The following is a 72,089-nucleotide window of genomic DNA, read 5'->3' on the forward strand; positions in this document are numbered from 1 at the left end:
TTTAAACAGCTCTTAATTTGGTTTTCACTTTCATGACAATTTTGGATAAACTGATTTGACGTCATTTGATTTGGGGTCTTATATCTGTATCAGTGAATAATATTTTTTATGTTCATGTTCTTGTTGTGAATACTTAAAAATTGTAAAAAAAAAAAAAAAAAAAAAAAGAGAGAGAGCGAGAGAAAAAGAACATCAATAACAAACCTGGATAAAAATGATAAAAATGCACTGATGGTCTTGGAGAAAGTAGCATTATAAACGTAGGTATGATGCTAATATAAAAACCCTATGAATAAAATTAAAATTGTATGTCCTTCCATTACAACCTTTGCCAAATTAACTCATGCAGAAAGTTGAACTGTGTTCAATTATTTAAAGGAAAGAGAAATGCAGCAAGTCCTAATCAATCAATCAGCAGTCAACAGAGGATAGGTTTTGTTTTGCCTTTTTTTTAACTTGTTTCTTCCTGGGATTTTTCTTTTCATGACAGGAGGTGCTGCGAGCATACCAGCAGTTGAAAGAGGAGCACACTTCTTCAGCAGAGATTCCTCCATCCCTCCTTTGTTCAGAGTTTGTGTTTATTTGAAGAGTTTCCTCACCTTGAACCCTTCTCATAGAAAGTAGACTAAAACAAGTTCAGCCTGGGCAACGCTCAGCAACTGGCAGTGAATTAGTTCTTGTGGCCCAAAGCCAAATAGATGAGATTTGATTGAAATGATCAGACTCAGTGTTAAGAAGTTGCAGATGAGTGCAGGATTCACTTGATTCAATTCGTTTACGGCATGTGGTCACATTCTGTTGTCTTTATGTCTGTCCAGCATTAGCATGTGGGCTATTTTATTGACTTTTCACAATTGCCCATGTCATGTGGTTTCAGTCAGAGTGAAAGTACAATGAAAACTTTTCATGTTTATAAGAGGAGCAATTCTCAGGAACCTTGATTGAAGTTGTCTTACTTAAAGAGGGAAACCTCCTAGTAAAAAGCCACTAAATCCTCAGTTCTGCTTGACTAACATTCGACCCCCTCAAATGCTTGGAAAGATGGGAGTCAAACATTCCAGGCAGCAAACCCTCCATGGCAATCTTTTTAGAATTAAAACACAAATTTGGCCTGGGATCCTTTCCCTGGGAGTTCAATTTGTCATGTATTAGGGTAAGACAATATCTTGTGTTTTACCTCACTGTGGGTCAGGGTCAGCAGAGGCAGTGGACTGGGGGCTGGGGCAGGTGGTGGCACATTTATCCTCAGGAAAATAATATCCACTGCAAAAAAAAAAAAAAGGCATGAAATACAGTTATAGTCTCATTCCAGATGTTTGTTCAATTGGCCCACAAAGAAAGCTTCAAATGTAACTATGGTTCTATGAATCCTGAATGACCACCAGAAAGTGATGCTGAAAGCACTGAATGTTCCCTTCGCGTATGTGCAGTTTGAGTATGCATGCCAACAATGTCAACTGTGACACCTGGGTGACGCTATAAAGGTAATAAGTTCCAGTGTCACCCAAGCTCCGTTCCCACATAATCTTCTCAAGTGATCACGAGGATTCCGAGTTACAGGGCTCTCTGGTGGTCATCTAAGATTCGTAGAACCATAGTTACATTTGTAGATTTCATTTTATTTCATCCCTACTGACCGAAAGAAGGCGGTGTTGAAAGCACTGCACTGTAAATTCTAACAAGTTAAGTTTACTCAAAAGAATTTAGGAAACCAATTACCTTGGGAAATCTAAGTAAAAGAACTTAGCTGTGTCAAGTAGAGTGAAATTATCATATCTGAGTGAGCTTCTTCTTTTAAACTTGTGAGCACTGAAAGCGTCTCAATAATGTTAACTTCCAACCAAGTTTTTTGAACTAAAATTCCTTGAGTCAAATTAATATATTCCACCAAACAAATTGGCACATGGTGCAGGGATCAAACCCATGACCTTCTGGCTGTAAGGCAAGAGGACTAACTGCTCAGCCACTGTGCCGCTGATGATATGTCACATGGACTTCAAACACCGTGTGAGGAGTACGTAATACTAAATAAAATGCACTTCATGTACCTTAGTTCAGCTTACTTAAAAATAACTCCCAAAAATTGCTTTATGAAAACCATTATTTATTATTATAATTTTTTTTGTGTCCGTATTTGCAAACAGCAACATCAGTCATCAGAGGTCAACTTTGGCTGAAACATTACAGATTAAAGAATGGTGGCTTTACAAGAACCTCCCCAATACCATGTCTCCATTGGGAGTCCGTACTTTCAAATTACAAACAAAAGCCGGAATCAACGCCAGCCTGTCAGGGCTGTCTGCACTGTTTCAACAGCTTGCATGTTCATGCCTCGTTCTTCTTCGTTGGTAAACGCGCGCCAAGTGGAAATGGTCACAAACTGTGCCACACACTCAGAAGAGTCAAGTAAATATCACTGAGTGGAACAAGTAAGCATGGAAAAAGTACAGAAAACTTGGTGAAACAAAGTAACTTAAAAAACTAGCATGAATAAGTTGAATATACTATCTACACTTAAGTCATGTCATTGTTTGCATTTACAGTGTGGATGATGCATCCAAGCTTAGTCACAAGGAATCCTAGACCCACCTCACTGAGGAGCCTCAGCAGAGCTGAGGACCCACCCTCAGTGGATGAGTAGTGGTGACATCCAGCATGTTAAACTTAGAAAAGGTGCCTGTTGGCATCCAGGAGGCAATGGCATATTTGTCCAGGGGGACCCCCTCAGGGAAATCCAAGATGTGGACACCGGCCTGGTCAAGTGGCAGTATACGCCCAGTGGCAAGGGCATCGTCTGATAAGAGCGACGGATGGCACGTACCAACCAGTGGGATAAGCGTTGCTTGGAGACGGAAGAGCACCTGCTTGTGCTCCCATAGCAGACAAAAAGTTGTTCGGAAATACGACTGCTCGTGGTAGCATTTCATAACACCTCAGGGCTCTGAATGGGCACAAGAGCTCCACCCTGTCCTGAGGGACTCTCGATGAAGTGTCATTACTAGTGAGCTTTATAGGATGATTAGACTGTGAACCCAACAGCAACTCCGGGAGAAAAGTGATGTTTGGCCAGAGAGTCGGCCACACATCTGGGCAACACCTCAGGTATGATGGAGCTGATGGACAGAGCATGCAGCTCACCCACGCACTTCACTGAGGTAATTGCCAGTAGAATTACAGTCTTGCATGACACCCACTGAATCTCTGCTGTCACTAAAGGCTTCCCCCTCCCTGGGCCACAGCCAGTTTCACCTGACTGCTCCTGCCCCACACAGACTGTCTCCAGCACCAGCCTCACTCCACCCCCTCCCTCTGGAACCCACCCCAGTCCCTCCCCCTCACTCCCACCTCTCCTTCATGTCAGATCAGGTGAACAGAGAGCTGAGGTGATGAAGCAGAGAAATCTGCAGGACCAGACAGCATCAGTCCCTGGCTGCTGAGAACCTGTGCTGACCAGCTCTGCCAGGTTCTCTGCCAGCTTTTGAACTTGAGCTTCAGCCTGGAGAATGTCCCCGTCTTGTGGAAGACCTCCTGTGTGGTCCTGGTTCTCAAAACAGCACACGCCAATGGAACCGGCCCACTACAGACCTGTCGCCCTGAACCTCCCACCTCATGAAGACCATGGAGAGACTCCCTCTTGGTCCACCTCCGTTCCTGGTGAGCTCCTCACTGGACCCACTGTAGTTTGCCTACAGGCCCAACATTGGGGTGGAAGACACCATCATTGACCTGCTGCAGCGGATGGTCACCCACCTGAAGACCACCGGCAGTGCTGTGAGGGTCAAGTTTTTCGACATGTCTAGCGCCTCGACACCATCAGGCCGGCACTGCTGCGGGAGAAGCTGGAGGACATGGGAGTGGACGGACATCTTGCTGCCTGAACTAGGACATTGCAAGGACATTGAAACAGTGGACAGTTTCAAGTGCCTGGGTATTCACCTCAGCAATAAACTGGACTGGTCCCACTAAACCAACACTCTGTACAAGAAGGGCCAGAGTTGCCTCCACCTTCTGAGGCGACAGGTCTTTCGGTGTGCAGACCTCTGCTCAGGACCTTTTATGACTCTTTGGTAGCCTCTGCTATCCACTGTGCCGCCGTCTGCTGGGCCCCAGGCAGCACAGAGTGGGACAGGAAGAGACCTCAGCAAGCTGGTCAGAAGGGCTAGCTCTCTCCTGGGCTGCCCTCTAGACAGTGTGGAGGATGTGAGTAAGAGGAAGATGTTGGCCCTGGGGGGGGGGGGGGGGGGGGGGGGGGGGGGACTCCTGGCTTGTCCTTATCCGTGGGGGCTCTTGGGTGATGGGGGGTGCCTACTGCCGCTTGCGGTTCAACACAGCTGATTGCAATGAGGCTCATTATCAGGCTTTCTGCTGAACCTGGTGATGGAACCTTCATGAGATTCAGGTGTGTTGAAACAGGGAGACATGGAAAACATGCAGGGCTGCGGCCCTCCAGGATCTGAGTTTAAAACCCCTGCTCTAGGTGGAAGTTAAGCACATAGGGTTTTGCAAGGCATGCTCATCATGTTGGGTGTGGTGGAGGGGGCCATCTAAGTAGCCTCAATCACTGCTTCTTTCGGTGGCTCGCCTGTTTGGTGGTTCGTCTGCACGTAGTCATGTAACATGACCAAATACATACAAAACACACATCTGGGGGACTTGGCACGCCATGTTGGGGGGTGGAGGGTGGGGGGGGGGGAGTGGGGGTGCTCGGGTAGGTGGGACTGCTCGTTTGGCCTCTCTTGCTGCATGGTGTGGTTACTGTCCCTCAATTTTAATTGCAAACAACATATACTTCATCAACACTCATGAGCGGGGAAGGAGAGGGCAATAAGATCTTCCACACCCTCATTTCCAGGTCCCTTCTGATGTGGGGGGATGGGGTGCTGTTGTTTCCCCACAGGCCTGGGGTTTGTCGGCTGTGCGTTGGGGAGCTGCTTGCTTTGAGGGGTGCATATCTGTCTGTAGCGGTGTGGGTTGGGGGTGGGGGCAGCAGTTGTGGGTGGTGGGAGGGCCTGGATGTGGGGTTCAGTGTTCCCTTACCTTCTGGGGGGGTCTCCCACAGGACATGACGGAAGGATGACGTGGGAATGTGAGTGTGTTTGGAATAGTGTTGACTGGCTGTGTGTGTGTGTGTGTGTGTGTGTGTGTGTGTGTGTGTGGTGGGGGGAAGGGGGGTTAGGGAGGTGGGGGGTTGGGCAGGGTGGGCTGGAGGGGAGTGAGGTGAGGGTGGAGGGGGTGGCTGGGGGGACGGGGGGGTTGTTGAGGGATTGTGATGCCCTGGATCTCGGGGCAAGTGGCTGGAGCGCTGGGGGGGCACTGGCCGTGGGCAGCTAGCCACCCATGTGGACGGTTCTCCTGGGTATGGTCATGGCCCTCTGCCTGAGTTGGGTGGGGTTGGCTCTTGGGCTCTGGGGCTCTGGGCTCTCGGTCTGCCCGTCCTGGGCGTCTGTATCCAGGGGGGACCACACTCTCTGGCAGAATAGATCTACCTGACAGGCTCTGTACAACTGCTCAGCAGCGAGGTAAAGCCCCTCAGCAGCCATATGCATAATGGATGCGGTGAGGGTTGGGGTGCCAAACCCAAACTTGTGCTGGGACAACAGATCTCGCCTGTTTGGAAAGCACTGTGGTTCACCATGAGTCTGCTCAGCAGGGTAAACCATGCCCAGGCTGGCCAGCAACAGCATGGGGTCCTCCTGAAAGACCCTCTGGAGTGTTGGCCCAATCAGATGGAGGAGTGGAAAGGCATAGAGAAGACCGCCTGACCAGAGGTGTGTCAGTGCATCCTGGCCCAGAGGGCTGGCAGGGTCCCTCAAAGAGAACTACAGTGTACAGTGCGTTGAGTCCTCTGAGCTGAAGAGATTGACCCCTGCACCCCCGACAGGGGACCCTGAGGGAAAGGGAGCCTACCAGCTGGTTCCAGTCTCCATAGATACACAGCCTGCAGGCTGACCAGATGGGGGGAGGGCCCACCTAAGGAGTCACTGGGAGATCTGCAGCAGCTGGGTAGACCTGGTGTTGCCCCTGATGGTTGATGTGGAAGATGGCCAAGGAATTGTCTGAACATACGAGTACATGCCATCCGCTCAGGTATGGCAGGAAGAGGCTTGAGGGCCAGGTGTGCTGCCTGCAGCTCTTGTGCGCTGTCCTGCACGTGCCACCATACTTGAACCGTCCTGTGCTGCTATACAACACCCCACCGCAAGCACTAATGGGAGTAGGCCAGGTCGATAGAGGCACCTCCAGCTGCAGACATTCTAAGGCTGTGCACATGATAGTCTGTATTGAATCATCTCCCACATCACTCAATGAGCTTTGAGCTACGGCGGGGACCCTGGCCACAACAGCAGGGAGGCCTGGTCACCCTCATCCCCTAGAGAAGGACGAGCTGAATCCACTTTAGAAACCACATCATCAGCAGGGATATACAGTGGCATGGGCTGGGTAGAGGATCTTCTGCCTTCTCCGCAGGAGTGGCGGGCAGTCGTTCTTGCAGGAGCTATCTTAGCCAACTCCCAATGCAAGCACTCAACCTTGGAAACAAGCATCTGAGCTCTTGCCCTTTTCCTGGGGGATCAAACATGGTAGCAGACCTCCCATGACACTTTTAGCATTTCAGATGGAAAGACAGCAGCCGTTTCGTGGAGGAGGGGTGACCCTCTACAACCGCAAACCCCTCCTCCAGCCTTGCAACCCTCAGTGTGTGTGTCATGAAGTAGCAGTTCATTCGAGGGGTGTCCAACAGTCCATCCACAAGGTGATCAGGTCCAAGACATCGTGGGCAGAGGTCATATCCATCACTGGCCTGGAGGAGTTCACCAATGATAATGTGGAGGTGAGAGCCTTCCATAACAACCGATATATGCCGCCCTACGTACAATAAGCTGAGGGAAGGGGTACGTACACCTCCTACAAAGATGCAAACACCACACCAGAAGCTAACTTAGGTTATGTTTGGGAGCGGGCTACACAGCAGTTCCCTCCTCTCCATCAGCCGGCTGTGCTGATAAACTAGGGGAGGGACCCAATGGAGTCCTCACCAGTAATGACCACAGCTAACACCAAAAGTGCACTAAACAGCCGAGAGTTGTATCAGTGAGTTGGTGGGAAGAGCGCCAACATGGTCTTCCCAAACAACAGACAAGTCAGCACTACACCATATCATACCGGGATTGGTATAAATAAGGCAGTGGAAAGAGCACAAACATGGCCTTCCCAAGCAGCAGCCAAGATAGTATGATACCATATCACACCACAACCAGTGTCAATATCCCAGTGGAAAGCCTCCGTGGACCACCAACACCAACCGTGTCGCTAACTGCCACAGTTGGCACAGATAAGTAGGAGGAGGGGAGCAAGCACTGCCCACCCGACACAACAACAAGAAAGTGGAAGACTCAACAACCTTACCATCTGTAAAAGGAGGAATCTCACACCATCAGCAGCACCAACCACCTCAGGGGGAAGATGGATGCCACTGCTGTCCTAGGCTTTGGAAGGTGAAATCTTGCTGCTCAGACCAATACAGTAACAAGGCTATGAGGGACATAATGCTGAAAAGGCTAGTTCCTGTTATTTTCAGCAGTTATGTGAACACCATGCAAGAGGAAAAAAAGGAACTGAGCCTGGGTGACACCAGAACTTATTACGTTTCTAGGGTCACTCAGGGGTCATAGGGGACATTGTTGGGATGCATGCTCCAACTGGGCATGTGCAAAGGGAGCATTCAGTGCTTACAGCACCACCTTATGGCAGTCAGTGGGGACAAAATAGAACCCCTCTTAGTTTTATTTTCACAATGAGATATGTGCAGAGTTCCATTTTGTCTTCAAAGATGTTTGGTGAATGTGGATATTGAAGCTACCTGTTGCATGAAATAGCTCACGCATTATGCATGCTGCTGGGCTGCTGCCCCTGGGGAAGCAGAGTGCAGGCTGCTGACGGGTGAATTGGCTGCGGAGCCTAAAAGCACATCTGGTAGATGTTGTGTAGATTTTGCTTTCTTTTTTTTTTCGTTTGAAAATGCAGATGGTCTGGATTTCTGAAAAAGTCTCCCAGTTTTATTACAATAACACTGAAAAAAAAAATAGAACCTAGGGTAATTTTGACTTTTTGTCTTGGGAATTTGTGTTCCTACTTAGGTCTCTGTACGTTTCTATCATTTAAACCTCAAGGGACAGAGTTTAGATGCAGCTCCTGAAGTCCAACAGTATAATAAAAACTTGCAGAAGTAACAGAATCACTTTGTTCAGTTGTGTTTAAAGAGGTTATGTAACGCGAACCAAACAGGTGATGTATGAGTGGGCAGGACCTGAGAGCTGTGGCCTGGCTTTTGTTGACATTGGCCATGTTCTTGTAGGACCAGTCTGGAACATAGTCGAGTTGAGTTCTTCTCTGTTTTTGCTCTACCTCATAAGCTTCCTACTCACATTGCTAATATGACAGAACTATTCTCCTAATGACACATGACAACCAACAAAAACTCTAAATGTTATATTTGCCCCCCAAAATTACAAGAATCAGACCAGGCAGTCTTTAACAAACAGATTTTCTTAATTCTCCATTAGCTCCACACCACATGGGTCTTTTTCTAGCAGTGGCCAGTGTTTGTTGACTCACTAAAATGCACATTGCCAGCTATTCATACCTTCCTCCCACACTCTTTTTATTTCAATTGCAAATCTGACAGCTGGCCAGCTAAACATGCCATCAGCCTGTAGACTAACCATATGAGAAACTGAAGATTAAAACACCACTCCATACATCCCTTTTGCTTTAAGGACACCTCAAACATCTGAACAGTGGTTTCATCTTATAAAACAAGAGAAACAATAGTCAGAATGGGACTTTGACAGCAAAATATTCTTTTCTTTACATACTTACAAAGTGCGCTGCTCACTACATGAAAATCAACCCCTTAGGCCAGGTGGTGAGAATTGCATCATGTTCCACAAAGCCGAGCGCAGTCCTCACAATACAGCACAGGGGCTGTGGGGTCATCAATCAATCAAGCTTGTGCTTTTAATAATAAAAAAAAACAACAACACAAAGTGAATAACAGTGTTAAAAACAAATATATACATACAGTACATATATATGTATATATATATATATATATATATATATATAGTGTGTGTGTGTGTGTGTGTGTGTGTGTGTGTATACACACACACACACACACACACACACCCATATATATATATATATATATATATATATATATTTATATACATATATGTATCTTTGCCTACAAATCCTTTACAACTGGTTTTATACTGTTTGAAGATTATGTTTCCTTTCAGTGTATGGATTTTGGGTTTTGCTGATGTTTTCTGTTTGACTTCTAGTTATAATGTTTAATGAAGGGATAGTGGCGATATAACATACCTATGATTTTTGAGCTTTATTGCAAATAGAATTCCAATGAGATGAGCCCCAACCAAACAACTGAAATAAAGTGTAAAACATTAGGACAGCAACATCATTTTTAAAAATATTGAATGTGCTTTGAATGCTGTGACGCAACCTTACTTCAAATATAACTTACCTTGCAGAAGGACATCTTTCTTTGTGTCAGGAGGACTGAGTGAGGTCAATATTTCTGAGGTTCTCCACTTCAGTAAACAGGATTATAGTCAGCCAGCAAGAGACTGCTCCTCTTTGAAGAACATTGTCTATTGTTAATGTTTGTAGTTACCTCAATAAAAAGGTCATAAATAGAAAGAGGCTCTGTAGATCTCTATCTCTTCATACTTCTAAAACAATGGGCAATGGGCCAAACCGTAAATAGGACTGCAACAGTATTACAAGCTTACGTGTTACCCTCAAAAGTATTTAAGACGACAGTAGCATGTGATTCATGATGACATGATTACAACACTGGCAAAGGATGTAAAAGCAACTTCAAAATGCTATGGTGAGAGAAGATGTTGGAACTTCACATGCTAACTGGAGACACACTTTGGACAGAAGAGCTCAAAGTGTTAAAGGCCCTCTTTATGAGTAATTTCCTGTTTTGTATGGATCTGCAGATCCTTCATGGTTATGCCCACAATGCGTTGAAAAATTGGTTTTTGTAGTCTCTTCTTCTCCCAGGTTTGACTGGAGATTCTGAACTATTTTTCACCGTGATGAAGTGTTTATGCTTTATTGGATATTGATTTGCTGTGGCATCAGCTGCATCCCTACAATCCATTGTAACTGTCTTTTAATTGCATTCACAATATTGTAGTAACTTTACATACTATCAATTTGAAGTACATCTCTTTGATGTATCAAGACACAAGAACTTTTGGAAAACTTGTTGACCTAATTTTATATGAAGTAATATTTATGCAATCTGATATCATAATAATTCCCACAAGATGATTAAGTGAGAACTACGGGAGGTTGAAAACTAAATCAAGGTTACTCTGCAAATCAGTAGTGAAAGGCAGAATAATAATTTATCCTTTATGCACAACACAAGCTGAGATAATACATTTGAAAAATGGTGGTCTATGGGCTACAGGCAGCTTGCTTACCCATTTGAGCGGCCCCAGGGCTTTTTTTGAGGGTCAATGAACGATGAATGATTCAGAGGTCAATTAATTATGTTTCAGTTTGATACTGGGGTGTTGTGGTTTGCACACTTGCATCACTGCAGAAAGCACATCAGTGTTATCTGCCTGTCAACAATCAGTTGGAATCAGGACCATGAGAACCCAGATTGGTTTAAAGCTGTACTGGAGACGGAAGAATTCTTTCTTTCAAAAACTATTCTCTAATATATGATTCATTTTTATATTGAAAATGCTGCATGAAACTAATTTCAAAACTTCTTGTTAGTTCTGATGGAATGAGTTAACATAGTTCCAACATATTGTGTTGTGAGTCACAATTTGGCCCTCTGATAAGAAAAAATGTGTTGCCTTGGCCATGAAGATGAAAGTCAACCAGATACAGAACAGCATGAAACCCTGTCAGATCCAATATGTGAGGACTTTACCTGACCATCAATCCATCCATCCATACATTTTTTTACCGCTTTTCTGGGACTGGGTCTCGGGGGCAGCAGTCTAAACAGGGATGCCCAGACTTCCCTATCCCCAGACACTTCCTCCAGCTCTTCTGGGAGGATCCAAAGGCGTTCCCAGGCCAGCCGAGAGACATAGTTTTTCCAGCATGTCTTGGGTCTTCCCGGAGCCTCTTCCCAGTGGGACATGACTGGAACACCTACCCGGGGAGGCTTCCAGGAGGCATCCTTAACAGATGTCCAAGCCACCTCATCTGGCTCCTCTCGATGTGGAGGAGTAGCTACTCCGAGCTCCTCCCTTGTAACTGAGCTCCTCACCCTATCTCTAAGGGAGCACCCAGCCACCCTACGAAGGAGGCTCATTTCAGCTGCTTGTATCTGGGATCTTGTCCTTTTTGTTATGACCCAAAGCTCATGACCATAGGTGAGGGTGGGGGCGTAGATGGATTACAGTCAGGTCGGCACCAATCCAAGTCGGCCCTGCCCATTTCGGCACCGCCCCTGGGATACAGTCAAGTCGGCACCTAGTGAAGTCGTCATCTAGCCAAGTCGGCTCGCGGGGTGGGGGGCGCTCAAGTGGCCGAGTTGGTTGGTGCTGACTTGACTGTAAGCTGCTTACCAACTCGGCCAAAAGCCTTTTTTTTTTTTTTAATCACGATGCCGGCTGTGGCATGACGATTTGCAGTTTTTTTCGTGCGCCGCTTGTCCTCACATAGCGGGCAGGGGACTGGAGGACAAACTGTGTGATTATGGTGACCAACAGGTTAGAGGTGAATAATGTACCTGGAGCTTCATGTTTGACGTTCTGTTTGAACCGAGTAGCTTAGCTGCGAGCGCGCAGCGCGAGCGGCTGTCATGCTGATCATGTGACCAGGTGGCGTTCCAAACCAGTCGCCTGCATTATAATTTTATTGTAATGTTCTCCATCCATGAAGTTTGGTCAGCCAGTACAATTAGTTTATTTTTACTCAATCAGTGGAAACCAAGGAAGACTGAAGCTGCATGATCTGGTCACATGACCAGACAGCCACTTGCACCTGGAGAGGGCAGAACACCTTCTTCCAGTTGAGGACCATGGCCTCAGATTTAGAGGTGCTGATCCTCATCCCCATCGTTTCACACTCGGCTGCAAACCGCTTCAGTGTATGCTGTGGGTCTGGGTTCGATGAAGCCAAAAGGACAACGTTATCTGCAAAGAGCAAAGATGAAATCGTGTAGCTACCAAACCTGACCCCATCTGGCCCTTGGCTGTGCTTAGGAATTCTGTCCATAAAAATAATGAACAGAACCGGTGGCAAAGGGCAGCCCTGCCGGAGTCCAACATGCACCATGAACAGGTCCGACTTACTGCCAGCAATGTGGACCAAGCTCCTGCTTCGGTTATACAGAGACTGGACGGCCCTTAACAAGGATCCCCAGACCCTGTACTCCCAAGCACCCTCCACAACATACCACAAGAGACGTGGGCGAATGCCTTCTCCAAATCCACAGATGAGAGAGAGGTCAGATGACACAACAACAAAGTCGATCACCAACCTAGGGTGTCCTGGTGCCAAGTGCACTTATGGACACCCCTATGCATGAGCATGGTGTTCGTTATGGACAAGCTGTGCTCGCACAGAAGCCCAATAACAGAACACTCAGGTTCAGATCAGAGAGGCCATGTGACCCAATCAACCCCCTCTTATTGTCGCTGCCCACGTGAGCGTTGAAGTCCCCCAGTAAAACAATGGAGTGGCCAGTTGAAGCACTGTCCCGCACCTCTCCCAGGGACTCCAAGAAGGCCGATACTCTGCACTGCTGTTAAGACCAGCAAGCGAAAACAACAGTGAGGCACCTATCCCCACCTGAAGGCGCAGGGACGGCCTCTTATTCACAGGGATGAACTCACACACATGGCAGCTGAGCTGTATGGCTATAAGCAAAACCCACACCAGCCCGCCGCTCCACCATGGGCAATGGCAGAGAAGTGGTGAGTTCAGCCCTTCTCGAGAGGTTGTATTCCAGAGCCAGCCTATGTGTGGAGTGAGCCCAACTAATCTAGCTGGCACCTCGCAACCTCCCTCACAAGCTCAGGCTCTTTCCCCCCCAATGTAACATTCCATGTTTCTGACCATCCACAGTAAAATCATCATCTTTTCTGCACCATTGCATCTATTCATTCCACTTCCAACAGGAGATTGTGTGATGACAATTGATTCAGCACAAGTTTTTATGCCATTTGCCTTTGCTGGAACAGCCTGAGCTGCTAAAGGTTAAGCAATGTGGCCTATTGTGGTGACCTGTTGGTGGGTGGGATGTGAAAATCAAAAAAGTGCAGTGACAAGCTGACTTTATTAACTTAAGGCCACCCTGCTTCTTATCAAATTCCATCTGGTGGTGCATTGGTTAGCGCATAACCTTAAAAATTGGGGACTTGAGTCTGATACGTGTGAAAGCCAGACAGGTTGAAGTCAAAGTGACTGATTTATTTGATGACCTCTTGAAAAGCATACTAAATTAAAACCTTCTTATTTGTCTTCTTAATAAAATGTAGAATTTGAAACTTCTAGTGGCTCCAGCTCCAACTTCTAATCTTAGTAAAAAGACTTAGAGTTTGGCCAAACATGACCCACTGAACAAACTATTAAGGTTTGCCCTGGTGGCCCAGTGGGAAAGGTCATGATGAAGATGATGATAATGATAGTCGCAGACGGGAGGATTGTAAATTCATTCCCTTGGAGAACCACTGAAGAGCAAAGATGGGCTCTCCCTTGCCGCTTTGGGCCCAGACTGAAGGCCCTGTCTGGAATGCAATCTGCCTGCCATCTGCAGGCCGCCATGCTCTGGTTGATATTCAACAAAACACCTGTCAAAAGTCCATGTCTCATCTCACACAGCTTGAAATTGGCAAAAGGCTCAACTTCTTCCTTGCACCAAAAAGAGGGGAAGAGGGGCAAATATGGGTTTTTATTCCAACCATCTGTGACAAGTTAATATAGATTTTTATGAAGGGCTCAAAGGACCATTCTACTTTCCACTGAATGTCAAAGACTAATAAGCCATTCAAGGGCGTTGCATTCAGGGAGGTGTTTGCCCAATAAATTATTTCAATTTCAATTTGTTTTTTTCTCCTCAACATCAGCTTGCACTGTGATTGAACTGTGGGTGTGCAGTTATAGTGTAATGATGCCGGAACTTTGTCAGATGTTCTCAGATGGTGAAACTGCCTTGTGGAAAATCTATCCATGTCTCCCTTTTCCTCCTCCTACTCCCCACTGTTTTCCACATCACTCCTCTTTCCCTCTCTGGTTCTCCCTCCTCATATTGAGATGAAGGGTCTGCTGTGGATGAGGTACTGCTTGGCAGCGATCCAGGCCACACATCTGCCTGCTGCTGTTCCTCTTTTTTTTTTTTCCCTCCCACAGCCCCCAACAGTATTGGTTCAGTTGTCAGCCCATTTCAGGGTGTCTCAAGGTCTGCAGATGTGCTTCTCAAGCAGCATGATGGACTCTTGCAGAGATCTCTAGTGTGAGTGACTAATGGCGCGGAGACATCTCTGAAGGCATTGAAGAATGGATTTATCCAGTGTCGTTTATCACACTGCCTGTCAGTGCCAATATAAATCTGATGGAAAGCACACATTCACCTTTGAGTGGAATCGACTCAGCTACTCTACAAAAGCTGGCAGGTGAATTCATGCTGATTCACAAGATAAAGTATGTACACACAACAATCAAAGAGAAAGATTGCCATTTGTTTTTGTTTTTTATATTGGAACCTTGTGGGAACAGCAAACTGATGTTGGTTCCTAATGAAGTTTTGAGAAAAAGTTCAAAAAAGGAAAATTTACGATGAGTAAAGAGACGGTGTATTTTGGGACATCAGCATCAACAAATACAGGACTAGTTTTAAGGACACCTGGTTTTCTCATGTCAGTGTCGTGGTCTGTGTAGACAATCTGTGGAGGCTGTATAGCTCCATTAGGTTTTGTTGCACCTGGCCTCAGTGTGGTTGGAAATCACCACTGAGATAACCACAGTTCAGTTACTGGCACTGTTTAGATTGTCACAGAAATAATGTGAAGCCACATCAACTGTTATTTAGCCACAGAGTAATAAAAAAATGAAGAGCATTTACCTGTGTGCTTTTGCTGTTCTATCAGAAAACTGAAAAACTGTGACCACTGCATGGCCTTCACTCTCACAGCAGAGCACTAGAATCAAGGTTGATGTATACATGAATCTTCAATTGGAAATGCACGACGAGAATATTTTTCTTTATGTTGTTGAAGTATTAATATAATGCTGACTAATCTCCCCCCCCCCCCCAAAAAAAAAACAAAACAAAAAAAACACTGACATAGAAGAAGCACAGCGGAGTTTATTTTTTTGGCACAACATACCTAGTGCTAAGTTTGAAAAAGATGTTTTAACTGGTTAGAGTGAGAGAGACAGTCAGAGGGGGGAGAGGAGGTAAAGAGGAACAAGGAACTGACAATTAGGGACAACTAATCACCAAGTGTGTAGCCAAGCGCATCCCCCCACGCTGGTGCCAGCGCTTGCACTGTGCTTGAACCTGTGCTGAATGCCAACGGCAGATAATTATAAACCCGCAGGGCAGGCCTCCTCTGTGCAGAGGGAGGAATGGAGCCTCAGCCAAGCCTGAACTCCTGACCTTCTTCACACACAAGCGTCTGTTGTGGGCTTCGGGAGGTGCAAGATGGGTCACAGCAAGCCGTGAGGCAACTGGAGAGAATAGATAAGAGAGGGAGGCAGAGAGGTGGATGAGGGCTAGGGGGGAGTGAGTGAGGGACACAGAGCAGGGTAGTAAGGTGGGGGATGGAGCGATTTGAGGTACTCAGTGGAGGGTCACTTTTTGTTGGCATTCTTTAGAGAGAGCCTTTGGCCAATCACAGAGGAGAAGAAGCCACTTGACAAATCAGAGTGAAACCCACAGTAAGAAAAATCCCTTTTGTTAGCCTTGTTTGGCTATCTTCTCCCTCTTTATCAGCTTTCATTAGGTGGGGAAATGTAGTCTATTCATCTCATTTGTATACAAAGAAAAGCCTTTGTTTGAGCTGGATCACAAATAAATGCTTTACTAACTTATTACTGCATTGTGCCACGTATCACTAGTTAATTATTGAAATCAGTGTGCCTTACTATATTTAAACTCCCAAGATAATATATGTTAAATGAAAATATAATATATTGAGCTTCGATATACTGAATGGCACTTTGAATATATCGAATGAAACATGTTGTGTCAATAAGTGGATGCTGCTGCACAGGATTGATTTTGTATATTGTATATTGCCCGCATTGTAGGCCACCTTTTAACTCACCTCAGTAAGTGTGGGTTCAACTCCATACAGTGACCCCCCCAAGAAATGCACAAGATGTCAGCAAACATGACGTATGAGTACAAACTTCACAATGGCTAACATAACTGAGAAATTATCATTATTATTCCAATTAGTTTTTATTACAGTACAACAACAAAGGTTTGCTCAGTAACAGCTTGTTAAGCAGCAGTTCTCAAACTGGGGTCCTCGGACCCCCAGGAGTCCACAAGCCATACCTTGGGGGTCTATGAAAAAAATTCTATAAATTAATATAATCATGCTGTATCAGTAAAAAAAAAAAAAAAAAGTGCAGATCTACATATGGGTAGCAATGCACAATAAAACAAACAAATTCCTCTCCCTTAGCTTAGCTATCGACGGACCAACAAAACCCCAACAGGATTGGTACTATCACCTAAATCTGTGATGCATTACTCAATCCTGCACAGCTCCTGCTGCTGCTTAGTGTTCAAGCTAGTGACAGAAACACTCTTGAACATTGTTCACAAGAATTTGCTGATACTGACTGGAATCCATGCGACCTTCAAGTTTAACATCTGAAACTTCACTGTGTCTGCTATATGATGTACAGTATTTAAGTGAAATTACTGATCTGAACAACCAATGATTTATTAAGGAAAATCTTGAAAATGATCCTGGGTGCCCAAACTTTTTCGTACCACTGTAAATAAGGCCTCTTCAGCAAGTGGTGCTAAGTCTAAACCAGCAAAACTGAGAACACACCTGCTTGCATTGACAGGCTCATAACTATTTCATAGGCAGGCTTTTGGACTATGGAAAGAAGCCGGAGTGCCCAGAGCACATCTCACTTTTGCATAGCAAGGCCTGGCCTGGGCTTGAACCTACACACTTTTTTTCACCATTAAACCACTGTTTAGCAGTATACCTTACTTACATACCCTGAGAATGTCTGGATAAAATAAGACCCCAAAACACTTCTTAAAACTAAAGAATAAACATTTAAAGAATACAAATTATGTCCCATATAGATTTTCTTGTGGGTAGCAAGTCAAACAGTCTGCTGACCACCTTGGCTCATCTGGCCTCCTGCTCTCATCATGAAGATCTCTCTCGCTTTGCACTTTGCCAATTCCCATGATTGAATGTAATTGGGACCAGATACCCCCTCCACCTCCACCTCCCTCCACCCACCCAGCCCCACTCTCTCTCTCTCCACAGTGGTCTTTGATCACTTCTGACCTGGCTCCAGCTCAACTCTGACACACTGGCAACCATTTCTTGTGGTTTGTGATTGCTCACAGACAGACAGTGAGACATATATGTATCGATGCGCGAGCTTCAAAATCTGTCTTGCTGCAGTTTATATAGCAGCTTCATTTTCTGGGGTTTTTGAAGTTTGAGCCATCAGCTAACTTTGCAACAACACATACAAAACAGGACTGTGAGTTACCGTAATTATGTGCGTTTGATACACATGCGTTTGTGAATTTTGTGAGAGAATGACAGAACAAGATGTGCGCAAAGATTCCCAAATTTGATTCAGGAGATTTGTAAATCCTGTGCAAATTACTGTTGGCTCTTTCTTTTCTCCATGCTGTATTCCTCTTTGAAACTTGTCTTCTGAGGCAATCACTCCCAGATGGGGAATATTAGATGTAATCACTTCCATTTGCTGGTTCTTTTACTCTCACTGCGAGGTGACACGCTGTCTCCCTCTGACATCTCCTCACAATGACAATTACTGAGCACTCATCAATCACTTTCGGCAAAGAACTTCGACACCCAAAATCTGGGAAAAATCATTCATTTGATAACCTGGAGAAATCACTCCTTCATCCAAATGATGGCTCGTGGGCCCATGACTGTGTGCAAGTGGTCCTATCAGTGTTGCTCTGTGCAGCATTTCAAAACTGCCAAGTGCACTCAATAAATTCCCTAAGCCTTTTTCTCATAGTAAGGAGCATACACATACTGCAAAAAAAGGTTCCTTTTGATCTTCTGCTTGATACAAATACGGTGTCAAGGGTATTGGCTCAGCTTTAAAGATAGCCATGTGCCTCACAGCTATCCTGTTGCCGAGAAGCTGTCTTTCACTCGAACATAGGAAAAGATGAAAACCACAGATGAAGGAGAGTGACTTGTGATGTTGGGATGTCTACCTCTTTACCTGAAAACTTTAAAAGTCTTTTTCCTTCTGTCCCCCTATTTGTAAAATCCAATACACTATCCTGATTTCTAATTTGTTTCTATTAATCTACCATCTCTTCAGTCGCTCATGCCAAACTGGCAGCTTCTCTCACTTCCCATCTACCCTCGCCTCTTACCATCTCCCTCATCCTCTCTCTATCCCTCACTCTGTGTGACAGACAATAAAGCAAGCTTTCCATGGCTGACTGCAATTCACCTACCTCTGCACCATCCCAAACCACAGACAGTGAGGCTGAGTTTAACCGCGGGGATCCAATGTGGCTCACAACAGTTGGGTGTCCTTTTGGATTTGGGTCCCGCAGGACTTCTTGAGAGGTCTGAACTGGTTTGCTCAGTTCCGATGGGAATCGCGCAGCTTTTATACATCCATACAACTCTGTCATGGCTAGCAGAAGGAAATTTGTCTGCGTTTAGGAAGAAGATAGCAAGTGAATATGGAGGGGAAGAATGTTCAGATGAAGAAGTTCCGCTTCATTCAGGAATAGCTCTCACATGTATCTGTTTCTGTATCAAGACCGACACATCCATCTATTTTCAGGCAACTGTTCCTTTCTGGTTTCTCACGACCCTTGTTTGACACGGCCACATCACTGACCTTTACTTGTGCCATTTGGCAAGCAAAAATTATAGCTCATGTGAATCAGATGTTACATGGAAAAGGCTGAGTGCTTCTTTGTTGCCTTGCAGCTCAGCCAGAGGAGGTGCACCTGTTCGAAATAAATCTTCAGATAAAAATGATATACTGCAGCTTGATCATAAGTCTAGAAATCGGGAAATCTGATTCCTTGCACATGCATACTGTATTTTCACTCCCACATGAATTCTTTGTCTATCGCCTGAAGTTATAAGTTCCTGTTTGCACTGTTCTTATCTCAAGTAAATCCTAGAATTCTGGATTCAAAGCAGTGGCTGGAGTCACATGTTTCTCCAGCTGCCTTCATCCCGAGGCTGCAAAGCATTTTGACCTCTGGGTCGGAGGGTTGAGGTGGAGGCCCAGCGAAGCCCTCAGTGGTGGAACCATGGACCGTGTCAGGTCATGTCAGTTTTCTGCTCAGCTCCCCTTACTTGAATGTAAATAAAGCCAGTCTGGCTTGGTTCCACATCAGCAGTACCACTCACCCTTTTTTGTCTGGAATAACAGACAGTATTGTAACAGGAAGGTCTTTGATATTAACTTTCTGTTCGTTTTCAAAAAAGGGCAAACGATGTTGATACTATAATAGTACTTTTGAAAGAGAAATACATTTACCCTAAATGGCTTTATATAATCTTACTTTTGAGATATATGATAACTTTCTTTTAGAGAGAATCAGGCGAGCAGTTTGATACCACTCTCATGTGTAAAATTAGGTCTTGTTTGGCTTAGCAAAATGACTTCTAAGCTCATTGAGAATGCCTGTCAGTGCCTTGAAGCTTGATAACAAACAAAAGATATGCCTCCAATGTTTGTTTAAGCTTAGCTAATGGCCTTGTAGATTAGCATTACACTTTTCATCCCATTTACAATTAGACAGTAATCTAGAAACACATGATAATGTTAAACTGTCCATTAAAATGTACACAATGCATTTGTTTTGTTCCATGTTACAACTGGACGAAAGCCCATGAGGCCTGTTTTTTTTTTTTTAACCAAAGCAGAATCCAATTCAAGCTTTGTTCTTTCTTAAGAATAAATCATTTCGAGTGGGGACCTCATCCCAAAGTAAAGAAAGAGGAGCGTATAGACTTAGTCCCAGGAGGTCATAAATTGTGAGTCAGGCCCAGTTTAGGCAGGGAATTGAGTGCAAGCAGAAGCTCCTTAAAGAGTCTAGTGGTCTCTGTTTCTCCCAGAGTTTAACCCTCTCACCTCTCCACGCTGGCCGCTCCTTTATTCAGTAGGCTGATTTATTGGAGTTCACAAGGGAGAAAAACAAGCACAGCACAGCCATCAGCCTTGCCTGTGATAAATGACCCACACTACTATCTTCATCTCAAGTGGAACCTTAGTGGGTGATAAAGAGAGGTATTGTGTTGAAACTGGTATCAACTCTTGCATTGAGAAACTGTATTTTTCTTTCTTCCTATTTTACTTTTTATTTTCTGCAATGTGTCCATGACACAGCAGGACAGCAAACCAAAGTCAAAGGGAGACCTCATTATAAGCATACTATTTTTCTATGAACATCTATGAATGATAATTTTATGATTATGCTACTGAAAAAAAGGCATGATACAAAAATTTCAGTGTAACTCTTTTCATGACTGATTCATAACTTGTCCCATGGCCTCCTCTCTCAGCAGTGTGCCCCATACTCCTGGTCCTGCCTTGGCTGTCCCAATGCAACACAGCCCCTCTTCTCCCCAAAAATTAAATTCTTTGGAAAGTCATTTTATATCATCCTTTGACTGTGCATTGAACTGTAAAACCACCCCATTGGAAACAAAATAAAAGGATACGAGAGGGAGAGAAGGGGGGATGGGGCAAGAAGGAGAATTATAATTCTTTGCAGGCCTTTGGTATTACCCAAACACCAGAGCTGTCAGCAGTTCAGAGAGGGAGGTGCGAGGGCAAACATTCAGTGTTAATTGGCACTTTGTAAGCTCTGAGCCTTCCTTTTGTGAGGGAAGTGGAAAAGAGAGTGAGTGAGCAAGGGGGGAGGAGGCTCTGTGTGGGGGGAGTGGTCGCAGAGGGTGGTGAGAGAGAGAGAGAAGAGAGAGAGAGGAGAGAGAGAGAGAGAGAGAGAGAGAGAGAGAGAGAGAGAGAGAGCACTATTGTTCTTGTAGGTTTATTGGGCCTTGTTGAGGGTGTTTACGGTTCACTTCTTATCCTTTGTTAATTGGGCATTCTCTCCCCAAATGAAAAAAGAAGAATTCATGTAACCCCCAGCCTGCCACCCATGCTCCCTGAGTCTCTCCCTGACCAGCAGGGAGGGATAAATGACCAGAAAATAACTGAGGGGTTGCCCCACAAATGTCATTACCTTCTTTGTGCACTATGCACAAGACTGACCCTGCCTATCTAAACTAGCTGAAATTAAAACATGCATTCATCCAACTCCACAGTGGTTTATTTAATTCCATGTAGTATTTTTTTTGAGGATTTTGATCATTATTTAGATGGATAGATAGATAGATAGATAGATAGATAGATAGATAGATAGATAGATAGATAGATAGATAGATAGATAGATAGATAGAAAATGGTGATAGGGCAAAAATAGGAGACATTAGGTATCCTCATATTCCAATGTGAGAGGAGAGAGAGAGAGAGAGGAGAGAGAGAGAGAGAGAGAGAGAGACGAGAGAGAAGAGAGAGAGAGAGGGAGAGAGGGAGGGAGAGAGAGAGTCAAGCAGGAGAGATAGGATGGCACCTGACTGAGAGGTTGAGGGACCGAGAAGGGAGGGAGGGTGCAGTTGTTGGCATGAAGCTGGTACCACTCTGCTTCACAGCACCTCTGGCCTTTTTCTGTCCTTCCCTTACTCTCCCACTGACTGGTGTTAAATAATAATGGGCGCAGTACTGAAAGGACACAGGTGTCAACCATTGGTCCTGTTCTGAATGGACCTGGGGAAAGGAGGTCAGGGGTTACAGGGCAACCACAACCACCTCTCCACCCACAGTTTTATTCACACTGATGCTCCCTTTCATAGGTTTTCATCTCACCACCCCCCCCTTCCTCTGTCTCTCTCGCTCACTTCTCTTCTTTTGTTATCATAGCTCAATGTTTTGTGAAAACTTTTGAGAGGTCATGCACAAGCTTGGAATTCAGAAGATTAACATTCTTTTCAAAATTAATCAGCTCAACTCTACTCGCACAGATCAATACAGTTTTCTATTTGGTGAAACTGAAAAACTGACACTTGCATAAAATAACATTGAATATTCATGCTGTTTGTCATTTCACTTGAATCATAGAGAATACTTATTTTATTCAACAAAATTATGTCATATTGCCATTAATGGGAAATGGTAATTTTCTTAACCAATAGGACTGCAGTGACCAGTAGTGTAGATGAAACACTGTGTCCTATTAGTTTGTTTTTTGCCATAATTACCTTGCAGCATACAGTATTCAGCCATTTCACTGTATTAAATTTCCAACTGTGAGGGATTTTGTTTTTTTTATTGCTTGTCCACAGTCTTGATATATTTTTCAAAAGGCTGTGTTTAAACTTTTATAATAGACTGCAGAATCATAGCTTATTTAGCTATTTTATATTTACTTTTATTTACTATATTTATTTTGAACTATTACTCTTGTTCTGCAATTTTATATAAGTTTCATGGAATTATTTGGCTCAAAACCAGACCGGTCTCTGTCGACCAGTAATTAGGTTCTGGCAAGTGGTCTACCAAGTATAACCATGATGCATACTTCTCTTTGGCTTCATGAAAGAGTAGCAGAACCAACAACTGTGGATAAAATGCAACACGTACAAAAGAGAGCGATAAAAAGGCTAATTCTTGCTCTACCTACCCTTGAATAAATAGATCACTAGCGAACTACTGCCCTAGAAATTTTGTTTCACTGCTATATGCCTTTTTGCTTATCCAATATTATATTTGTTTTGATAAATTCATATATTTAACATTTAGTTCTGTTTTTTTTGTGTATTTGTTTACAATTATCATACTGCATTGGCAATAGAATACAATATCCTTGTTTCAAAATGTCAGCAAAACAGCCACCTCATAGTATTACCAAGTGGTTTACACCTTGCCCGATCTAAGCGATCAAGCTGCTCCTGATCGCAATGTTTACAATCTGTTCACTCTTTGTCAAAGACCAGAGGCAGGCTTTGATTAATACCACATATACAGAGAAACCCTGTGAACATCCACAACCATTCTGTGTGTACACCAAGGCCCTCCTTTCTGCCGAGCTCAAGGTAAATGACGGATGAAGTTGAACAGAATTTGCGAACCAGTGTCCTTTGTTGCTCCAAAGAAGCAGGGCCAGAAAGAATCATAAACTGGGACTGGTGGTTGATGGTGGAGGTGCACCAGACTATTTCCATGGATAGGGAGTGTTTATGGTCTGAGACATGATAGTCTGCTACATCAAGCAAACTTTGTGTGCCAATGTAAAACTGAGCGTGTACTATATGCTGTGTGGAAAAAGATTATAGACTTATTTTACATTTCATTGATTTACAACTCTTGCACCCCTGGGGTTTTTTGTTTTATCTGTAGACATAGAGATAAAAATTATATGCTGTATCATGGAAGGAAAAAGTCAATCAAACGTCATTAAAAAAAAATTAGAGAGTAGAAGTCTGATTGGCTAATCAATCTGCCACCTTTCAGCTTTTATATGTAGCTGGTAAAGAGGCCCACCTCAGCTTTGGTCTAGGCTTTGGGCTGTTTGTAATCACAATGAAAATTTGATCTTGATATAGAGTCCAAGCTAATTCCTGAAAAAAAAAAAAAAAAAAAAAAAAAAACCTCCCTGGGGCAGAAGAAATGTTTGGGTTATAGGGGTGCAGCAGCGAATAAGAAAAAAACAAAACAGCTGAAACACATCCTCCTGTGAACCATGATTTTTTTTCACAAAATAATCTGTGTTATTGCATGTGGAGTGTGTGAATGCTTTTCAGCCTGTGAGATCCATACATAGTGAAGATAGAGATGCTAGAGAAGGGTGAGAGGATTTATTACCTAGCATTAGGAGCACTAATCTGTTGCAGGTGTCTCTGGCTGTTCTCCCAGGCCATGCCCACTCTGCTCTCTAGGAGGCCCGACCACTGTGTCAGTATGTGTGACAAAAGAAGAGACAGGCAGAAGGAAAGCTGCAGAAAGATGCTTTTTTTTCCCCTTTTCCATAATATCCACTGTACAATCAAACCATTAGAACAACTTACTCATCACAAATGCCGTAACAACCACAAAATGTATCTTTAGAGCTTCTCATCATCAGTCATATCAACGGCAACCCCACAGAAAAGAGCAGATCTGTGCATAGATCCTCGCCTATATGTGTTACAATTTGCTTCTCAAAATTTCTAATTCCGCTATCATATCTATTGTAGTTTTTATTGATGACAAGGAGAGCTTGCTCACGGCTGCACTGAAAAATGTGTGAACAGTGGGTTGCAGTCACTGGGAGGTGTTACAACAGAGAAAGACCACCAAGATGGATTGGGCCAACAGCTTCACAGGAAGCCTGCAGTGCCTTTGGGGATAATGAACAAGGCTCAAAAGAACCCACTGAGAAAGTCCTGCTCTGTAGGACGTCTGCAGCCTCTCTTGGCCGGCTCTGAGAGACTAAATGATGAAGAGAAGAAAAGAAATTGAGGGAAAACCGGGGGTGGAGAACACAGAAAATGGAAAGAGGTTGCAGAATATTCATATTAATGGAGGTTTAAGAAACTCATGAAAGTTTTAAACATTCTTAAATTCTATTTGCTTTATCCTCAATGAATGCGGGATTCTGTCACATGTACTTTTTTTTTTTTTTTTTTTTCCAGAACAGCACATGATGGGCTTCAGTGATCACTGCAGCCTGGACAGAGTATGGCTCCTTCAGTACTTGGGCACTACTGCCCTCATGTGGGCATTTACGGTTTGAACCCACTGACAAAGAACTTTCACAGAAAGAAGACTTGGTTTTCTATTATGTGTAAAATTCCGACTTCATGGTACTTTTATAGAACTACGAAGAAGAAATGCACATGAGCAATATCACTCAAGAGGGGGCCATTGCATTGAATATAAGCATGGCTGTGATTTGGTCATAGGCACAAGGCTACAGTCCTGCCACAGAGATTCTCAGCCCTGTTTATCATTGAGTGTGATGTTTTTCATATAACACCATTGACACTAATTAAGGTAACATTTGATTCATTTCTTCAGTCATGTGTTTTGTTTATGCCAAAACAAATGTAGATTTTCTCCAGGTACGGTGTTTCCTCCCACAGTCCAAAAACATGCATGTGAGGATAACTGGTGACATTAAATGGCCAAAAAGAGAGGGTGTGTGATTGTCTGTGTTTTTGTCCCACGATGGACTGTTGGCCTGTCCGTATAGTGTCGTGCAACGTGACTCTGCTCAGAATTAAGCAGTATAAAGGATGGATGGACGGATGGAAGAATCTTCGGTCAGAATAGGAAACATGTCTCAGGCCATGGTGTAAAAGGTGTATCACTGTAGGAGGAGGAAATAAACCCAAACATTTCTCAAGAGTAGCTTTTGTGGTGTTGTTGTGTGTGTGTGTGTGTGTGTGTGTGTGTGTGTGTGTGGGGGGGGGGGGGGGGGGGGGGGGAATAAAGTTAATCATGTGGGACTGGAGAAAATCCCAGTTGACACTCTTTTTCACACCTATGGGCAGTATAATGTCAACAGTTAACTGATTTTAGACTGTTGGGGCAAAGTGGAGTATACTCCAGGAAAACCCGCGTACAGGGAGAGCATTGAAACCCTGAGTGGAAACTCATGAAAGAAAGGAAAAAAAAACTTCTAAATTTAAACAAAAAACAGATTCCTACCAAGGCTAAAGAATCTGCTGGCCCACTTAGATTTTTTTTTTCTTATTTTAAACACCATAAGGGAATTTAAGGTAGAATGCACAGTCTCAAATGTGTTGTCTTTCTTGATAAACCACACACGTCATTCATTTTAATCTTATTTGGACTCATTAGTGCAATTGCTCGACCACAACAGTGTCTGTATTCTGCAGACATGAAATAATATTTTTTGAGATATTCTAAGTGAAGCAACTCAAATCATGAGCTTTTCTCTCCTAATATGCACATTATATAACTGTAAATTGATCATTCGGAGATGAGTTGAAATGTTGTGAGTCCTGAAATGTGAATGCTGTACAGAATAACAAGGGCAAAATACTAATCATAGACAAGACCACCAACAGGATAATTATGTTCAATTAGTGTGTACAGTGCATCATTGTGTTTAAATTAGGTATGTAAACTCAGAACATGTAACATTTGAATATTTACCATTTGGCACCTAACAACAGATGACCAATGATGTGTAGAAAAATGTCTCTCATTGATCATAGCTGTAGGAATTTGGATTACATAATTTGTGACGATGGAAACCAATCTTTCGTAAGTGTCACAACATGTGTGAACCAAAGGTGTAGAAAAGCTCCGGTTGTCTCGTAGCTCCTGTCTTGATGATGTTCAGTGCAGCGGTCTAGGCAGGGTAAGCCGGTACATTAGTAACTCCCCTAGAAAAAAAAACAACAACAAAAAAAAAAAAAAAACACAGGTACGTGTCCAAAACCATGAATATCAGAATCATATCAGTTCATTTCTGTACCCTTTTGGCATGTGCTAATATACTAACTTGACTTTTTCCATTGCAGTTTCAGTGTCGATGAGACCCAGCGTGCATATTGAGATGGACACGTTGCTCCTCTTCATAGCCAGCTCATGGTTGAGGGCCCCAAAAAAACCATTCAAGGCAAACTTTGTTGAAGTATAAGGAGCCACAAAAGGACTTGGCATTTTACCTGTGAAGTATAAACATCTGTTTAGTATTTTAGGGATGGGGGCAGTGAAAAGGGTCCCGGTGGACACCTGGACACCCACAGGACTTTTTCTAAAGATAGCAGTCAGTACAAACATAACATGAAACTTCATATCATTCTGATGAACCCTGACTTATTAGCTTGAGACATTATGTTCTTCAGCTGCTGAAGCTGCATATATGCAAACTGTGAGTTTTTATATTCTGTGGAATAGATAATCCAAAACTCCTGGCTCAAAAGCACCAAGAAAATCAGCATGTTTCTTTTTATTTTAAACAAAGTCTATGAGAAATGACTGAGATTTCAGGTAGTCATGCAAAAAAAATGTTTTCTGCAATAAAGGCATTCAACAACCAAGAATGATGTTTTTCACAGGAATTAATCAAATATGATGGAATTTTACCATAAAAGCATTTATCCATTTATTTGTATACTGCTTGCATTAATTATTTAGCCTTCCATAACTTGTGCATAAAAACATGGCAAACCCACCCAAAAGGGATGAAACCACCACCAGTGACCCTTTACTATCCTCAAGAGAAGCCAAAGCCTTCCAAGCCATCTGAACGTAGCTGAAGAAATTTACCTTTAAAAGAGCATACAAACAAATGCAGGGGTCAGGACACTGTGTTCACTTTGTGTGTGGGGTACAGTAATGTTGATAGAGGGCTGATGTTCTAAAGGTTTTAAGTCTCTCCCTGCTCCAGCAAACATGATTGTAATGATGGGCTCCTTATCGGGCTTTCTGAGGTAATAGGTGAGCCACAATCAGTGGATTCAGGTGTTATGAAGCAGATAGACATTATAAAAAACAAAACAAACAAGCAAACAAAAACATGCAGGAGTAGGAATATCCAGAATCAAGGTTTCAAACACCACTGTGATAGACTGTCAAATTACTAGATTACCTTCATCAACCACTTGGTGTGGTCCACGTCTCCTTCCCACATGCTGAAGGGGCTTGGACCAATGTGATTGAGAACCAAATAATCCAATCCTCCAAGCTTCTCCAGAGCAAAGTCTACCACTTTCTCGGGGTCAGACTCACTGGCCATGTCCGCAGCTATATACAGTGCTTTCTGGGCTCCCAACTGCAGGCACTTCTCTGCCACCTTGAAAATAAAAGCAGCATAAATTGATAATTGTCCAAAGCAGCTACAGAAATCGATGCAGAAAACATCTCTGATTTCATAGTGATATATTTTAATCAAAGAAGGGATCTTTCCTATTAATTTGCTATTGCTTTCAGTCTGGCTTGATTTCTATTTAAACACTGTCTAGAACATGATGGATACAAAATTTAAGGACCAAATGACAAGGTGAAAAATGTCTGCATGTTGCACTAATTGTAAAGTCTGTCTGCCTGTATGAGCTTTGACACTCTTTAAAAGCTGTAAATTTCACTGACCTGCTGTAACACTTTCTCCCTTCTTGCTGTGATAACCACCTGGGCTCCAAAGCGGGCATAATGATATGCCATTTGTTCACCAATGCCTGTACTGGCTCCAGTCACCAATACCTTTGCACCTCTCAGTGTCTCTGCAACGAAATCATACCGTTTTAGTGCAAGAACATCAGAGCTAGAAACACCAGACAGTGGAAGATGTATGCATAAATTGTATAACGATTAAAAAAAAAACACCTTGAGTTCAATGTAGCAACATGAAGAGCAGAACCACAGGGAAACATGATTTACTTGTTAAATGGTTTCACACAAACATGCGAAGAACAGATTTTTTTTGTTGAATAATAATTTATCTTTTTTTCCTACTTTCCCCACCATAAACAGATAAGAAGCTGACTGAAATTGCTGAATGAGTTGTTTCAGCTCAAAGGGCGTCGAGACCTTCCACAGCAATGACCAGTTGCTCATAAAAATCAGTGTACAGAAAATATAAGATCTTGAACAGTGGCTGTAGCTTTCTGTGATGTGAAATAATGCTCCACTTATTGAAATCAGTAAATAGGACCTCTCAAACCACATAATTTCATTACTTACAGAAATTTCACCCTTAAAGCATGTCCACACAATAAGCATAAAAGGCGCTTTCACTCTCTGGTTTAACCTCAATCACAAGCGGAAAGCAGATTACTGTTGATTACTCGCATATACCCTCCCAAATTTCTTAAAGGAAAACTTTCATCGTCATCATTATTATACACAGATTTTTTTTTATTCAGTGCAGAGTCAAAACCATGTATTTATGTTATATCATCAGTCTTTTGATGAATTTTCATGGTGTTTCTAAAAATGTGACCCGTGCAGTTTAAGGTTCATATTCTTGATTACACAGCTCATGCTTGCACAGTGAACCATGATGAAATAAGTGGAGTAAAGTTGGAAAATAAGTTGAATTAAATTGCCAGAGTATTTCCAAATGTTCAATTTGTAGCTCAGTGAGACATACTAATATATATTGAAATATGCAAATAAGTAGGTTGAAAAGGTACTAAAAAGAGTGGTTTTGGATACATATGTTCAGTTTCTTTCTAGTGTGTTTAAAGACATGAGAATAGTTAAAATGTTTCAATGTATTTTATTGAATTTTGTGTAAAGGAATGTTATGCCTTTGAGATATTTTTCTGCAGAGATGTGTGAGGTGCTGTGTGCAGGTCCAGGTTGACTAACTGAGGTGTGACTGAAGCTCTGATTGCTGCACAGGAGGGAGAGAGCAAGTTAGAGATGGTCACTGGCTGGACTTATGTTGCACTTTTGAAGATTGAGTAAAGTTTTTTTTTTTTTCCATTTGCACCATACTGAACTGAACATACCTGCAATTAAATACTTCATTTTATGCTATTTAATTCTACCAGCATAGGGTAAAGTGTTGTTTACAAAACTTGTTTGAAGGGGAATATTTTTGTTGTTATATATGCTTTTTGTTTTTATTAAAGTAAGAAATTCATTGTTTACTTTGATACAGTTTCTGTGTTTTGTGGTTTACTATATGCAAAGTGTGCACACCAAGTTTAAAGGTTTGCATACATATAATAGTAACACATAATCATTTCCCTGGACTTTAAGTTTTTTAAACCCAGAACTGATGGCATTTAAAACTTTGACACATTCTAAAATCCTCATAAATTGCGGGCTTATTATCTTCCATATCCTGTAAGGGTCAGTAACTCAGTCTATCTGGTCGAAAAAAACAAGAATATAACAACGACAACAGCAATAAATGAATGAATCAGCTACTATCACTTGCTTGATAAGGTCTGATGCAACGGTCAATATTGAAATAACCCTAGAAGTGAGATTTGCTCCTCATTATCTTGTGCCTTACTGCATTATCTACACTGTCAGTGGAAAAAAAAACTAAAGCTTCTGTACATTTTTTTTTTCATACAATCATTCCAATGCATTCTGTAACAGCTGTAAAAACTCTTCTAGAATTTTTATACACAAACGTTATACGTAAGAGATGCAGACTAAGACATCAAACATGATGAAACATAAAATAACAGATTTCAATAGCACTCAAATCTTCCTTACCTTGTTCAAACCTGGGCCCACTCCATATGAAAGCGAGGACAGCAAAACATATACTCAACAATAAATTTTTGATAAAGCTTTCATTTTGGAAACTTCTTCCCAGTCAAACAGGAGCATACGATTATAGCAAGTGCGCTTTGAAGTTGTGAGGGGAAACAAGTGCCATTTATGCAACGATCTCCTCCCCTTTCTCTTTTCCGTCATGGAGGGGGTGTGTCTCTGATGAAAGATTGACTGCCTCACTGGATCCGCTCTGAAACTAGGTCCCTCAGTGTTTACATAAATCTAATCCAGCCACTTTGAAATACTGCAACTTTTTAAGTATGTACACCTAATCAGATTTTTTTTTTTTTTTTTTGCAAACAACAATAACTGGTCCAACAAGGAACCTTTAGCCTATCAATTATATAATTTTATGTGTTTATTTTATTTTATTTTATTTTATTTTATTTTATTTTATTTTATTTTATTTTATTTTATTGCTGTTGTAGCTGAAAGAGTTCAGAAAAAAAAACAACGAATCTGCGGCTCTGAATCAGCATCACTGCCGACATTCAAAGCGGAAACTTTATTGACAGTCCTTTGGAGCACAGGGTTGTCCTTTAGAGTGGCAACACTGTTTCTCTGCTGCGGAGTGCTTCATCTTTAATAACAACATCACGCAAACCGACGGGGGGAAAGCTGTAGACAATGGCGGCAAAGATATTGCCCGTGGTAAAGTAAGTATATTCTATAAACCTTGCGGTTCTCTGAAGAATGGTCCAGTATGTTTGAAATGCGCCGCTAGCCTGCTAGCTGTCAGTCGACACAGGAGGTTTCTCTCCCACAAAAGACACGCAGGAATACTGTCTGCGGCACAAAGTGCCTCTACTTAACTAGTTGCATTATATATATTTTAAGCAAATACACGCTAAGATTAAATCTTATAAAAGTGTAATTGCAAATATAAACAGGAGCTGTACAACTGAACAACTGGTTGATAAACTCGTCAGAGTAGTACTATAAGTCTTCATGCTGCTCTGTTTTCATTGTGGAAAGTGAGTGGGACTAATCTCTGATTTCCAGACTTGCCACGAAGGTGACCATCGCAGGAGGAGCTCTCTACGTGCTTGTGACTCTGGTCTGTTGGGGAAGCAGTGAGCAGGGCTCAGAGGCCCTCCAGAAGGCGAAAGCAGCGATAACCGCCTGCCATAGAGGAGTGGATGAAGTACTTTGGACTGGAGGTACCAATAGCAATATATAGTCCTTCCACATCCCAAACGAAAGCAACAACAAACATGACTGACTTGGGAATGTTTGTAAGATTTACCTGCATTCAGGTTATGTGAGACCTACAAATGTCTGGCAGGCTTCTGGACATTTTTTTTTCCCTCCTTTGGATTAGTGAAAACAGAAACACCCATTGACCAAGCTATGCTTTTAACTTAAAAACTGAAGTTTAGAAATAGCTTTGGAACATTTCAAGGTGATCACAAAGTACATCAATTTACATGAGAGCAAATGGGCATGTTTTGGTTTGTTTGTTTCCTTGTATGGATCAGTGACAGTACAGGTCATTTTATTTTCCATAGACAAATGTCATCACCCTGCAACTATTTCACTAATATCCTGAAGCGTAGTTTACTGATAATAATTTTATGTATTTATGAAGCACAAAACCATCATCCCCACAATCATTATTGCCAGCTATTGAGCGTCATAAGGGAAGGGTCATGTCCTGAGTATCCTGAAATACTTTATCTACAAGGCAGTGCACTATGCTGCGAACAGACACTAACACATCCTGTTCCCTTTCTGCAGACTCAGCTTCCAGCTATGCCAACGATTGAATTCTCCCCTCTTCAGTCTTGGAACTCTGGTAAGAATTGAATGTTTGTTTCTCTTTGAAATAGAAAAACAGATTGAAATTTACTTGTGTCAAGTGTTTCTGTGTGTCAATAACTAAATTGTGAATACTTGACATGCAGTGACAGTTGATTGTATAGTCTTGATACGGTAATTAATTGGGCAGTCCCTGATTACTCTTTGGCATTTTGTTAATGAAGACATTGGGCAACATATTCTAATGTGTCAAACTCAAACTGCTGCCTTTTCTTTCATTGCAGGAGTCCGGTGGACAATTTCAACTCTTTCAGAAGCTCCAACAAAAGCAACTGACTACACAAGCCAAGGCTTGCAATACCTAAAGGACCTCACCAAGTGAACAGGAACTCTCAGGAGGACTTGAAAATTTCAATGCATTTGACTTTTACACATTAGAATGATGTCACTTCTTCAAAAGTTGTCATCTCCCATTTGAAAGAGGAGTTTCCTAACCCAAATTAAAAAAAAAAAAAAACTTCTAACAAAAAAAAAAATCATACAATTGAGTTCTGGTGAAAGGTTACTTTTGTCCTTTTACTGATGGTGGGATTAACTTGATGATGTCTGCGATGGCAAAAAGCATAATGACTTTGTCATATGCCTCACATAGTGAATTTCTCTTTCTCCCATGTAACATCCTGGGATAATGTTTGAAAGTTGGTCACATTCTTGAATCCTCACAAATTCCAGACTTATATTCTGTATCTTGTGAGTGTCTTTAACTTATCAGTGTATCTAGAAAAGATAAGAAATTAAAAAAAAAGAATAAAGTTTGATGCAACAGTCAATATTTAAATTACCCTCTGTGATTTTTTTTTTCACCTTATCCTATTCCTGACTGAATTGTCTACATTGTCTAGGGAAAAAAGTGTGCCTTTTTTTTAAACAACCATTCTAATGTGTTTTTGAATAACTTACTATGTTCTCACTGTATTTTAGTTGTATTGTACAGCTAATAATGTGATTTGGAACTTTTACACAAACATTCAGACCTGTAGGCCTCCTACCACCTGTCACAGCATCTTATTCTCGAAGTGACTGAAAATATTTAACATCATGAAAATTAAAGTCACAGATTTTTTTAGACACTTAAAGCTGCAAGTGTAGATGCCAAGACATAAGTAAAGAATAAAACGGTAAATGAAATAGGCACAGTTTAAAACACTAAATGCAGAGTTGACAATAATAAAGTTAAACAGGCATGTAATGGATGATTTACTGGATTTGTATAAAGCCTGAATAAACTGGGTCCATAAGTGTTTTTACAAAAATCAAGCGCAGTCCTTCAGTCCTTTAGAAAACTAAGATTCATGTACCACAAATCACACAATTTCTAGTCCAATATAAATAAAGGAAATGTTAACATAAAAAAGACCCAGAACTGAAATGTGGCTCTGACTGTCAACATTACCGCCAACGTTTAAAGTAGCCTTTTTAAAGTAGATAAAGTAACGCTGAAAAACATTTTTTATTTTTTTTTTAATAATAAATAGTGTCTTGGTCGACGGTCAAGTTTTGCAAGGCAGAGACAACGAATCTGTGGCTCTGAATCAGCCTCACTCCCGACATTCAAAGCGGAAACTTTATTGACAGTCCATTGGAGCACAGGCTTGTCCTTCACTGTGGTAGCGCTGTTTCTCTGCAGCGGAGTGCTTCATTTTTAATAACAATAGCACGTGATAAATAGACGAGGGGGGAGCTGTAGACAATGGCGGCAAAGATATTGCCCGTGGTGAAGTGAGTATATTCTTTAAACCTTGCGGTTCTCTTTAGAATGGTCCAGTATGTTTGAAATGCGCCGCTAGCCTGCTAGCTGTCAGTCGAACAGGAGGTTTCTCTCCCACAAAAGACACGCAGAAATACTGTCTGCTGCACAAAGTGCATCTACTAGGTTTTGTTTTACTAGTTGCATTATTTTACATGCACTAAGCTGAACTCAAAGATCTAAGACTTTCTGTTTGCAAATGAGCTATTCCTCTCAAATATTGCTGTCATATTGGTCTGAATCTGTGTGAACACGTCTCCTTCGCAGGGGCAATCGATCCACCTTACAGGTGGCATATGCTGGATAGACTGTCACTGCAGGGATTTTGCACAGGTGTGTCTTGGGTTATCCACGGTGACAGGAAACGCTAAACGTTCAGTTTTATCACACAACACAATGCTACAGAAGTCCAAAGTTTTGAGGGAGAGTTTAATTTGCATGCTGACTGTAGGAATGTCCATCAGAAGTTTCCTGTGAATTCAGTGTTCATTTCTGTACCTTAAGCCGTCTCTAAAGGTATTTCAGAGAATTTGCCAGCATATTCAACCGGCCTTCAGGACTGCTGGCCATGAGTAACCACACAAGTCCTGGACCTCTATTTCCAGCAGCTTCACCTCTGTGATGGTCTGAGTCTAGCTACACTTTATTTTACCTTTATTTATACATGTGGGCCCCATTGACACCTGCTGCAACAGTTAGTTTTCAGAACCAAAGATTTTCTGCACTAACAGTCAGAAACCATCTCAGGGAAGCTTGTCTTCATGCTTGTCCTCATGGAGGTCTCGACCTGACTGCAGTTTCTCATCATTACCGACTTGAGTGGGCAAATGTTTGCATTCGATGGAGTCTGGCACCTTAAAGGAGTAATCCTTAAAGATCCATCCTGGTTTTCACTGGACAGAGCAGACAGCTGACATTATGGCGTCGTGTGGGTGAGCAGTTATTGGATATCAGCATTGTGTAATTGAGTGGCCCATGGTGGTGGGCTTATAGTATGGGTAGTCCTGTGTTATGGACAACTGACGCAGGTTCATTTTATTGAAGGCATTTTATGCCTTGATGAAATTCTGAGGCCCGTTGTTGTGCCTCTCATCCTCCACCATCGCTTTATATTGCACTGTGACAGGGCTTCTCAGTCCAGGTCCTCAGTGTCTGGTGTCCTGCATGTTTTAGCTCTCTCTCTTTTATTCAGCACACCTCAATCTGATGTTGGTGGCCTCATCTGGCTTGTAATAAAACCCAGTATTGAGCCCTCACTCCAATCAAGTGTGTTGCATCTTGGAGAGTTCTAAAACCCGCAGGACACTGGACGTCGAGGACCAGGATTGAGAAGCACTGAGGTGTGGTAATGCACGGCCCATTGCTGAAAGATCTGTATACAATTCCTGGAACCTGAAAATACCCCAGTTCTTGCATGGCCAGCATACTCACCAGACATGTCACCCACTGAGCATGGTTGGGGTGTTCTGGGTCAGAATATACAATAGCTTGTTCCAGTTTCTGCAGATATCCAGCAACTTTGCACAGTCATTGAAGAGTGGACCAACATTCCACAGGCCACAATCAACGACCTGATCAACTTTATGCCAAGGAGATATGTTACACTGTGTGAGGCAAATGATAGTTACACTAGAGAGTACTAACTGGCTTTCTGTGACCCTCCCCCAGACCCTTTAAAACGATAAAACTGCACATTTTAGAGCAGGTCTGCCCAACTCTGGGCCTTGAGGGCTGACTTCCTTCATTCTTTAAATCTCTCTGCTTCAGGACACCTCAATCTAATATGGACGTCATCACCAAATCTGTACTTAAAAAAACAAAAACAAAAACACCCCAGAAAAAACAGTAATGAACCCCTCATTTCAATCAGAAGTGCTGCAGCTGGGAGAGATCTAAAACATGCAGGACACCAGTCCTTGAGTCCCGGACTTGTGCAGCTCTGTTTTCGGATGTCTTTTTGGCTACATTCACACTGCAGGTCTTAATGCTCAATTCTGATTTCTTGCTGAGATCCAATTTTTTCGCATGATCATTCACGCTACATTTTAATGTGTCCTCCATCAGATTGCAGAGTGAACGTGATACAACCAGATAATGAATAGCATGCACCGGAAAAAGCATGAAGTCACGCTGAGTGTGCTGTTTACAGGGTAAATATGGATGCCAGACAGGTCAGTGCGTGTATATCAATTTTCAAGTGGTTGTGCAATAAGAGCTGACATAATTTTGAGAAAGTGATTTGGGAAAGAAGAAGATTGAGGATGTGTGACGTCAGTCCAACGTCAATGGCGTGGACGTTGCGTTTGTGTGACCATTCAGACTGAAATCACATTGACAAAGATCAAATAGTTCTCTGATTTGGTACCACATATGAATGAGGCCTTGGTGTGGTGTGAAAAAGTTGGAATTGCAAAATTTCATGGTAACAAACACGATCAGATAAGGGTCAATTTTGAGCAGAAAATCAGAATTGGGTTGCATGTGTCTGCAGTGTGAATGGAACTGTTGTGGTTAACCTAAGACACACCTGTGTGTTAATCCTGCTGTCTAATTTCAGATGTGTGTATCAATAACACAAATTTAGACAAATTTATAAGCAATATTTGACAGAAGTAGACCTTTTTTGTGCGTAGAAGAAGTCTTAGATCATTGAGTTTAGATTACTATAAGTCTTCATGCTGCTCTGTTTCATTGTGGAAAGTAGATTGAGTGGGACTAGTCTCTGATTTCCAGACTTGCCACGAAGGTGACCATCGCAGGAGGAGCTCTCTACGTTGCTTGTGACTCTGGTCTGTTGGGAAGCAGTGAGCAGGGCTCAGAGGCCCTCCAGAAGGCGAAAGCAGCGATACCGCCTGCCATAGAGGAGTGGATGAAGTACTTTGGACTGGAGGTACCAATAGCAATATATAGTCCTTCCACATCCCAAACGAAAGCAACAACAAACATGACTGACTTGGGAATGTTTGTAAAGATTTACCTGCATTCAGGTTATGTGAGACCTACAAATGTCTGGCAGGCTTCTGGATAGGCTTCTTTTCCTCCTTCGGATTAGTGAAAACAGAAACACCCTTTGGCCAAGCTATGCTTTTAACTTAAAAACTGAACTTTAGAAATAGCTTTGGAACATTTCACGGTGATCACAAAGTACATCAATTTACATGAGAGCAAATGGGCATGTTTTGGTTTGTTTGTTTCCTTGTATGGATCAGTGACAGTACAGGTCATTTTATTTTCCATAGACAAATGTCATCACCCTGCAACTATTTCACTAATATCCTGAAGCGTAGTTTACTGATAATAATTTTATGTATTTATGAAGCACAAAACCATCATCCCCACAATCATTATTGCCAGTTATTGAGCGTCATAAGGGAAGGGTCATGTCCTGAGCATCCTGAAATACTTTCTCTACAAAGCAGTGCACTATCCTGCGAACAGACACTAACACATCCTGTTCCCTTTCTGCAGACTCAGCTTCCAGCTATGCCAGAGATTGAATTCTCCCCTCTTCAGTCATGGAACTCTGGTAAGAATTGAATGTTTGTTTCTCTTTGAAATAGAAAAACAGATTGAAATTTACTTGTGTCAAGTGTTTCTGTGTGTCAATAACTAAATTGTGAATACTTGACATGCAGTGACAGTTGATTGTATAGTCTTGATACGGTAATTAATTGGGCAGTCCCTGATTACTCTTTGGCATTTTGTTGATGGAAACTTTGGGCAACATATTCTAGTGTGTCAAACTCAAACTGCTGCCTTTTCTTTCATTGCAGGAGTCCGGTGGACAATTTCAACTCTTTCAGAAGCTCCAACAAAAGCAACTGACTACACAAGCCAAGGCTTGCAATACCTAAAGGACCTCACCAAGTGAACAGGAACTCTCAGGAGGACTTGAAAATTTCAATGCATTTGACTGTTGCACTTCAGAATGACGTCACTTCTTCAAAAGCTTAAAGGCCATTTTACACCAGCTGTGGAACGTTCCGGAACGGATCCACAGCGGAAAAATGACGTCACGCAGCAGTAGCTCCAGGCATAGCTATATGGTCATAGATATGAACAAGTCTACAAACAGCCCCTATTGTAATAAATGACGGTACTTCCACTGGATAGGAATTTTACTTGAGGTTTGACGCACCCCGCAGCTGCAACAGAGTCACAAGTGATTCAACAGCGAGCCTGTTTTCTCCTCATATGACAGCCAACACAACAGGGATTCTCCAAAAGATGGCAGACTCGTAAATCCACAAATGATCGGATGACTGGATGGTGGTCCTCTAAAATAAAAATTCCCCCTTGCACCCTGCAACGCATATACATCTGGTGGGGATGACAAACCTCCACTGCGGAGCTCCAGATCCATTCGGATACAGCCGGGCTAATTCTTGTCCATGTTTCTGTTTGCTGCTGTGTGACGTAATGTTTCGCTGCTCATCGGTACCGAATATTTTCCGGGTCCAGTGTAAGATGGTCTTTAGTCTCGCACACGAAAGAGGAGATCTCTAACCCGAACAACATCTTCTAACAAAAGAAATTAAATCATACAATTCAGCTGTGGTGCGTCTTGTGTACGAGCCTCAGGAGCAGCTTGTTTAGTTTATAAATAAGAAAGAAAAGCGGTGTGTGACACACATCAGCTTCCCTCTGCTTCATTGTTCTCAGTGTCCGTAGTAACAAGAAATATGTAGCAGTGCTGCAACTTTGTTGGGAATGTACATTTAAAAAAAAAATGGTTATATTGTCCGTAAACCAAATGAATTCTATGAAAACAAAGTGTACATTAATTGCTAGAAAACTTGCCAAACCAAGCTAAATTCTTAAGTTATCTTAAAATATAGCAATTTCCAACAAAAACATAAGGAATATTTTGATTTTTTGTACTTTCTTCAAGTTAGGAAGAGAGTTGGCAGTAACATCTTTAAAGCTCTGCCCATAGAAACGAGAGAGCAGTTTAAACCTTATCTGAGCTGTTTTTGTGAAATGACAATGTTTTGCACATTGGAAAAAAATGGAACTATTACACAATTTAGAGTGAGACTGGGATGAATTTTCTCCAACCTGTCTTGTTTCTGTTTTATCTACACCACAATAAAAAAGTAAACTATTAGCCTTTTTTGTTTTTTCTTATGATCTTAGAAATGCATTTTGTAACATCTTGCTGTTTTTCCACTGTAGATTAGTTACATTTTATGCCAATATTGTCATCTGGGACTTTTATACACACATTTATTATTATTGGTAATTGCAGGTCTCCCAAGACCTGCATTTTTTTACTACAAGTGGCTGTAAACATCATGACATATAAAATAAACAGTCTGACTTAATAGTCACTAAAAGCTACTTTGGAACCATTCCTTACTTGTCTTCAAACCGGGGCCCATATATGAAAGAGCAGACTGCAAAGCAAATACTCGGTAACATTTATTTAATTTATTTATCAAAAATAATTTGGGGACACTGAAAGACTGAGTTCATGTCTTTCTTTGTGCATCAGAAAAAGTAGACAAAAGAGCACATAAAAAGTACATGTAGGATAAAATTACAGATAAATAGAAAGTGTAAAAGCATTTGAGGATATTAAAATACAACTACCCAAGTCAGCGGTTATTTAAAGATCTGATTGCCCAAGGGTAAAAATCTACTTAAAAGTCTGGATGTGTTCGTCTTTATCAACCTGTAGTGCTTGCCGAAAGGCACCAGTTGAAACAGGATGAGCTGGGTGGGAGGGGTCTTAGAGCAGGGGTGGGGAATCCTGGTCCTGGAGGGCCGCAGCCCTGCATGTTTTCCATGTCTCCCTGCTTCAACACAGCTGATTGCAATGAGGCTCGTTATCTGGCTTTCTGCTGGACTTGGTCATGAATCTTGATTCGATTCAGGTGTGTTGAAGCAGGGAGACGTGGAAAACATGCAGGTCTGCGGCCCTCCAGGACCAGGATTCCCCACCCCTGTCTTAGAGGATGGCAGTGGTCCCTTCAGCATCTGGAGCTTACAGTATCTTCCAGGGAGGGCCGAGGGAAGCCGGTGGTTTTCTTGGCTGTGTTTATGACCCTTTGCAGGGTTGAGTACAAAGTTAATTTGCCAGCCTAAATAAGAGTCTGAAGGGTCCCTTTGTGTGTATTCAAAGTTTCACCATTAATAGGAAGTGCATTAACCATAAAATAACGCCCATCTCTTGTTTCATTAGGTCAAAACCGCATTTATGGCAACATGTTTTAAAACAAATGCGCACTAAAGGTTTTTATTTAAAACCAATAAGGGGACAAATTGCCTTCTAATTCTGCAATAGGGAACAGAGTTTTAAACTGACAACTTTATCATGGAAACTAACTGAAAATAAATAAGTAATGATGACATGAATGGCACACTGACATCAGACAATCGGACAAACAAATTAGTACAAAATTTCCTAGCTGCTGCTAAAATGGGAAGAAAAGCTGCCAACTTGCCACGTTGCAATACTTATAAGGGAAGCTTGAAATATGACCACAAACTGAAGAGCTGAAGGGTATTTTTATGGTTTGCATGGGTTTGAAATTGAAATAAATGTGTGAACACAAAGACACCAATGTCTCTGGCTTACAAAATCTGTGGTGTGTGAAGATTCTTTCCTTCAGTGCCCCGCTTGATTCACTTGAAACCCCAGTCAATATTTAAAGCTAGACTGTAGCTATGGTAAATGTTCAAAAGTGCACAATTAAATTGGCTTCTGAAGAAAAAAAGGGTCATTAAAATAATGTAGTAGCAATAGTAGTAGTAGTAATGTGACCTTTGATGCAAGTCCTCCGGTAGCAATGCTGAGACTGATGAGGCACAGAATAAGTGTATTTTGTAAACAGTTATATTTATAAGATAGCTCAGTGTAAAGCATCTGTTTAAAACATTTAACATAGATTCATCGCGCAGTTACCTGTCACAAATTATTACAAAGGAATTGATTAAAAAAATATGCTGAAATAAATACATTTTTATTCTCTTTTTATTTCCAGCAAACATTAAATCCTGCATCCTCTGCAATTGAATTTGTATATATCTTGTCACATACCATGACCAAAATGAATAGCTTTGCAAATTTAACATCCACTTAACTTAAAGGATGGATGAACTCCACTCTCAGTTCACAGTTTAATGTCCATAATTCAGTTCTGGTTTCTGCTTGATGTTTGTATGTCACCCCTGTTCCTATGTGAATTTTTTTCTGTGGTTTTCTCCTACTTCCCACAATTCCAATACATGCTACTCAGACTAACTTGTGACTGTAAATTCCCTGTAAGTATGAAAAAAAGCATATGTGGGTGGTTCTGTGACTTTGTGTTGGCCTCGTGACTACCTGGTGACCCACTGAGTGTAAACCCTGCTGCATACCCATTGACAGTACATCCCAGCTATTGATCTTCATGGCTGCAAAATCTTTTGATGTGAAATTCCTTTGAAAGTCTGACCTCAACTAAGATTTGTTGCCGAGTGTGAGCTCATACATGCTGCCTGTAACCTTAGCATTCACAGTGTCACTTTTCCTACAGTCATGACAGTAAGTGTCTCCGCTGTGCTTGATTTAAATATCCGTTTATTTGACATGGTTTATCTAGTCTGCTGATTAAGTAGCTTTAATCATGTCATCCACCAGCCATCAAATTCATTCTGAAAAAGAGGTGGATTGATCACAGGGTGGTTGCAATCAGTCTGTGATTCAGACATTTTATTTAGGCCAGCAGAGAAGGGCTTGCAGGCCCTAACGATGACACACCAGTGAGCAAATGGACAATGAAGTAAATGGACAATCTGCAGCAATCCCAGATCTCAGATCCCAGCCCACACACCATCAAGACGCCCACGCACAGGCCTCAACAGGTAGAAGAAGAAATCTGGCTCATTTTCTTGGTGCGTACCCAAACCAGTACCCCTTTCCTGGTGAAACTAGCGGGTTGACCCGTTAACAATCAGCAATTGGTATTTTCATGAAAAATGTAACATTCAACATTTTCTCCTCTGACCTGCTGAGATGCCAGTTCAATTATTGGGGGGGGGGGGGGGGGCATGGCTGTAAATGGAGGATTCTAGCCCTGTTCGTATCTGGCATTAATGTCACCCATCGCTCAGCTGTGCAGCAGGAAGTGACAGAAGCTACCAATCTGAAACAGCTTGCCTCGCATGAACATTATTGCAATGTTAAGATGGGCATCACTTTATGCCCCAACTGTGCTTGAATTACCGACTGAGACACAAGTTAATACAAGGTATGACCAGGACCTCAGAAGAGGAGCCACTTTTACGCTTTGCTGGCTCTCAAGCTAGCTTTCCAACACTGCTAACTTCAGCTTTAAGACAGGAATAGCTATGTAAAATCAATGAGTAAATTACATATAAAAAGAATCTCTCAAACTATATTCTCCCTTTCCATATTGTCATCACTTTCGTACCATTTCAATTTTGTGGATGACCATTTCTCCTATGAAGTGAAACTGATTTAGGAATATTTAGTGAGACTTCTGATCTGAAAAGAATGTGATTTTATCTTGGAATGTTAACGAACCACCGGCTCTCATAGCAGAGGCGTCAGCCGCAGCCTCTTTCACACTCCCAGTGTCACACAATTCACAAAAGGACTGGACTGTCCCTCACTGACAATCTGTCCTGTTCTGTCCAAGGTGCACAGCGTGAGATCACGTCCCGTCCACTGATGTTGGAGTATGAACACATCGTTCAAACCTAAGTAGCTTGCTGGCGTGTGATTTGCAGCTAAGCTGACAGCTCACTGATGCTGGTATAGCCAACCTAACAGTGTGCTGCTTTTATAGAGCGTAGTGTATCTCCAAAAGCAGCAAGATGCTCTCACGGCGCAACAGGTTGCGTGGCTGCTGGCAAAGGCAAACGCCAGGATTTTTATAGCCATGAGAACTTCTTTTTTTTTTTAAGTCCTGACGACAGCTGAGTTATTTATGTGTGTGAAATGTAAGGTGTGGCGTGGGGCGTGTGAATGGGCTGAAATGCATATTTCTCAGCTTCAATGCATGAAAGTTGAGATTCCAGCAAACTTTGTGACTTGAGGGGACTGTTGAGTTTTTCAAGCATGCTTTTCCAAAGTCTGGAAATATTTGCATGTACATTGACAAGCATGGCAGTCCCTCCTAAAGTGAATTTCACAAGACATAAACAAACTGTGTGTAATGATTATGCCACAGGAGCCATCCTCCGTGACTTTAACACTGAATTCAAAATGTTGCTACAGGAATGCTATAAAAATGACGAGTACAGCTGGGCGTGGATATAGCCGTTTGAGTCAAGGTCTGGAAAGACAAGAATGAGCTTCTAAATAAAAAATGCTTCAAAATAGGTTTCCAGACTGGAAACCATTGCACAAGCAGTTGAAGCATCTTGAAGACAACCATTACCTCTGGACTCCCTGATAAATAAAATTGTTTGATACTGTATATCTTATCAGTCTTTACTCTCCTTAGAACTTTAGCCATAACATTTCAGTGCTGATCCTTTCAAATGAGACACCACTTGACTGAACTCTAAATGCTGACTTCATTCATTCCAGGCATCCGCAAGCATGTGAAATGCATATTTTAGCACACAACATTTTGTCCCTGTTTCATATTGTAGGTCAAACCCTGCGAGGCAAAGTTGCGGTGGGTTTGCATTTTCATGTTGGACTCACATGCTATTCATGCAAGGAAAAGAAAAGAGGAAAAAGGGAAACTTTCTAATGTGGAAAAATGATTTTTACAGATATTACACATGTGGTGGCATTCTTAAACTTATCTCTAGAGCCTGAGGACAAGATTACCCCAGACTTTATAAAGTTAAGTGAACTATCAGTCTGTCTCTGATAAATACAAATTAGGAGCACCTGCTTCAGGCAGAGTACTGAGGCGCCCCGCAGCTTAGCGGTCCCACTGCTGGTTCCCACAAAGCACAGAGTCTTTTTAAATGTAATACTGGAGCTCTAGAGATCACCAGGCACATCCATTCAATCACGGGTGACACATCAGTGGATTTCTAGTTACCTCATAAATGGGGAGCAGTATGTACAGATCGATTCCGAGTCATATCATATAAAATGCAGTGTTCCGCAGGAGTTGGTCCTTGGACAAAAACTATTTGTTTTTGATATTAATTCATTTATTTCTGCAACTAAACATGTATCACTTCGCAGATAATACTACTTTATTTTATTCTAGGAAAAAATTGAAACAGGTGTTGGATCTGATCATCAAAGAATTTAAAAATATGTGTTGTCTGTTAATTTAATGTAAAAAAGTGTGTTGATAAATTGTCACTAAATATGGAGAAAACAAACAATGATCTTTAGCAACAGTAAAAAATATTGATGGTTCAACTAATATAGATGGTGCTGAAATTAACATTGAGGGAAACTTGTTTTTGATTGCTGCGATTGATAAGAATTTTCATTTTACAGAGGACAGTCAAAAGAATAATCAGTGGAAAAAATGCATGGAGATCCAACCCAATATTATAAATCAGTTAAAATTGTGAAAAATTCTCAACATAAAATGATACTATTCTGCAAAATATGCAGAAAACACAAACTTCACTAGTCAATATCTAGAACAGACTTTCAAAGCGAGAAAGTAACTATCATTTAAAAAGTACATAGGTCTTAAAAAAAACCAAGATCTCGGACCAAAATAATGGTATCATGGTTTATGATATATGAGAAAATGGCTGTGTGAGCCTCTCAGACAGTCATTTTTTTTGATTGTTTGTTGTGTGTTTTTATTGTTTGATTGTGGCATAGAAAGGTTCAGGTTACATACACTCATTCTTTCTTCTGCTCCCTTTGATTCCCAAGTTTTAAAGTTCCCAGCTGTGCATTCAATTGATTTTTTTCCTCTATTTTGTCTGTAAATAATACTAAACTGAACTAAGCTAAATATGTTGCCATTTTCATTTTGAAATGAGTGCCTCTTACTCCCTTTGTTGTCTGCTTTCTGAAGTTTCTCCATGTTGTTGTTCACTCGGGAGTACGGTGGCCCTGAGGTGCAAAACACAACGGCAAATGAGAAAACACGAATGCAAATAAGAAAACACAACACAAAAAGAGAAAACACAACGGCAAATCAGAAAACACAACACAAAAAGAGAAAACATAACGGCAAATCAGAAAACACAACGCCAAATCAGAAAACACAACACAAAAAGAGAAAACATAACGGCAAATCAGAAAACACAACAGCAAATTAGAAAACACAACACAAAAAGAGAAAACACAACAGCAAATCAGAAAACACAACACAAAAAGAGAAAACACAACAGCAAATCAGAAAACACAACAGCAAATCAGAAAACACAACGCCAAATCAGAAAACACAACACAAAAAGAGAAAACACAACGGCAAATCAGAAAACACAACGGCAAATCAGAAAACACAACACAAAAAGAGAAAACACAACGGCAAATCCGAAAACACAACGCCAAATCAGAAAACACAACACAAAAAGAGAAAACACAACGGCAAAAGAGAAAACGGAAATCGGGTGAAAACGGAAATCGGGTGACATCAGTCTTCTTCTTCTAATGATTTCCGGCAGGCTGTACGCTTGTTTAGCGCAATGCTGCCCCTTCAGGTTAAGTAGTGGGTGACATCAGTCGTCGCTGATTGGACGAAAGAATTGGTCTGTCCTTTGAACCGGAAAGAGTCACAGTTCGCCACTAAGCCAATGCCTCGGATCCTTAAGATGCAGTAAAAAACGCCTGTTTTTTTAATAAAATGCCGTAAAAAACGTGCGTTTTAAATCAGCAAGACGCGCGATTTTTACGTCGTTGATGTTAATGAGCTCTGCCCTCTGAAAAACACAGCCAATAAGTCTAATTTTTCTGAAGCCAATCAGCAGAGAGCACAGCGACACCAAAACAATGGATCCAAGACATGGCCAGCTCCTCTGCTAGAATAAATGACTGAAATTCAGAGGGTTAAAATATCGATTTGCACGAATTATAATCACCATGGCTGAAAACGCTGTGCTGAAAACGTGTGGGTAGTACAAAAAAACAAAACAAAACAACCCTTGATCATCACATTTTCAAAATGTATTAAGTTCATATCTGTACATACTTCTATATATTATAGCTCCAGTTATATTTTAGTAGTAGTAGTGTTATATTTTAGATCTGTTGTATATCAAGTTCAATGTTTTCTTCTTTTTGATTTCAATTACTTATTCTTTATTTGCAAATGTCCTCATTTATTTGCACCAGCTTGTTCTATGAGCCGCCATAACTAAATGTCTTCATGGTGAGATAAATAGTCTATTCTGCTCTTTATGAGGCACAGATCTGCTCATAACTGGGTAAAATTCATAATTTTTTTTTCTGACAGAAAACAGTTTGCTGTTAAAGGTTTAGTTTCAAACCAGTCTTAGGAATTGTGCAGAGACTACATGCTTGTCAACATGAGGCCAGCTCAGAAGAGTTGGTTGATGACAGGAGAATTGTTTTATAAGGCTGTATTTAGTGACAGTGTTGTTTAAAGCTGTAACAGGGTAATATTAAATCAGTACTGGCTTCTCCCTACATGTAGATGATACTGGCTACCACCTTACCTTTCGCTCTTCAACTGCAGTCAGACTGAAGTGTGTTTCCATAAAGCACTGTTACTGTAACATGTCGCAGTGCAGAATTGTCTGATTGAAGTTCATGATAATCACCATGTAAAATATTCAAAACACCACCCTGTACATCCCTTACAAATGGAGTTATTTCATTTCCGTTCAGCACCACTACTTAGAAAGAAATGCCAAATGCAAAAACACTGCTGTGCTTGTGTTGAGCAAGAACAAGTGAATTCAGACACATATGGGTGTGAAAACGGTTTTTATTGGAGAGGACATCAACACCACCAGTTGTTGAGCTGCTCCTGTGGGTTCTCGGGGTCTGGACCTGCAGAAAGACCCGCTGCAGGGACATCTGAAGGCCTGGCTCTGCTGCTGCTGAGAGGCCAAATCAGCCTCATTCAGCCTCGCTGCCCTGCTTCATCTTCAAGGAACTGCAGGTTCAGACGCCGCTCCTCCTGCTGCTCCTCCTGATGGACATGCCGTTCATCACGCTGCAGCTCCCAGCTCACCTAAAGCCTGAATTTCTCTCAGGGGCTCCGTCAGGTCTGGTTGGTCCTCCAGCCTCCTCCTGGTTAAAAAGCAAAGGGGGAAATAGAGCAGTTCAGCAAGACACTACCACCCACACCCTGCCTCCACCCATCAGACCCTGTGGTGCAGCTGGTGGAGACGATTTTGGACAGTAACATTGCTGGATGTAATTCCCAGGGTGTAAATGCAGAGTGTGGTCTATCAGCTGACTGCTCTGCTCTTCTGTAATGGATTAAATATGATCTATTGTCGTTTCTCCAGCAGTTTTTGCTACTTCACCAGTTTGTGTTCACTGTAACACTGGACGAGAGACAGCTGTTCAGCGTAAACATCCACAGTTCACAGAGCAAACTGGAGCTGCAGAAACAGCAGCATAGATTTATTTCACTACTCTGCATCAATAGTACTGCACACTGGGCCCTGGATCCAGCTGGAGCAGCAGTGGTGAACGTATCAATGTGATACTTGATAGAATTCTACTTGATAGAATACCAGTATAGATGCTGAATCGTCTCCTGCATTATCTACAGCATGAACAAGGCTGCTGCACACCTCCCAGCTGCTGGGGCTTCATAACACAGGAGAGTCCGGCTGGAGGTGGATGCTCCATCCTGACGACGCTACATCTCTCTCCTCCACCCCTGGGCCCAGAGGAGGACGACTCCTGTCCTCCTGCAGAAACGTTACACAAACCACATGAAACACGACAATGCTACATGGCTGGGTGCAAAGCTATCTAGCCTAGCCGCGTGCTAATGCTAACCAGCTAGCGCGCTGCGTGGATACACTTTTAAGACAAAAACCTCAGATTTCAGTGGTGGATAGCGGCATGGTAACACTGGTGGTTGTACAGTTCAGAGTATTAAAACTTACCATCAGCTCCTCCTCAGCCGCAGTCCACACAGCCTCTCCTCCGTTTCTTGCATTTTGCGCGGTGCTGACCGGGTCTGGAGCCGACGGAGAGCAGCCGCTCGGAGACGACAGTGTTTTTTTCCCTTTTTTTTCCCCATTTGCGGTGATTTTTTTCCCCCTTTTTTCCATTTTAACGGCACCGTTCGGTTCCGTTGAACCTCCTCTGCAGTGATGGAAAGCAGCCGCTGCTCCTCCGGGGAGGACCGGTGTTCAGTAGACTTTTTGGAAAGGTTTGCGTTGCTGTCGCGGTGAGACCGGTGGAACAGATCGTCACAGATGGCTGGCTGCTTCGCGGGCTAGAACGCCGCATATCCGATCCGAACTGACCAGACCTGAACCGTACCGAAACTGTGGAAAAGGGGCTTCAGTGGCGAACTGTGACTCTTTCCGGTTCAAAGGACAGACCAATTCTTTCGTCCAATCAGCGACGACTGATGTCACCCACTACTTAACCTGAAGGGGCAGCATTGCGCTAAACAAGCGTACAGCCTGCCGGAAATCATTAGAAGAAGAAGACTGATGTCACCCGATTTCCGTTTTCACCCGATTTCCGTTTTCTCTTTTGCCGTTGTGTTTTCTCTTTTTGTGTTGTGTTTTCTGATTTGGCGTTGTGTTTTCGGATTTGCTGTTGTGTTTTCTGATTTGCCGTTGTGTTTTCTCTTTTTGTGTTGTGTTTTCTGATTTGCCGTTGTGTTTTCTCTTTTTGTGTTGTGTTTTCTGATTTGGCGTTGTGTTTTCTGATTTGCTGTTGTGTTTTCTGATTTGCTGTTGTGTTTTCTCTTTTTGTGTTGTGTTTTCTGATTTGCTGTTGTGTTTTCTCTTTTTGTGTTGTGTTTTCTAATTTGCTGTTGTGTTTTCTGATTTGCTGTTGTGTTTTCTGATTTGCCGTTATGTTTTCTCTTTTTGTGTTGTGTTTTCTGATTTGGCGTTGTGTTTTCTGATTTGCCGTTATGTTTTCTCTTTTTGTGTTGTGTTTTCTGATTTGCCGTTGTGTTTTCTCTTTTTGTGTTGTGTTTTCTCATTTGCATTCGTGTTTTCTCATTTGCCGTTGTGTTTTGCACCTCAGGGCCACCGTACGGGAGACATGCTAGCAAACAATGCATATATAAATAGAATGGAGAATCAGTCTCACCAACATCTCCTGTTAAGACCTTAAAGTCCTTTAATTAGTTTTGACTTGAAACAGATCAATTGCATGAACAATGTCAAAACTATCTCTCTCTCTCTCTCTCTCTCTCTCTCTCTCTCTCTCTCTCTCTCTCTCTCTCTCTCTCTCTCTATCTATATATATATATATATATATATATATATATATATATATATATATATGTACACACACACACACACACACACACACACACACACACACACACACTTTATCTTGAGAGATTAGGATGAGGATGTTATGAAGACAGCTGTGACTGGATTGGCAGTGCAGTCACTGAGCATTCTGCAGCTTATCTCTGGTACCTGGGGTCAAGATTTTATGACAGTCAGGTGGACTTGGGAGTAAACAAGAATTACATTACTGTTGCTGCACATGGACAATGAAGCAAGGCAGAAGTGACAATAGGGAAAATGAGATCAGGACGTAGTCTGTGGCACAGGTTAGTCAGGTTGTGTAAGGAGGCCAAGCCATGAGAAAGTTGTTCTATACACCATAACATTGAGGTGTCAGAATTTATGCTAATGACAACAACTATAACCAAAAGTTTTAGAAAAATGAACCATAGCTCAATTCTGTTCTGTAAAAAAGCTTATATAATGAGCTGTGCAGAAATTTTAGGTGTTTTTGCAAAAATGCTGCAAAACAAGAATGCTTCCACAGATTGAGTCAATTATATTTATTATTATTTAATCAGTGGACAGAATTTCAAGTGAATATACAAGGAAATCAGTAAGTGATCGCCCTTTGCTTTCCAAACAGCATTATTTATACTCAGTATATTTTACCACAGTTTTTGAAACACTTCTGCGACCTGGGACGTCTGTAGCTGTTTTGTCAAACATGTCAGATCTTCTCCTGATTCAAAGAATTTCAAAGCTAAAATATCTCACATTTTGTGGGGGTATGTTGTTTTTGAAAAGACAATCTATACTGTCTGACTTTGTGCAAGGTATTTTTCTGAATGAATGCCTGTTTTTTTGTTTCTGATTTTTAGCTTTTTTGGCTTTTTCTCTCTTTTGTATAAATTCTGCTCAGTGTATCAACAAGGTGGGGAAAAGAGCAACAATTTAATGATTTTTGTAGATTAAATTTTTATTAAATTTTATTTACATTGAGAGAAAATTTGAGGCACCTTTTCAATAGTCTTCCCGGATCACAATTAAGGAAACACTTAAGGGAATTTGAACAGTGGATGGGTTAAAAGGGACCGAAATCATATTCACTTCTATCTAAATTCCTCAAATATCGAAAAACGTTCAAACACCCTTCAAATCTCACACATTCTAAAAACAAATATTCTAAAACTTTCAAAAAACTTTAAAACAGTCAGATTATAAAACATATTTTATATCAGACAAGTGTTTTAAAACTGTCACACATACTAGAACTGTCGAACATTTGAAGGCTGTCACATATTCTAAAACTGTCACACATTTTGAAACTCTCACACTTTTCAAAACTGTCAAACATCCCAAAGCAGATTTTCACACTTTGTACCACCTGAGAAAACATCGAGCTCTCCACCATTATGGCTGATCTGAACATACAGTAGCAGGGCTTAACTATTAACTATGGACTTAATGTCAATATACTCAAATTTTTTCCTATTTTGATTATCTAATACATTTTAAAATAAACTTCATTCAATCTATTGTTATCTCGACGTGCCGCTAGGAGGGAGCTTGCGTAACAGTTTAAGAATGACGAGTCTGGACAATCATTATTAGTTCACCCTGACATGTTGATGTTGTAAAAACTAGATTGTCCTGATATATTGCATAAGTCGTGTTCTAGACAGTGTTTTTTTTGGGCCATCCTACTTCCTGCATAACAGATATTGGCTCAACTGGATGCAAAAGCAGTTGGAGGTACCTTGTTGTTATATTCCTATAGTCCTAATTTCCTATTACTATACACTACCAGTCAAAAGTTTTAGAACACCCCAATTTTTCCAGTTATTTATTGCAACTCAAGTCGCTCAAGTCCAATCAGTAGCTTGAAATGATACAATGGTAAGTGGTGAACTAATAGAGGGTAAAATAAAAAGTAAGGTTACCCAAAACTGAAAAACAGAGTACATTTCAGAACAGTAACACAAAATGGGTCAACAATTGATAGCTGTCCTGCAGCAACGGAGGGTGACCAAGCCTTAAAAAGCTGGTGCTACTAATTCCTACAGGTGTTCCAAGTTTGCTTGATTACTAACAAGCCCCTCTGTCAGCATAAAACTAGTGTTTGAACACAGTGTGGTACCATACCCTCGTGAGCATCAGTTGAACAATGTTGTACTGCAGAAAGTAGTGTGTTGCTACATAAATGGCAAGAAATAGGCAACTAACAGTGGAAGACAGACAGACAATCATAACACTGAAAAATGTAGGTCTTTCCTACAGAGAAATTGCAAAGAAAGTCAAGGTGTCAGTGAGTACAGCTTCCTTCACCATCAAAAGGAAATCAGAAACTGGGGCCAACTTTGACAGGAAGAGGTCTGGCAGACCCAAAGCCACAACTGAATCAGAGGACAAGTTTCTGAGAGTCAACAGTTTGCGTGACAGGCGGCTCACAGGACAACAGCTTCAAGCACAGCTCAACAGTGGTCGTAGTAAGCAAGTCTCTGTTTCAACTGTGAAGAGAAGACTTCCAGCTGTGGGTTTGACTGGACAAGTTGCAGCAAGAAAACCATTGCTAAGACGTCAGAATAAGACAAAGAGGCTTGCCTGGGCCAAGAAACACTGCCACTGGACTACTGAAGGCTGGAAAAAGGTATTATGGACTGATGAATCAATATTTGTACTCTTCGGTTCATCACGCAGGATCTTTGTACGGCGTAGAGTAGGTGAAAGGATGCTTCCACAGTGTGTGGCTTCAACTGTCAAACATGGAGGAGGAAGTGTGATGGTCTGGGGTTGTTTCACTGGATCCAGGGTTGGTGACGTGTTCAGAGTGAGAGGCACCCTGAACCACAGCATCCTGCAGCGCCATGCAATACTCTCTGGTATGCATCTAGTTGGTCAGGGGTTCATCTTACAGCAAGATAATGACCCAAAACGTAAGTCCAAGATATGCCAGAACTATCTTGTGAAAAAAAGAACAAGCTGGTAAAGTTGAAAACATGGAGTGGCCAGCACAGTGTCCAGACTTAAACCCCATTGAGCTGGTTTGGGATGAAATGGACAGAACAGTAAAAGCAAAGCGACCCACAAGTGCCACACATTTATGGGAACTTCTGCAACAGACATGGGAAGAACTTTCTTTAGAATATTTGATTTCTATTGTAGAAAGAATGCCATGTGTGTGTTCAGCTGTTATACCTGCCAAAGGTGGCTACTTTGATGAGTCAACAGTTTAGAATACATTTTGGTCTATAAATTGATTCCATAATTTCTTTTTTTACTCCATTTGCTTATTTGTACTATGCTTTAACGTCTGAGTGCAATGAGACATTAAACAGCATAATTTTCAGTAAAAACACTGGAAAAATTGGGGTGTTCTAAAACTTTTGACCAGTAGTGTATGTTAAATTCCTACTTTGAGAATGCTTGGGGGTGGGGGGAGTCCTCAGAGAACAACAATGAGCCTGTTCTGGACTCAATTGAGAATGTGTGTGAAAATTGTCCTTGAATCTTGTGTAAAAGATTTCTATCTATGTCTAGACCAGGTTTAAAGTTGGACGGTATTGCTGTCTTGAAAATTGCAATGAACCATTGTACAAAACTATGTTGAGCACCAGTATAGCATCCAGCGAGGTCTCTTCAGAAAGTGAAACCTTTTGTATTTTGGCATTCATTGAACAACTACTTTCAAAGAGAACTAGGTAGGACAGATTGGGGTCAAGTTCTGAAGACCTGTTCATTGGCCCAGTTTACATGGGTGTTTTTTCAATCCGATTGAAAACAATCATGTTAAACACATGGGCGGAATACATGGGCGGAATACTAAGCGATCCATGATGAATCCTCGTTTACAAGGACCCTGGGTGAAGCGGATTATACCATGTTCTGTCACATGTGCACAAAGTCTCTCGTGAAACTTTCAGGTGTTTAGCTCTGCAGCAGCAGTCCTCAGCGCCGAGCAGAGTGTTTTTTATCTGCTGGATATCTGCTCAAATAATGTTCCAACATCTCCATGGTACGCTGCTCAAGGAGCGAGCGCTCCCCCCGGCTGGAGCACCGCCCCTTCAAGTGGTACATCCCTGTCTGTGCACCGGGGCTCAGCTCCGCCTGCAGATGCTTCGAATTAACTGGTTTCCGTGTTAACTTGTGACCAACAGATGTTGAAAAACCTACTAAAATTTGTAGTCGTTCTAGTGAACGTCGGTTATCTACAGTTACAGTAAAATTATAACTTTAGAGTCTTTTGTGAGTCTTATTTTAACATCTGCTGTTAGCAGCATGTGTTTACTGTAATCCGTCACTCATTAACATGAGAACCAGTTGATCCAAAACACTGGCCGGGCGGTCTGCAGGTAGTCTACTAAGGAGCTCTTTGAAGAACTCGCTGCTGCGCATTTTGCGGTCACCTCGCTTCTCCAGTGTTTGTTCTCATGGGGTTTTTATTAAAAAAGTGTTTCTCAATCACCGCCGTGTTCTTCTGCTTGTTTTTGACTTTCCTGCTTCCTGTTTACTGAGCATGTCATCACGTCACTACGTACGAGAGAACGCACACGCGGAACGAATAATCCCCCGTTTAATCCACTTCGCTGTCCAGCAGTGTTTATATGAGACACGGAGCAGATTATCCATTGGCGTAGACCACCTCATACAATCGGATCCGAAATACAATCCGCTCCGAGTGAAGAGGAGCTACTCAGGTGTTTATATGACACATTTTCAATCCGCTTCACCTTAAAAGCCGATTATACAGAGGATTTCTGGGCCCATGTAACCGTAGCCATTGAGTCCACACTTGCTTGTTATGAGGTATTTTGTTCTTTTTTTATTCTTTAGAACCAAAAACTTTAGTACAGTATCATTTGCATTGCTAGGATCTTGAAGCACCATACAAAGCAGCATGATTAAAATAGTTTGACTTGTATTGATAGATAAATAATTTGCATACCATGTGTGGCAGCTGGTGATGTAACACTGTGGGTTAAAAATAGAGGATAATGATTTGCTTATACTCAGTGTTTAATGTCTGATATTTGAAGTGCCACAGCATTTCTGTCTTCACATAGATGAAGCAGTTGCATGCATGCAGTGGACTCTAAAAGATTTTTTTCAGTAATTTAGAAAGAACACTGTAAAATAAACACATATCAGCAACCTTGGAATGACAAATATCACCAGCTCCCCACTCAGGTCAAGCAAGCTGATCAACAGAGCAGGATGCCCGTGACCTAAATGTTGTTTATTACATTTCTAATCCAGTCTGCAAAGGATGATACGCGTGTGTAGACATCTGGAGTCCTGGGGTCTCCACATCTGCGTCCAGAGAAGGAGACGATGCCTGCAGCAGCTCCATCACACACCAATGGACCACCTGAATCCCCCTTTAAGATTAGAGGAAGATGACATGAAGCAATTCAGTAGATTTTATTGAACACAGTGCCACTGTAATTGCTGTTTGTGTCAATCCGGGTGCTTTTCTTACCGAGCAGAAGCCTTGAAACCTGCGACCCCCGACACCACAAACCATAGATCTAGTAATGGGAACGCGTCCTCGACCCCATCTTCTCCGACACGCCCCATCAGACAGCGTGGTGACGTTGACTTCTTGAAGTGTTGTAGGCAGCGTGTTGTTATCTCCAATATCACCCCATCCAGCCGTGATGCACTGACTCACTCTGCTCAGCCGGGCAGTTTTCAGGGTGATCAGCTGCACCGCTGCAGTCAGTTGGGCGCTACGGTTAAGCTGAGGGAAAAAAATCCATGGCAGCAAAACATTAAGATGGTTAATAACATTAGATGTATGGTATTACTTCCTTTATTTGTAATTTTACTTTTTTACTGTATATATCATTTGCAAAGAAGTTGTAATAATGAATAGAATTGTTTGTATGAACATTTTTACCTTTCATTTCGCATAAATAAGATTTGAAGCTATCCTGACCTTTAGGAGCATGATGTCGTTCCGATGTCCATCATAGTTTGGGTGAGGAATTGATCTGGTGGCTTGAAACTCCTGTTTTGTAGACTCGTTCCCTGTCAGAGAGTCTACTCCGAGCACAACCTTGTATTGTCTGCAAACCACAACAACATTTCATAAAATACAATCCAATGCAAATACTGATTAACTTCTCTCTCCACTCATGCGCTTATGAGAAGAAAGACTGAGATTAATTTTTTTTTTAAATGTTGGTCTTGAGATAATTTGTTTCCTTTTTTAATGTTGTTCTTCTTTGTTCTTTGATTGTACTGTAGTTCTACAAAAAATAGCTGTGCTCGTTGCCATTCATGCAATATTTTGTGAACAAAGATAAGATCTTTGGGCAGAAGAACAATCATTTTGGCAACAATAAATAGAATATTTATTTTTACAGATTTTTTTGTACATCTGGAAAATTTCAAAGTCACGGCTACTGTTTATTCTGATTTTACAAGAAAAACAAAAAATTGGACATTAGGCTGTTGTTTAGTTTGTACATTTAAATACAGTTTCTCTCAGAGTCTCAGAATTTCATTGAATGGTTTCAAGATATAGGAGCAAATATAGGAAAAATGCTGATTTTATCTTCTTACATAGGTATCTGACAGTGCGCAGCTGTGAGAACAAAGTCCTCTCTAATTAAAGCTCCTCCACAGTTGTGGCGGCCTCGGACTTGGAGGGAGGCCATGTAAGGCCGTGAGTGGCTGGCAGCATCTCTGCCTCCAACAATATGAGAACCATCAGCTCCTACAGCACATAAAAAAACAAATCATTGTTATCAAAAGTGACACCTAAAAGAAACAAGACAGCATATTTATATATATATATATGTATATATATATATATATATATATATATATATATATATATATATATATACACACACACATATATATATATATATATATATATATATATATATATATATATATATATATATATATATATATATATATATATATATATTTGTGTAGGTTTTATTTATCATCATGTTGCTGCATAACTTACCACGGAGGATGAGGAGTGGCAGAAGTAGGAGGCTGAGAGTCATTTTCGCGAATGGCGTCTACACTTCCCTCTCTTTAATATATATGGGGTTCGTTTTTTGCAGAAAATGTGTTGCTTATTTTGTGGTATTTATTGCTGCAGTGTATTTGTCAATATGTTGTTCGAACTTTTGAGAAGTCCTGAGTGTAATTACAAAAGAAACAGTTCAACATTTTCATGGCTGATGCAACAGATTGCCCACAGTTAGAATATGTAATGACTCAGAAAGAAGCATAGTGCTCGTGAAGGCCAGTGTGTATTATAGGTTTAATCTAAAGTATGCCTTGTAATTCAGTAAAAGAAATACACTTGCAATATGTACATTTGAATTGCTTTGAAAGCCTGGCGGTGGTTTGAGTCCAGGTTGATCCCAAGAGTTAGTGTGTGGAGTTTATATACCTGTGTGGTTATGGTATGTGTAGTCTAAACTGCCTGCTGCGATGGTCCTGGCACCACGCAACCCTGAGTTAGATAAAGCAGTAGGCTATAGAAGATGGATGGATAGATATTTAGATATCTTCCTTTGTTATTCAGTAACGTATCTTGTTGTTTTTGGCAAATCAGTTTGAGCTTATCTACCAATGTAAACTGCTTGGAGCAGCTTTGCAGCGGTACAGATGCCTTACGATTTTCTGTGGATATCTTTCTGAGTCATTTCAATCCATGTGGTCTCTGACCAATTAAAAACAAATGATTGTCTGGAAAATGTTTTTAAAGTTTCAGGTTTTATGAGGTCGCCCTGATAAATCAAATGCAGTCACACAACTTTACTTCCTAAATAAAGTTACTGCAAAACCTCTTCCTGTGGTAAATTGAGCAAAACATTTAGCACAATACCCAAAGCACAGCTCATTGGCCTTCCCGTTTCTCATAGTGCTGTGTTTTGGGTATTGTGCTCAATTTTGCACTTAAGCTGTGTTACTTTGCACATTCTGCATTTTTGACTGATTGCTGCTCACACTTCGTATACTTATTCTTGTAAGTCATTTAAATAGAATAGAATAGAATAGAATAGAATAGAATAGAATAGAATAGAATAGAATAGAATAGACTATTAATCTCACAGTGGAGAAATTTATAGGTGCAAGAGGCTGGTAGAACACAGTGCAAGTGCAAAAAGGGATCAAAGGTGCTAATAAAGAATAAGTAATAGTAAAAATCATAATGAGGATAACTCTATAATAATAGAGAACTGAAACAAGAATGATCAAACTGTATGTACAACATAAAACTTAAAATATAACAGGAACTGTAATGTGGTACTGCGGCGGGGTTGTGCTGGAGACAGTCAGTGTGGGTGCGGGGTAGAAGTGTGGGGTAGAAGTGGTCCAGTGAAACTGGCTGTGGCCCAGGAAAGGGTGAGGTGTCTCCTGGGACAGATACATGTGAAGGGGGGGAGCAGGGAGAGGGGCAGAGGGGGTCGGGGAAGAATCTAATCTGTAAATAAAAAAACAGTTTAATTCATCCGCTCAGCGCTGGTCTCCATTGGCTGTCCCTCTGAAAGCCCTTTGCTCCTGGTTCAACAGGACCTTATAGTGTGTTTCCACCGGACGCGTGATTACATACAAAGTCAATGTAATTACGCGATTGTGGCTCAATCTTGAGGGGCGAGCGGCAAGTGATGAAGCGGTGAGCGGCGAGCATTTCCAGCAAAAATTTGCTCGCCGCTTGCCGCTCAAGTTGAAATAATTTAACTTTTCAAGCGCATTTGCTTGTTGATGCACCAGGACAGCCAATCAGCGTCCTCCTGATAGCCCTCCTCCAGGGCTTGGAGTGATGTGATGCCACGGTGAGCAGGGAGGGTTTTTGCTATTTGTACTAGCGATAAAACTTGAGTGTCTAACGAGCGCGATTTCATTTGTCACGCGAATGAATTGACGTTCACCGCTTCTGGTGGGAACACAGCGTTAAGCTCAGGGGTGACCCATGGGTAGTTGTTGGAGAAGCACCGTACCCTCCAGGTTGGCACAGTGCTCTCTACACAGAAATTCAGGTAGTCTGTGATGCAGTGTGTGAGACCACCGATGACGTTGCCAAAAGAGTCACAGAACATGCTCCTGTCTGTGGTCTGGAAACAGTCCTCTCATTGGCCTCCTCAGTCCACACTTTCACAGACCTCTTCTGCGTAGGTCTCCTTTGCACCTCAGGTGTGCATTGGGGGAACAGATACACCACATTGTGATCAGAGTGTCCCAGTGGGGGGAGGGCGGCAGAGGTGTAAGAGTCTGGCATGTTTGCAAATAGAAGGTCCAGCATCTTATTGTCCCATGATCCTCATTTGCTGCAAAAACAAATTGCCCTTCAAGGGACAAATTAATAAAGTGAAGTGAAGTGAACAATCCACTGAAAAGGTTGTGATGTCCAAGTAGACGTTGGGTACATTTCAAGATTTTCAACATCACACAAGATACTTGCAGTACTTCTAGATTAGATGCATGTTAACAATTGATCTGCTCATACATACCTGACAGAATCTTTTTTTTTTGTGATGGAATGAATACCTGCATAGATAGCATTGTCGCTGGTAAATGGACGACACTTGTATAACACTTTTTACCCTGCATGAACAGAGCCCAAAGGGCTTTACACTGCGTGACCACATTCACCAGTGGAGCCAGCTGCCATGCAAGGCACTCAATCCAACCACTTAGAGCAGTCAGGGGTTTGATGTCTTCTGCACATGCACAGGGGAAGATGGGGAATTGAACCAATGAGCTCACCACTTGAGATGGCCACGGAGTCACATCCATCTCATTCCAAACATTTTGGGCATAATGACAAAAAATATTTGCCCTTCTCACTTCTTTAGCAGAGCTACTCTCCGTCGTGGTTTTGCGCCATACAGCCTCATGACTCTTATGATTGTTCTTTATTTTGATTTTTTGGGTTTGGAAGTGGTTTTGCAGAGTTCTACTTCATTTTACAACCAGTGACATAAAATTGAAATTGCACATAGAAATAATTGATGAATCATTCTAACAAAGGCACATATTACCAGAATGTTCAATGACCTGTTTTATCGCTTGTTCTGAGAAGTTGGTGAAGTCAAGTTAATACTTTTCATTGACGTCCAACATAATCATTCAGAGACTTTTAACCACTGTCAGCAAAACAGCATGTTACCTTAAGCTGCAGAACTGAGGGTAGATATATTCACTATGAGAAGAACAGTGAGAGTGTCATATTCAACTGTTATATGAAATGGATATTTGCATTTCTTTTCAGTCTCCTACTCAGTTTTATTAGTTGTCATGAGGTTGTGGGAGTCCAAAGTGCCTTCAGGATTCCTGAATAATTTACATTGAAACATTCTCAGTAGGTTTTGAATTGTAATTGAACAATTATATGATATTTTGTACAATTTGATTTTTTTCAAAATTTCAATCTCTTAATATAAAGAAAAAAGATTGCTGGTGGTGAAAGCGTAACTTTCCTATAAGCACAGCCAACAACTGTAATTTGGAACTGTGACACTGAACTGGAAATTATGCTTTTGCTAAGACAGATATGTGAGATAAATTGCCGTTCAAATCCAAACTAGTCAGGTGATTTTGCATTGACAATAGGAGAATTAATTGGGTTTGTTTATAAGTGTCTGTGAATGGAATGAGAGAAATGAAAGGATTTTGCACTCTGTTTTAAGATGACTGCGCTTTCCTCTTTTCTGGTTGATTGCATCAGTATTCTGTTAAAGAAAACCTTGTTGAGAAAGAATGCGGTTTTGTCTGTTGTAACATATCACAACTGATTTTGCTTGACTGGAATCAGTTTTGTTTTTTTTTGTTTTTTTTGAAGAAACACAAAACGAATACATTTTGCGTCTTGTAGCTAACCTAATCTTCCATCCATTCATCCATCCATCCATAAATCCATCTTAGTTTACATGTGGTGAAAGATAAACGTATGCCCTGGACAAGCCACCTGAAGAGTAAAACTTAAATTATGTATAATAACTTATCCTTTGATTTCTGTGATTCTGACGTTTGTAGTTTTAATGTAATATTTTATGCGTAAAACTATTTGACGAAACATGAAATATCTGTTAAATATTTTCTGTCTTTGCCTTTTTGCATTGTTTTGTAGGATTAGCTTTTATCTTATAGCAGCAGTTTGGCTTTGTACTGTACTGTATTGTACTGTACAGACTATGTCCTCTGTATAAGTTCTTTAGATTGTGTAATTTTGATTTCCATTTTAGTATTTGTTTTTGCCTTATCATCCTGTAACTGAGGGTTTTCTCAAAGTACAATGGCTTCTTCGCAAGGCATGTATGAAAAGGTAATTGGTGATTGTAATTTTCTCATAGCTGTGATTGTGGATGGATTGCATGTCTGTTTTTGTTAGACTTTGACTGAGAGCCTTTTCTTTAGCATTAATTGGGATTAGCTTAAGTCCCTATAGCATCTACAAACAAATGGGATAATTCAAAAAGAAATTGGATCAGAGAAAGTCTCTTATAATGTGTTGCAGTGGCCTCACTCATGATTTCCTCTTCATGGCCAGTGCTGTTCTGCATCGAAGAGCATCTGTTCATTTCATTGAGGTTTTCTGTCATGTGCTACAAAGGGGGTGGGGGGAACTGGGTTAATGTCCAATTTAACATATTTGGAGTCCAACTTATTAAACCAAGGCAGATCAACAAACTGTAAGACTTCTTTTTCAACTATAACAAATGAAATGGTTTCATCAAAGTCTGAAGTCTCTCTCCTCTCCAGCTCCTCCATCGTCCCGTCTCCGGCCAAGTCTGTTGCCTTTTCTCAGCTGAGACTGAGAGGATGCTCCTTTAATCCATCCTGAAAACAGTCTCTCTTCATCCTCACACCCGTCTGCCCTCAGTCATCTTCAGCACCAGGTCCAGCTTCCCTCGGGGTCCCGCCTTCTTGAGGCCCGGCCTTGACCAATCCGGCACCCTAGGCAAGATTTTAGGTCTTGCATTGCCAGCATATACTGTATACTCTCAAGAAATGTAATAGCTTTTTCTCTGACAATTTTTTTTATTATTATTATTTAAAGAAAAAAAATTCCCAATCAGCATAGCCATCAAGATAACAAATTATAGATAAATAAATGCAAAAAGCTAAATGGATGTATGAAACACAATATGAAGAGCTATCATGAAGCATAAATGATACAGAAAATCACTCAGTAAATAATATTGTAGACTGCTGTTATTATTTAATATTCATTGCTTATTTAGTACAATTACTTGTAAAAATAGAGAAAGTGACACCTTTTAAAAAAGCATGTTAACAAGAGGAGCTTGTTAACATGCTCCTCTTGGAAGAGCAAATCTGTCGGGCACATAACAGCCACCACACCTCCATTCTGCTGCTTCCATGCTGGACAGGAGGTTAAAAAAAAGAAGTTCCACCTTTTTTCTTTCCTATTTATGCTGCTGATGTGGCGGCGTCCCCTGATGGATGGCGCCCTTAGCGTCTGCCAATGCAGCCTATGCCACGGTCGGGCTCTTCCTTCATAGATAATCTTTATAGTCCTTTCATCTTGGTCTCGTCTTGTTATCACCTGGGTCAGTCAGCAGGATGTCCTCTGGGTTCCTCTTCACTCCAGGTGGTCGTCTCCAAATGGTTCTTTTTACAGTTACATCAAAGCAAGTTATTATCAAAAGACGACTAGAAAGCACAACCTTATCATTACATTCATCCCCCTCTCTGTTAAACAAGGTGCCACATTCACCCCAAGTCTGCTCTAGCTGAAACTATGTGTGCATTTTAACCTTTCATTCAAATAATTTTTTAATAAAATAATTTGGCAGGATTTATGTGTGTGTATGTGGGCTTTCTCTCCCCCCTGGTAATCCATTTTCCTCCCACAGTTCATAAACATGTAGCCTATGTGAGGTTAATTGGCAACCTTGAATTTCCCCTGGGTGTGAATGTAAGTTTGAAAGTGAACATCCATTCTGCAGAATACATTATGGTAAGCTAGTAAAGTAAGCAGTGGGAGAAGAAATGGCAGTCTAAAGATCCTACAGAGAAAGATGAATCTGCTTAAACAGCTGCAGCAGAATGTGGCTTCATAAAAGCAATGGAACTGAATGCATTTTTTGTGGAAAAAAACTGTCAAACAAAAGTTTAAAAACTGAAAGCTGAAGCAGCACCAGTCCAACAGAGACACTGTGTAAACCCTTGTTACACACTACAGTTCCTTGTTACAAAGTGTTGGGAACTCCTTATGTAGTAGATTGCTGAAGTAGAAAAATGCTTTGTTCTGGACTGGAACCACCACGTTATCACTATGATGCAAGAGTTCAAACTCTACACACTCCTCACACACACATACACACACACACACACACACACACACACACACTGTGTGTGTGTGTGTGTGTGTTCTCGTATTTCTATCCTTGTTGGGGCCAAATGTCCCCACAAGGATAGCAAAACGTGAAACGACGTGCCTTGTGGGGACCTTTTTCCGGTCCTAAGTAGGAGAAACAGTGTTTTCTTGACCATGTTGTTGTTACTGAAAAAAGTAAAAGTGCAAAAACATTTCTTTAGGGTTAGGCTTTATTGTGGTGTGGGTTAGGGTTAGGGTAAGGGTCAGGGTTAGGGGCTAGACATGAATGGGAGTCAATGGAAGGTCCCCACAAGGCTAGAAATACGAGACTGCGCGTGTGTGTGTGTGTGTGTGTGTGTGTGTGTGTGTGTGTGTGAGTATGTGTCGGTGTACTCTAAATGTTTCAACACAAGTGCAGCAGTTGTGTTTTTTGTGCTATTTGCAAAGCTGATTGCTTCAGATTTAGAAAACAAACAGCAAAACCAGGTATGGAAGTCCACACAATGAATCCATTGCAATGGAAAAATGTGTAATGGTTAGCAGCTTCCGTGTTCTATTTGACATCGTGATAGGACAGTAGATTTTTACCATGTTCCCTTTAATTTAGCCACATACAGTATATGATATAAACAGTGAGTCATACTGAAACTTCTGCTTACTGAGTTTTCAATTGCCAACCCAATCCAGACATTATCTAATTGTGACACTAGATAAGTGAAATTACATGTCAGAGATATAGGGTATCTTTGCTATCAGCAATTGCCAATTTTTTTTACAGTCTTTAGCAAACGCACCACCTTCAGGCAGATGATAATATGACAGTAAAAAGACCATAAACCTATTATGAATATCACCTTCGGTATCTTTTAAGGTCAGTGGCAGTCAGGAGAGGAGCGCCGAAGTCTGTTCATTTTGAAGGTTCATTCAATGATCATTAAAACTTAAACAACCATGGACTCTGTGTCAATCAGACCAGGCTGTCCTCAAAGACATGACCATATACAGTTGACTCATGTCATTCAAGGTTAGGTAACTGGACAACAGGCTAACCTTGAATCACTTTATTATGTGATAGCCAGTGCTGTGTGAATTACTTTGAAAAGTTGTAGGCTTATAAATAAGCTTGGCTGATTTAATAGACAACTAGTTGCTTAGAAAAACAGCACTTGCATGAGCCTACCTTTACTTGTGCATGCCCCATATATGTTTTATTAATGCTAATGTTATTAACTGAAGCTCTGTGAAAGTAACATCCCGTAGTTGGAAATAAATGTCTGTTTGAAATTGGTCATTATTGAAATGACATAAAAGCACTCCCATAAGGTGATGCAATTTTTAACAATCATGCAAAACACTCTGCTCACAAACCCGTTCTTGAAACAAAATATATTTGTAAACTGAAAATGAAAAAAGCTGCAAAAAACAACTGAGATGAAGTACCAGCAGATCAAAACAGTAAGAGATTGTAGTGAAATAGCTGTTATTATGTTCAACATATTCTTTGAGTTGTTCAATTTTGTCCAAAGCCTTAAAATTTTCCATTTGTACAGGGCCTTCATTTGGCCAGTATCATCCTCGCATCGCAATAATGTCTCACTCTGTGATGTTTTATTCTCAACACTGAAGACACCTCCCATGTCAACTTTAAGAATTTTCAACAAAACAAAATTGAGAGGACACAATTCATTATCCACCAGTTTAAAGGTGCATTAAGGAGTTTCTCAACTTTAAAAATACTTATTTTCCACCATAAATATGTTACAAACAGGGTGCAAACTACGGGGGGGGGGGGGGGGGGGGGTGTTCTCAGCCCCCCTTGATAAGACATCGAGGACATTTGTGAATTTCTGGTGGGGCCCTAAATATTGGCAAAATGCTGTTTCCCCCGTGTATTTCCTTTATTTTATTATTGATATTTTTGTATGATCATAATCATGGACCATATGCAGAATTAGGCCATTTTTAGTGTATGAATTGCGCATCATGTCTTAAGTACATTGCGCATCATGTCCTGTTCCGTGCACGTACATGGATACAAGCCACAGACACGAGCATTTCACTTAGCTACAGTTACGCCTGAGGCCTGAAGCGGCCATTGTTTCGCATAAAACATGCAAACTCCTTAATGCACCTTTAAGTTAAAGGATAAGTACAGTTCCAACAGTTTTCACGTTGTTTATAGAATGAAGTACAACAATATACTCACCCAGAAGGCTTTTCTGATCTGAACAGTGCTTCGGGAGAAATTTAGATCTAAAATCGAGTGGCACACATCCGTATGCATATAGCAGATGGGGCATCGGTAACGCCGCTCCTAAAACGGCTTTAATCGTCCAAAAACTCATTAGTTTCAACAATATTTCATCATGGTCCGCTCACGCCTCTCCTCCACGACAGACCGGTGTCGAGACTGTCATATATGCAGATATATGTTCGATTTGAACTTACTACTTGGCGCAGTTAAGAAGTGCACACGTATCTAGACACCTACATCTAGATATCTATATCTATATGTCTAGGCAGTAGTGTGACATAAGCGGGAGCTACAGAAGCCGCAGTGTTGATGCTGCCACCTAGACATATAGACATAGATACGAGGGGGGACCCAAAATTAACCGGACTGTGGTTATAAAAAAAAAAAACAAGAATGATTTCAGACTGTTGGCCATTATATGTCACTATAGCATAGCCTTACGGTGTGTTTCCACTGGACGCGACATGAATTTTTCGAGCAATGAGATTACATACAAAGTCAATGTAATGACGCAATTGTCGCTCAATCTTGAGCAGTGGGCGGCGGAGGGCGAGCGATAACGTGGCGGGTGGCCGGTGGCGAGCGTTTCCAGCGAAAAATCCGCACGCCCGTCAACTTGCACTGCCAGTCGGCCCCGCCCACCGCTCGCCCGCCGCTTCATCACTCCACGCTTGTCGCTCGAGTTGAAATAATTGAACTTTTTAAGCGAATTCCCTCGTATCTAGATGTAGGTGTCTAGATACGCGAGACTTCTTAACTGTGGAGGAGTGGTGTGAGCAGACCATGATGAAATATTGGTGAAACTAATGAGTTTTTTAACAATTAAAGCCGTTTTAGGAGCGGCGTTACCGATGCCCCGTCTGCTATATGCATACGGATGTGCGCTGCTTGATTTTGGATCTAAATTTCTCCCGAAGCACTGTTCAGATCAGAAAAGCTTTCTGGGTGAGTATATTGTTGTACTTCATTCTATAAACAACGTGAAAACTTTTGAAACCGTTCTTATCCTTTAAGGTCAATCGTGCGTTGACTCTGCTGCCTTGTAAATGTGTTTCCAGATAGGCTTTCACACTGATGACAAATCCATTAATAGCAGTTACATAACTCTCTGACTTAAACATGTTGCATAAGACATTTTATCATGTGCTGCAATTCATTTGGTGTGTTTTCAATGGTCTTTAGTTAAACAAACTTTTAGCAGTTAAAATATAATATTTTAAAGGGGTTGTATCATGCTTTTTTAGCTAGTCCAAACCCTAGAAATGGCATTAACATGGTAATAGTTTATTTTTGGCGCAAAGGAAAAGTCATTTTGTGTGAAATAAAAAAATTTCTGGGGCTAATTCTGAAACCCGGAAGAGAAAACGCTCTGTTTCACTGAAAATCCCGCCTCTCCCTCTGTGGACTTTGACTGACAGCGTACTTCAACCAATCAGCGCTTCGTTAGCGTCTCTAAGGGTTAGCTTTAGCTCTTTAGCTCTAGCTTCTCTACACGGAAATACACGCGAAAATGTCTTTTCCTGTTAGAAACTGAGTGTATACAGTGAAGAGGCAGAAAAGCTTGGTCTCCATGTGAGCTGGACTAAGACAAAGTTCATGCATGTCGGTGAGGGACCAGACCCACCTCCTATCCCGCTTGGTAACGGCTCTGTTGAGCTTGTGAAGAACTTTGTGTACCTGGGATCCACAGTGACAGATAACGGGGATCTTAAACCAGAGATTCTCCGCAGGAGAGCCCTGGCAGCCTCTGCCCTGCAGTCTCTCTGGAAACCACTCTGGCGACATCAAGCCATCTCACGCAAGACGAAGCTCCAAATCTACAACACCACCGTACTCTCCATTCTGTTATATGGCTCTGAAACATGGCCCCTAAATAAGACCCTGGCCACAAGAATAGATGGCTTTGACAGCAGGGCTCTCAGAACCATCGAGAACATTAGGTGGCCACAGCGAATATCCAACAAAGCGCTTAGAGCCCGCACAAACCAGCCCAGAGCCTCCTGCCTGGCTGCACAACGCCGCATCCGCTGGTTCGGCCATGTTCTCCGTCTCCCCCCTTGACCACCCGACAAAAGCCATCCTGAAGTTTGATCCAAAGGCCGCAGGCTGGAGACGACCACGAGGCAAGCCCCGCACTCGATGGCTTGACATTATTGCGGACGACCTCCGACAACACGGAGTAACCGTGAAGGACGCAGACCTGCTGGCACAAGATCGCCTGTACTGGAAAAACCTGGTTTCTCTGGTCGGCTCTACGCAACGGGACGGGACACCAGCCCAACGCAGGAGCATTAAGTAAGTAAGTAAGTGTTAGAAACTCACCAAGCACAGACCCTTCAGACTCTTGCTCTTGCTTGACTGTTGCTTTCAGACGATGGTTAAAGTTTATCTCCGAAATCAGAGTTAGAAAAAAACGGCAATGCTGATTGCAGAGGGCCTGCGGGAGGAGGGCTCAGGGGAGCCATCTTCTCCGTGTGACGTGAACATGGGAAAACAGAGCGTTTTCACGGGTGCGGGAGGGGCTGCCTCTCTGAGCAGCACAACAAGGAGGAAAGCTCAAACACGCAGGCACGGAGGAAAAAAACGCTTTGGGGGTGTTTTTGGTGAGTACATAGCCATATAACAAGGTTAAAACATACAAAAAGTGAATTTTGCATGATACAGCCCCTTTAAGGTTTTAAATCCCAGTGTTTCATTCACATGCACTAAACGTGTGATCAAGTTCTAGTTCAAGAATCTATTTCTATCTTACCATCATGTTTAACTCAATATCTTTTCATCTTTGTTTTTTATTTTTTGAAAAACTTTTTTTCAACAATGTATCACATCTTGTGAGGTAGAGGTGTATCATTTAGAGTTGTATCATTTTAGATACTTATTATGTAGATAAGTAGAGCTGTATCATTTTAACAATACTTTTCACTTTCTGATATCCATCGTCTTCTGTACCATTTACATCTTGTTTAGGGTCCAGGGGTGCAGTCACCAATCTACAATTTGATTTAGCAGACGCTTTTGTCCAAAGCAACAAACAACACTGGGTGCTACTCAGGGTTCAGTGTCTTGCCCAAGGACACTTCGACACGCTGACAGGGTGACACAAGATCAAACTCACAACCTCCCAATTGTTCTGACAACCACTCTCCCCACTGAACCACATCCCCCCCAATATCCCAGTTAACTATAGGCCAAGGCACAGGGTAAGCACAGATAGACTGAATTAAACACACTCACACATCCACACGTAGGGACAATTTAGCATCACCAATTCACCTCACATTTTGTTGTTTTTGGACTGTGGGAAGAAAACAGATATCCCACACATGCACAGGGAGAACATGCAAACTGCAGAGAATGCCTCAGCTGGTATTTGAACCTATGGTCACCGGTGTGTGCATGTGTGTGTGTGTACAACTATGAGCGCAGGTGTTCCGATGGTCTCTCATGAAGCTGATGTCCTCGTTTCTTTGACAGTTTGCTGAGGGTGCTTTCACACCAACCCAGTTTGATCTGGACCAGAGATCACTTCAGCATCTTTCCGGAAATGTTCGCTTCCTTTCTTTATATGTGAAAGTTCCCGTGAACTGAGATCTGGACCAAACCAGCGAAAGCTGGTCTCTTTGAAACCATGGAACTCGGTTCCCTTGAAGTGCAGGCACACACTGACAGATGGTCAGTAGACTATATCGTGGTTGCTTGTGACTTGTGGCTCACTGGCTGCTGGGGTGAGACTCTTGTCAACAGTGCCCCCAAATGAGCAGCTGTTGTAATTGCATGACATTGTCCATGCATTTGCCTTTGAGCCTGAGCTCAGCATGGCACGCCCTTGCTGTGGAGATACAGCCAAACAACAGAAACAGTCAAACTGCGAAACCCCTTGACTCAAAACTGGTCAGTTGTCTATAGTTTCATAACTTGAAGCTGAATGTGTATAGTTTTTTCAACTATGAATATCTTTATATGCATTGAGCTCTCATTACATGTAAAAAATGAAACTGAATTTCCCCATTGGGGAGCAGTAAAGTTTCTTGAATCTTGAAAAATTGTATGCAGATTATCAGATTTGGTTTTTTTTTTTTTTTTTTTTTACACATTTGAAAAACTGATTACAGAATATTTCTCCTTCACTCTGTCTACTGTCACTTTGAACAGACTGAGATAGAGACAGTTTCTCTATGCAGAGAGACAACTGGCTTTAACGCCCCCACAGTGTGGTCCACTCTCAAAACTGCTGTGAAAGTAGGCCAAACCAAATGAAGGTGTGAAAATTCTCTTCCCCCCTGGTGCATCACTTTGCAGCTTGCATTTGATGAATAGTTTTTTTTTTTTTATTACTTGAATGTTGAGAGTGGTGTAATGGTTAGTTCAATGATTAGATCTCTGTAATCACAGCAAGGAGTACCGGGTTCAAAACCAAGCTCAGCTCCTTTGTATATTTGTGTGTGTGTGTGTGTGTGTGTGTGTGTGTGTGTGTGTGTGTGTGTGTGTGTGTGTGTGTAGTTCTCCCCAAGCATCATGCAGTGTGGCTACCAGTCGATGTAAATTTCAGTGAATGTCTCTTAAGTGGGATAAATATAGTATACTTTTTTTTAAAAAATCAGATCTCAGAAAGTATATAAGTTCAATTCACTTTTTTTTCTAATTCAGTTTTTCACTCTTTCCTGTTTTTTTTTTTCTTTTTCTGTTTTTATAATGGAAAAATAGCACACTATCTTTGAGTAATTTCCTAACTCGGTGGTTTTCAAAGTGTGAGGTACGCCTCCCCTCGGGGGCACCAGAGCAGGCATTTCTCTCCGTCAGTGGGGGCTCACTCTTCTGTATTTTGAAACCCCTGTCCAAACTGGCTGGAAGCTCCTCGTACTACAGTTTTTCTCCATTGGTTTAGCTCATTTCTTGAAACTGAAAAGACATTCTCAAAACAACATGGACAAATCTCCAAACTATCTTGTAACTGCTCACAACAGAACGGTGTTTCTCATTAATTTCATCACATTGGAAATGTCTTAGTACACGTCTCCATGTCTCAGATCATATTTGCAAATGAATAAGCACAGTAAGGATGGATTTAGTACAATTTCCAAGTGAATATGTCATGTTGATCTAAACTGATTGATTGATTCTCAGTCTAATGGTTTTTCTCTCCAAAACATATTGGCATAATTTCATTGTATCAGTCACCACCTGCAAAATCATCTGTTCAACTGTCAAAATCAGTCAAGAACAAACTTCAACACCATGAATACCAGACATGAATGTGTTGACATGAGAGTGAGGACAGTCAGTAGGTTGAGGAGGGTGAGGAGAGAGACCAGTGAAGAAGTGAGCTGTGAAACTCCAGTTTCATTTACAGCACAATGGGCCACATACAATTTTCTTTTTTTGTTGTGTGTTTGTGTTTATTTTACAGTATATGATGGATGGATGGAAGTTACTTAGCGTTTGAATAAAAATTCTAACAGTTTCCTTGGAGGTATGAGAGCAATGTATGAATCAAAACTTGAAGGATCTTCTTACAGTAAAATGCTTTTTTTCTTCATTTTCTTATACACAATATTTTCTGTTAGGGCAACCCAAAGAAGAAAATAAAAACTATCACAGGAATCACTGTGAATGAAGGACTGGGCTCAGACAGAAAGGTAGATGAGGGATCTTTCAATGGTCCTCTACCCTTAATGAAAAGACATCTAAACATTTTGACTGTCAGTGCTCTCACGGTGCCAAAAGGACAAAGCATTTTGAGGACATTGACCATTTGTTTGAGAAAGAAATTTAGTTTTTCCACCTGAGTGAACTGTTTTGGAAGAGATCTGATCTTTGACAGGTGAACCGTGGTGTTTTGTTGAACCATCCAGGTTGTTTTTGACAACAGAACCAAGAGAACTGAGAACGTCCGGTCTGTTTTGAGAAATGAGCCAAAATTGTTGAGAAGGATCTTTACATTTTGGAGGCTCTGACTGTTTACATGGGAAAGAAATGTAGCTTTGAAACATATGTGAACAGTTTTGGGAGAGAGATGAGCTTTTGCAAGTGAACTACGGTGTTCAGCTGAACTGTAAGACCATTTTGCCAAATGATCTTGGAGTTTTGAAAATGTAATTTCGGTTTCAAGAAATGAGCCAAACCAATGGAGAAAAACTGTAATACAGTGTCAAGTTTGAGATTCAGATTGAAAATACTGGAGGTGGATTTATAAAGTGAATAAATGCCCTTTTGTTTATTAAACTAAACAATTTTAGGGTCAATTTGATTTTGCAGGAATGTGAACCCGAATACACCTGTACACATTTCATCTTTATTTTTAGAGCACATTTAAGTGAAGCCTAAGGCCAAACAAAGTGCTTTACAGGACAATTAAAACCATCAAGACAGGAACAAGCAAAACAAAGTAGAAAAGCAATGAAGCATAAGATCACAACATCCAGAGGTGATTCTGCTCAGCCGAAGGCCAGGGTGAAAAAGCACATCATTTGCAAGAGTTCAGTCAGGGGAAACCTAAGCAAGGTAGAGGAAGTAGATAAACATGCCGCACGGAGCGGTCCTACACAACGCTCAAGCAAAAATCCTTTAAGGCCGAAATGTTAACCACTGCCACCCACCACACTCACTGAGCTCTTTGTCATAAAAATCACAAAACTAAGCAAAAAAAAGCTATAAATATGAGTATTATAGTGGAATAAGGTTTAACTATTTCATTCACAAAAACAGTCAATGTCACTCACATTTCTAATTCGCTCATGGTTACTCTGAGAAGCACAGAGTCTTTGTGACTCCTTGGGTCTCGAATAAACTGATTATTATCATTTTTCAAAATGGATTAGTATGTGTCATTTCAGCTGTTTTTGGACCGTACATGGGAAAAACAATCATGTCAATCCTTCATGAAAACCTGGAAAAAATGCTTTATGGTATTAATAGCACTACAGAACAGTATTCTAAAAAAAAAAAAAAAAAAACTTTCTTGCAAATGATGAAAAGTAAGGAACAATTCGATAAAATATGAGTGTGGACTGGAAGAGAATAGTTTGCAGTCTTAAAATTTGTTCTGACACCAGGCAGAATTTGGAAACTTAAAGGTGTTGCAAAGTTCAGTTTGAGGT

General features: G+C 41.5%; 3 protein-coding genes and 1 pseudogene across 3 annotated transcripts; 2 read left to right on the forward strand and 2 right to left on the reverse strand.

Annotated features, from left to right (window-relative positions):
- Nucleotides 1–26,166: 26,166 nt before the first annotated feature.
- On the reverse strand, nt 26,167–30,614 carry hsd11b1la (hydroxysteroid (11-beta) dehydrogenase 1-like a). The gene is made up of 6 exons (XM_030083147.1): nt 30,498–30,614; nt 28,408–28,543; nt 27,908–28,111; nt 27,492–27,585; nt 26,816–26,981; nt 26,167–26,696 (listed from the first exon to the last, which is right to left on the reverse strand). The coding sequence occupies exons 2-6, from the start codon at nt 28,477–28,479 to the stop codon at nt 26,663–26,665; spliced, it is 570 nt and encodes a 189-aa protein (XP_029939007.1). The 5' UTR covers nt 28,480–28,543; nt 30,498–30,614; the 3' UTR covers nt 26,167–26,662.
- Nucleotides 30,615–31,072: 458 nt separating this feature from the next.
- Nucleotides 31,073–32,905, forward strand: LOC115382153 (MICOS complex subunit MIC13-like; annotated as a pseudogene).
- A 1,031-nt stretch (nt 32,906–33,936) lies between these two features.
- LOC115382152 (MICOS complex subunit MIC13-like) lies at nt 33,937–39,342 on the forward strand. The gene is made up of 4 exons (XM_030083830.1): nt 33,937–34,092; nt 36,854–37,010; nt 37,589–37,646; nt 37,894–39,342. Exons 1-4 carry the CDS (start codon nt 34,064–34,066, stop codon nt 37,989–37,991), a joined length of 342 nt encoding a protein of 113 aa, XP_029939690.1. The 5' UTR covers nt 33,937–34,063; the 3' UTR covers nt 37,992–39,342.
- A 14,883-nt stretch (nt 39,343–54,225) lies between these two features.
- LOC115381729 (serine protease 57-like) lies at nt 54,226–56,490 on the reverse strand. Its single transcript, XM_030083310.1, has 5 exons — nt 56,403–56,490; nt 55,988–56,141; nt 55,359–55,488; nt 54,900–55,160; nt 54,226–54,798 (listed from the first exon to the last, which is right to left on the reverse strand). Exons 1-5 carry the CDS (start codon nt 56,443–56,445, stop codon nt 54,646–54,648), a joined length of 741 nt encoding a protein of 246 aa, XP_029939170.1. The 5' UTR covers nt 56,446–56,490; the 3' UTR covers nt 54,226–54,645.
- Nucleotides 56,491–72,089: the final 15,599 nt, after the last annotated feature.

Source organism: Salarias fasciatus, chromosome 23 (genome assembly GCF_902148845.1).
Source record: "Salarias fasciatus chromosome 23, fSalaFa1.1, whole genome shotgun sequence".
NCBI classification, from domain to species: Eukaryota; Metazoa; Chordata; class Actinopteri; order Blenniiformes; family Blenniidae; genus Salarias; species Salarias fasciatus.

What these genes read in the sequence shown, in the direction of transcription:
- hsd11b1la (XM_030083147.1), bottom strand. Translation starts at nt 28,479, where the DNA reads ATGGCATATCATTATGCCCGCTTTGGAGCCCAGGTGGTTATCACAGCA. An exon ending in GGTGGTTTCATCCCTTTTGG is followed by an intron (nt 26,982 to 27,491) that starts GTGGGTTTGCCA and finishes TATACTTCACAG; the next exon opens with GTAAAATGCCAAGTCCTTTT. An exon ending in ACTGCAATGGAAAAAGTCAA is followed by an intron (nt 26,697 to 26,815) that starts GTTAGTATATTA and finishes TTTTTTTTCTAG; the next exon opens with GGGAGTTACTAATGTACCGG.
- LOC115381729 (XM_030083310.1), bottom strand. Translation starts at nt 56,445, where the DNA reads ATGACTCTCAGCCTCCTACTTCTGCCACTCCTCATCCTCCGTG. An exon ending in GCGCACTGTCAGATACCTAT is followed by an intron (nt 55,489 to 55,987) that starts GTAAGAAGATAA and finishes TGTGGTTTGCAG; the next exon opens with ACAATACAAGGTTGTGCTCG. An exon ending in GGTTTCAAGGCTTCTGCTCG is followed by an intron (nt 54,799 to 54,899) that starts GTAAGAAAAGCA and finishes CTAATCTTAAAG; the next exon opens with GGGGATTCAGGTGGTCCATT.
- LOC115382152 (XM_030083830.1), top strand. Translation starts at nt 34,064, where the DNA reads ATGGCGGCAAAGATATTGCCCGTGGTGAA. An exon ending in AAGATATTGCCCGTGGTGAA is followed by an intron (nt 34,093 to 36,853) that starts GTGAGTATATTC and finishes TCTGATTTCCAG; the next exon opens with ACTTGCCACGAAGGTGACCA. An exon ending in TGAAGTACTTTGGACTGGAG is followed by an intron (nt 37,011 to 37,588) that starts GTACCAATAGCA and finishes CCCTTTCTGCAG; the next exon opens with ACTCAGCTTCCAGCTATGCC.